Source organism: Triturus cristatus, chromosome 1_1 (genome assembly GCF_964204655.1).
Source record: "Triturus cristatus chromosome 1_1, aTriCri1.1, whole genome shotgun sequence".
In the NCBI taxonomy this organism is placed as follows: Eukaryota; Metazoa; Chordata; class Amphibia; order Caudata; family Salamandridae; genus Triturus; species Triturus cristatus.
Window position 1 is genome coordinate 659,688,378 of NC_140579.1, and position 72,089 is coordinate 659,760,466.

Sequence of the window (72,089 nt, forward strand, 5' to 3'; positions counted from 1 at the left end):
ATGAAGCCAGCAGTAGCTTGCATGGTCATGTGGGTCAGAACCCTTTCTTTGAGGAATTAGAGTATGTTTGGAGTGTACATTGAGATCTTGTGCATGGTTTGTTTGCAGTGGAATGGAATGCACCTGCAGGAACTTTCCAGGCCTGCCACAGTATAGTGTGTCCAGGAAACTGAAAGGTACATTGTATCTTGTTTATCAGGAGTAGAGAAGGCGGCTACTGATTACGACTGGCCTGAGTCTGTATAAGTGATTTTGCCAGTATGGGTAAGTCAAAGTCTGGAGAGGAAGCGCTTGGGATGTGCTCTGTGAGTATGATCTCACATGCCCCTGGCATGGGTTGTGGGGTAAGACTGAACAGGTTTTCTATGGGAGGTGCCCAACATGTAGGGTTGTCTCTATTGCCTAGCATAATGCTAGGGTCGAACCACCAGTTCTAGTCCTCCGACAGTCTTCACAAAGTATACTGGTGAAGAGGAGGAGTTGGAGTTGTGAGGTTTTTTTGTGTGTTGTGTATAATGTTGTTAGGAGTCGTTTATAGTTATCTGTGAATGCATATTTCCATCTAAATTATGGACCAGGCTGTGTGAGCCCATATTAACATGCTACTTTGAGAGGTGGGTGCTTGTCCTAAAACTGGAGCCTTCTCATTGAGGCATGCATCGGCTTAAGGACAAAATTGTACTTTCCACTCTTAGTTGATTCTCTACATTTTGTTCAGGTAATCACATCCAAGTAGATTTTGTCCACTGCCCTCCTCTGCAACGGTCTCTCCACTGTTTACTATTAGTTTTCATCCAGCCATTAAGCTTGTCAAATCCTTCATTTTCCCCTTTTGTTCACCCACCGATGTTTAGAGCCCATAGCTGCCTCTGAACTCAAGTATAACCTGTGACTGACTTCATATCGCTGACCCCATGCACTTTGCACACTTGCACTCTCTTTTCCCAAAAATCCCTGTCAGAAACCTTTTCTCATCTTTTTGGGCTCAGGAAATGGAACTTCGGTAGGCTGCTAATATTAAAGGCTCCAGCAGAGCTTCCTATTAAAGTGTATGGCCTCGTATGTAAATTTGGTTCATTCAAGTCCCCATCTCCTTAGTTATGTGCAAGATGTTCTGTATTGGAATGCCCTATTGTTCCTTTTTGCTTGCCACAATTTTAACTACAGCAGTAACCCCATATTTAAGGACAATAGTGGAGCAGTAGAGGGTGCAGCTTTACATAATTTTGATGCAATGAGGAACTATTTATGGATTCCAGTACTGGACTGGCAGATGATCCTGCAGGTGAGGATTGAGGTGCATTGATTAAGCTGTGTGCATTAGCCACACTTTCTACAATGCTAACAAAAATGCATTACTGTTTCTTTATTTGTGATAACGCAAGAATAGCAGAGATTTGACTTAAACAAGTGCATGAAAGACCTGTGTTGGGACACCAGTGCAAAAAAGCAGAGAGATTGGCTGTAGGCCAAGAATGTGAGCTAAAGGCGGAGTTTTTATTTTGAAGGTATTGCTATTATAAATAAATGCACTTTTTAATGAAATGAGTGAGTTAAATCAAATCAGTTTCTTTTAAAACATAGTTGTACCTACACACCCAAAATAAAATGTTACACTTATACACTGGCCAAAATATTTGAGACACCTGAGTTTAAGCTGCATTGTTTGTATTTTAGAATTAAATTGCTGGAACAAGCAATTTGAATCAAATAATTTGTTAATTAACATGTTTGTTCTGATGCTGGATGTTTTTACAGCCAGTTGCAGCAGGAGCAGCTAGGGTCAAAGACCAGGGTAGCCTGGCAGTGTTGCTGATAGGTGATTCCATTGAGGCAGTGCCAGACGACATTTTTGTTTCCGGCGACTGGGTAGAGACCGCTGGCTTTGCCTGCACAGAATCCACTTCCACCAGAACTTCCACCGGAGCTTCCACCCCCACTGCTGCCACCGCCAGATGGAGCTGCTGTGGCAGGTGCTGATGTGACTGGAGGAACAGGAGCCGCGGGAGCTGTGCAGCCTGCAATTCAGAGGAAAACATGTTGGTTCTCCCATGATTATGTTCCTTTTTCAGTGCGACTATCCAAGACCAAGACTACAGAACATGGATTCTTTAAAGATTCTCTTGTTAATGTGATCACAAGTTGCAGATCTCCAACCAAAAATCTTACATGTGCAAAGAAGGCAGTATCTGAGCAGCTATTTAGGACGCATTTGAAATTCAGATAATGCATCATCAGCAAAGTGTGTGTTTTGATTGGGAATCCCATGCCCCACATTGGCTCCCATCCTGGCTAACCGATCTAAATCCTCTGACCAATTGCATTGCATTGCTTAATGAAGAGCATCATGAGTAAAAGGGGGCTCTTGAGACATTCCGAAGATGAGTGATCTTGAGACATTCTGAAGATGAGAAACAGTCTCCTCTGTCTAGAAACAATAAAATTGAGCCTATAGCCCAAACTGGAGAGATTGTGCTTGCAGCAGGTTCTTTATATATAAGGGTTTCCTATAACATGTAGGTTTTTTCAGATTGAATATATGGTCTGCATAGCGTCTGGTCATAGATGGTGTGTTGTATGTCAAAATTGATAGGTTTAAGGCTTGGCCATTTCAAACATGCAGGAATGGTTTACTGTCAGGATCTGTGGGCACACTTGAGCAGCGTGTTTATTAGTTCACAGCTAAGATAACGGTAACAAAAACACAAGCACTAGCCACTGATGTCATAAAACAATTCTGCAATCATGTCTCTCACCTGAAGCCTGCACTCCGAGAGTAATCTTCAGAGCAGTGATCAGGGGGAACTCTCCTTGGTTACAGAATGTGCCTGTGAAGTCGTCCAGGTCAATGGCCCACACCATGGCACCGGCCAAGTTGTTCTTCGTCAGCCACTGAGCCTATAAATAGTCGATGGAATATACTCTTATCTTATTACTTCCATAGATAAATACCAAATGTTGAGACTAAACAGAGAAGGCAGGATAGGTGGTGGCATAGCCATAATCTTTAAAGATACCACCAAAGTCTCACTTATAGACAATGTACAAGCAGACTGGGTAGAGATTTGTGTTTTTAAAATTGAAATCTCTCCAAAGGACTGCTGGAGGGGTGCCCTAATATACTGCCCTCCAGAACCAAAAATATAATTTTGTCAGCTTCTCACATAATTCATTGCTCTCCATTTTGTTGCATCCCAATATTTTCTTATACTGGGTGATTTTCATTTCCAAAGAGAGGATTCCACTAATTCTGAGGTAGTTCAACTTACCTCCGACTTAACTTTATTAGGCCTCCAACAGAAAGTGATAGGTCCCACCCATTAAGTGGACCACACCAGATTTGATCTTTACAAATTCTCCCGCTTTGTCTTGTAATGCCCCTCTACCCCTTCTTTGGACGATCACTCTCTAACTTGTTTTTAGATTACTAAACTCAAGGTGCCTGAGCATATGCAGAAGGCCTCAAAGAGTTGTACAAGGCACTGGTGCCTTTTCTTATTATTTAAATTTACATCCACATCAGCTGACTCCGATGTCGACAAAGTTCCAACAGGTTACCTCTCAGCTGCTAATGCAGCTTTTAACAAGATAGCCCTTATAAAACCTTGCTCTAATTCCACTATGGAACGCACGAACCCTGGTACACCCTTGAATTGCGTACTGAAAAGGCTGTGTAAAAAGCTTGAGAGACAATGGCGCCATTTCAGTAATCTCATTGATAAAGAGGCATATAAAGTAGCCTTAACGAAATATCACCACAACATAAAAAAGCCTGCAAAGCACACATTTCTCTTCAAATTAATCAGACTGGGAACTCCTCTGAGGAGCTCTTTAAAGTGCTTAACCCTTTCCTTAATCCTCGAGCCTGCTCTCTTTGTGATTGCCTTGCGAATCACTAAAAGGAAAAAATCAATATAATTTATCAGAATTTTCCCAAAATAACTCCGCAAGACAGCGAGCAGTTTAATCCTTGTTTATCACTCTCAACCAATGGTTTTAAGTTGGGCAAATTTAAACCACTCTTGCCTGACTCTACTCAGAAGGTACTGGCAACTGCTAAATCAGGGTCTCTCTTAGACATCAGCCCACCTCGTATCACAGTGTCCTTGTCCTTTCAGCTTGCACTGGCCATTTGCTCACTATTTAATCTATCCATTGTCACTGGGAAAGTCCCCCCCGTCTGGAAAGCAGCATTGGTTTTAGCAAGGTAATTGTATAAATGGTCAATCTTCAAATAGTACCTTGAGAGTAACACTCCTCACGTTATCGTATCCAAGCCACTCGTTACCATGGTATGCATAGGGAACCTCTTCTGCAGACGACCAGTTCTCAGTAGCTCCATTCTTCAGGAAGGTACAGATTTGTAGTGGTTTAAGTTTGAATAAAGTTTGCTTTAAAGTAAATATCACCAGTAGATGAAGAAATGCTGCTCAATTTGAAACACAAGTGCACTTTAATGGAACACAGCGTTTTGGAACCACATCGCTCTCTGTCATGTATCCTCACTCCACGATGGCCGTGTCAAGTCTCATAATTCAAATCCCAGGCAGTGGACTGATGGAACTGTACAATTTTATAACACCCCCCTTCATCCCACCCCGTTGTGCTCAATATTCTGTGTCCGTGTCTAAATTAAGTGTGTTTTTTTTTTACTGGGGGATATTTTTATATCGCATACATAAACCTGGTGGGTAGCACAGTGCTATTACCTAGATCAGATCATTTAAGTGTCACCATACGCAACTTACAGAAGCAAGGGTGGGGGTTTACATAAGGATTTGATGAAGTTACAGATGAAGTTACAGAGGTTTAGTATCTCAATGAGTAATGAGTAAAGTGAAGTCAAGTTTGACTGTTGAGTAGAAAGTCAGGATACCTTTACTCATCATGCGTGTCCCCAAAAGTGACAGGTGTGTGTGTGTGTCACCAAAAGTGACAGCTGGTGTTCAAAAAGTTTGGGGACATGATGGATGTGTGGCAGCCCTACCAAGAGGTGAGCGGTAGGGTGTGGCACATGGTTTGTGGCAGTTTGTGTGCAGGGGTTGAAGGCGTTGTTAGGCTAGCAGGGCATTTAGGTTGTGTAAAGAAGAATGTGTGCGCAAAAGTGTCTTCATGGGCCTGTTTTAAAACTGTGATGGCAGTGCTGTGACAGATGGTGTTTAGGCATGCTGAGCTGTGAATGTGCAGGCCTTCCTCAAATCCCCCCACCCCCAAGGTTGGCAGTGTGAGGTTCATGAAACGCTTGTCCTATAAAGTGCCAGGTTGTTTCTGTCCTTAAAAGTGACAGCTGTTGCACAAAAAGTTTGGGGACTTGATGAATGTGTGACAGCCCTAACCGGAGCAGAGCTGTGGGGTGTGGCACAAGGTTTGTGTCAGAGCGTGAGACAGAGTTGAAGGCATTGTTAGGCTAGCAGGGCATTTAGGTTATGTCAAGAGAAATGTGTGCGCAAAGAATGGCCTTCATGTAAGAGGGGGATGTCTGGGCATGTTTAAATGTGTGCAGAGCAAAGCTGAGAAGAGGAAAAAACTAATCAGTCAGTCCCAAGCTTCCCACGAGACTCAAAGGGTTAGGCTCACAAGTCACAATCTAAAAATACACAAGGATAATAGGACAATTTCCCTGGTAAGGGCTCTGACATATAGGTGTCAAAGTGCTAAGATGACAAAAGTTGTGAGTAAAGCTGAGAAGAGGAAAAAACACTAATCAACCAGTCCCAGCCTTCCCAGGAGAATGAGTCCCAAACACAGCTGATTACGCAACCCTCCACTCAGCAGACAATAGGTTTAATTAACCAATGCCATAATGCTAAGGGGTGTATCTAACACACAAGGCCCTGATTAGAAAATGTACCCTGGTCATCCGGCATGTCCCTAAACTTCAGAGGGCTCTAATCTACCCAGGAAAATGATTCCTAGGCACAGGTGATTACCCAGCTCTTCCCAGGACAGGCAGTAGGTTTAATTAACAGGTGTTAAAGTGGGCATCTAGCATAAGCTGTACATTGGTCAGAAAATGTTCCCACCCAGGGACCCCACTACCTGGTTCCAAACCTCACCTCCATAAAGGGTGGTGACCTAATTAGCAGGCCAGGACAGGTATAAAAGCATACTTTGGGGTCAGCAGAAATAGCCATTCAAAAACACCTTGTGGAACGACATACATGGATTGTTTTGCTGCACAGGATCAACTCAGGAATTTAAAGGGAATAATGGATCAGAGCAACTTATCACAGATTGACGCCGCCTGCTACACATTATTGGATGTAAGTAAAATAGGGTGGCTGGCGTAATGTTGCATGTTTAAGGTTTTATTTAAAGTATTGGGGGCAATGCATTTAAGGTGAAGAAGTTTGCATTTTAAAAGGGGACCTAGCGCTATGTAGGACTGTGTTTATAATGTTTTAAATAATATATGACGCGGGGTTGTGGGTTGGTGTCTAATGTGAATGAGGTTGGAGGTGAAACGTGGTTGTAATTTTAAGTTTTTTAAAAGGCGCAAAGCGCAAGGGCAAACTGTATGTAATGTGAATAAAGGTGGATGTTTTAGGGGTTGTACATGGCTGCGGTGTGACTTTTTAATGGCCATTTTATACAAGGCATGACTGTATCTATGATGTCTAAGGATACTGTTTTTGGGGTGTTGGGGACCTGTTAAATGTGTTTTAATAAAAATGTGGGCATGTATTTGGGGTGAATAATACTAAGGGTATTACAGGTGCGACAATCCTGTAACGTAAAGCTTTTACAGTTCCTATAAACCTATAACAATACGGTATGGGTCTATGGGGTTAGAGTACACTACATAATATACATTGTATACAGGTCAAAATAATTAAATAATACAGTTTTGTACTCACCAGTCCATGGCATGGTGGGATTGCGACGCTGTATGGCATGGTCCGGCTTGGGGTTGGAGGCAGAGGGGCCCCTGAGTTAACCCTGTAACCCCAGATTCTTCTGAGGGCCGGGTGGGGCTCGGGGGCCGATGGGGGCACGGGCCATTGTAGGGTCCCAGGCCCTGAAGTTGTTTACGACCCCACAGCACATTGAGGAATGCCCGGTGCTCTGTGGTCAGGGTGCTGAGGCCGGTTCCATGATCCAGGGCGGGTGTCGGAGGCCCTGAGATTTAAAATAATACAGCCCTTAGAGGCCGTTGTGACCCTGACAGGTTGTGGGATAGGGTGAGGCAAGGTCCGGTATGTTGGACCAACCCCAGAGCCCTCGGCGACCCGGGAGTGCTCTGGGGCGAGGTACGGTATGGGCTCGAGGGCTCTGTTTTTTTATAAAATAAAAGGCCCCATGAATTTATAAAGGCCCGAGAGCACGCTGTCCACTAACGGTGCTCTGGGGATTGCGCCCGGAATGTTTTTAAAATAGAAGCACCCCGAAGACCGCTGTGCTCCATGCGGAGCTCCGGGGTGCTTGTGTGGCAATGGTGGGGGCTCCGGAGGCCTAAGGCCGGTGTGGGGTATGATGCCTCGTTTTTTAAATTGAATCCCCTGGAGCACTCTTTGGCGTTGCGGTGCTCCGGGGTTGTAATGTAGAGTGCGTCATGGGCCGCTGTGTGCTTGGCGGCCAGGCCCTCCCCCCCCAGAGCACGCGGCGGTCCTTGCGGTGCTCCGGGGTGTGGGCCGAGGGTTGCATCGTCCTCTGGGTGGGGGCTCGAGTCTCCGTTATTTTATAAAAATAAAGAGCCCCACCCCCAAAGTCCGCTTCCCAAGTGCGGGACTCTGGGGGGCTCCGGAGGCCCTGGGGCGGTGTGGGGATTGAGACCCCAGAGGTGCGCAATAATGCCTCCAGAGCCCACTTACCGAAGGCGCTGCTCTGGGGGCTGGGGTTGCGGTCGGCGTTTCGGTGGGCCACACGTGGGTCCCGATGGCAGCGGCGGCAGCGACTGCGGTAGAAGGACCCGCCTCTTCAGTGATGTCACCGGGACTTCTCTGACATCATTAAAGAGGCTTATCCTTCCACCTCAGTCGTGGAGGGCAGGCTCTCGGCTGGGGGCAACTCTGTGAGTGTTGTCCGCCACAAGGGGCTGACAGTGAAAATAAATACATTTTTTTAAAAAGGCATCATGCCCGCAGCGAGTTTCCTTGCCGCGTTTGCGAGGTCCAGGACCGCCCCTCAGGGACGTCACAGGGGACACCCCTGACATCACTGAGGGGCGGGGCCGACCCTCACAAACGCTGCGAGGTAGTTCCCTGCAGGGGCTTCCTCCACAGCAGCTGTGCCCCAAAGGGGCATTCAATAAAAAAAAAATAATAATAATAATAAACAAAAAAAAGAAAATGTATTTTCAGCCGCAGGAACGGTTTTAGCAGCATCCCTGCGGCTTTTAAGATTTGTTGTTTTTCTTTTTTGTTTTACATATGAGGGGCATATTTATTAGCGCGACTGTGCCCCTGAGTGTGGGCAATAAATAAAAATAAAAAAAGGTATTTACAGCCACAGGGACCATTGAGCAGCGTCCCTGTGGCTTTTCTTTTTTTTTCAAAGGGGGTCATTTTATATAGCGCAAACTCGACCTGAAGGTCTTGGAGAGCTTTTTGGAGCCACTGTTAAGTTACACACTGAGTATATTCATTTCAGGTAAACAGTGGGTGTTGGTACATTAAGTGATTTGCCCAGAAACACAGATTGTTGAGCAGGGTTTTTGCTCATGCTTTTAAATGTATGTTAATGCTCTCCCCCAGGCAGCGCTATTAAAATAGATGCTTTTGCACTCCCCAGGCAGCCCTTTTAAATGCATACTTTTCCTCTCCCATGCAGCCCTTTTAAATGCCGCCCAGAGTGTGTATATAATGTAAGTGTGGCGCAAAGCATTGTGTATCAGCGCTATATCCGTTTGTTACTTGCAGTTTATAAGTAAAATTCTAACCTGTCACTATGGTTATTAAATGATTGCAAAGAACAACTTGAGGATTGTATACTATGGATATGCACAAACGTTATGGGTGTGCATGCGTTGGGGCTTGTGGGTAGAAATGAAGAGCTTATTGTTAAAAAGGTAGCGGCATGTACCTAGATGTTGTTGTACGCCGTCTCTATGTAAGGATGTTTGTCTCTAGGTAATATGTAGTTATGTTTTCTAAGGTTAATGTAACAAACTGTAATGTTGTGTTTATGAGGTGTAGTTTTAAACAGCCATTTATTTTTTTATCTAACCCTAAACAAAGGACTTACCTGTTATAACCATCAACGACGCAGAAATGCTAGTCCTGCAAGCAGGTATGTGTTTTTAGAGTTGTGTAGTTCTGAGTAGTTTTTGTACACCGCTGTCTCAGTAGCTCTGCTTTTCTAATGGTATTCTCATATATGTATGTTTTTATAGATTATGATACCAATGTACAACTAAATCGTCACGATATAAAGCAGTACCTGAGGTCTCAAGACGCGTCACAGGATGTGCAGGATACCGTGGTTCTTTCAGGTAAATCAAAAATGCCAGGTTCTTTAAACTTTCTAAGACTTAGACTTTGTTAGACCAAAAATCCCCGGGGCGTACTGTAGGAGGGCTCCTCAGAAGGGCCTGCTAAGGCCTTGATTATACCGTAAATGTGATTATTTCTTTCTTTGCATGGTCCTCAGAGTCATGCACGGCCGACGCCGCTTTGCAAGAGGTTGCACAGCCAACAAAAGAAAAACCGCTAAAGAGAAAATCTTCAACATCTGGAAATGGACCAAAGAAAGGAGCTGGCAAAAGACCTCTAAAAGGTGTGTTTTTACAAAAGGGTGCGAAAAAAGAACTCTGTATTTTATTCTCGCCAGTAGAAGGGGGCATCGCCGTGTAGTAGGGGTTGTATAAAGGGGTTGTGTAGAAATTATTGTGGCGAGGTGTCTGTGGGTAGTGTAAGCATCTTATACATGTTCTTTATTTTTTCTAATATATATATTTTTTATCTTACATTCTAGGAGCCATTCAAAAGAACACCGGTGAAAATACGTGTAAGGTCAAGAGGTCTGCGCAACCATTAAGGGACATAACAAAGGCAGTTCAGAATGCAGACCCTGCAGCAAAATGTGTGAGTAGGTGTGTACGCCAGGACAAGCTCTGCAGATACACGCACATACAGCAGAGAACTGGCACTGCTGTGAAAATGCCAGATCAAGCCCTCCTCCATCATGTTGAACACTCCTACAGAATTGTCTATTCTACACAGGGAGGGGACAACAGCGGAGACGTGCTTATAAGACCACACAACGTAATGCCTGTTCGGTGTAAAAGTGATGTTGCGTATCTGAACCCTCTCAATGCTTCAAAAGGGAGTCCCCTCTCAAACAAATCCACCCTTAACAAGAAGCAGAGGGATCAGGAACCCCAACACGGTCCTTTAAACCTCAAGAAGATGCCTGTGGTTCCAGAGGCCCAAACAAAACCTTTAGACCTCAAGAAGAAACCTGCGGTCCTTGAACCCCAAACTATGCCTCTAGATCGTTCATTAAAAAATATTGTGACATCTGTGAATGAGACCTCTACATCCCTGATCTCTAATGGGCCAGCGGCTGTGGCGACAGTGGCAGAAGATCTGGTACAGCCCCAACCCCCTAAAGTGAATCGCCTCTCAAGAAAATATCTTCAGAAGAAGCAGGGGGGTACAGGCGTTACAAGTGGAAACAGCAGCAGATCCCTTAATCAAGCCCCTTACACCGCAGGCCCCTACCCACCCCCTGAAACCCTCTATAGTTTCAAATAAACTAACAGCATCTGTAGAGGGGCTCCACCTAGACCTGGTGCAGATCAGAGCTTCCGAATCCCCTCTACTTCCACGGACGGAGTGATCTCACAGTCACACACGCACACACACATTACACGCTGGTAGGGCCCATTACACCAACATTCATCCTACCACTCTTATCCGTGCCATGTATAAGGGGAAACACTTTCTGATACCTAACCAATCTGCATGTACTTTGAGGTCAATGGCATCTACTAGTTGCTTATAAATCTGGCGAAAACATTTCCAATAATATGCAAATAAATTCAATAAACATGACAAGAAATAACCACCCGACACAGAGATTCAAACTGAATTATTTGTTTATCTAAAATTGTAAGAAAAGCCAATTAAATGCAAATTCATTTCTCTCATATTTACCTATTCTGTCTAAATGTCAGATCCTAAGTCAGAACCGGTCCTCAGTAATTCCATCAGAGTTTCTATCCGTCATGTAGAGTCACCGTCCTCTCCGTCAGCATAGGGACCTCGGATCATCAGTTCGGGAAGAAGTGGCGCTAGACCTACCTTGTCTACTAATATTTATACTAAAATTTACATTCTGTAATGTTACAATTTATTGTTCAGAACGGATGAATGGCGGAAATAATGTCATCTTGGTACATTTGCGATACTGTGCAAGATTTTCTCACACTTAGATTGTCCCAAATAATGAATAGGAAAATTATATGTCCATAACTAATTCGATACTTCTACGGATGTCTCTTTTAGATCATTTGTATCCCAGTCGTGGGATCATCAGTTCATAAGTTCAGTATTCGTATTTGTAACAAATTTCATGTTCAGGGGCTCTTGGCATCCGTCCTGGATTTGTCGTCAGGATCACGACTTTTCAGTTTTGTCGAGTGGGCAAGGTCACAGGAAGCTTCCTTGCAAAAATTTCCATCAACTCAAATGCAGGCTGCGGGTGGTAGCCATTTTCTGGTAGGCCACATTAGTCAACTTAAGTGAAAATAGAACATAAAACAGAATTACTGCACAGAAATGATTATACAGTGTTATTCCCCTGCTAATACCCGTATGTGTGTGTATTTATCTAGCCATTTGCGACATCAAAAGCCATTAATGCATATTAATTATAAGCGCAAATCACAATAACATCACATAAGCAACTTCTAATTCGTCAATTGTTCACCAACTTAGTTCACTTATTATTTTAGCCATGCAATAGCGTTCCCACGTGTAATTCTTCTGTTAATAAGGTTGGTTAGACACGACTTTAACATATCTTTAGTAGTTAATAATTAATCAGTAGTACTTTTAATTATAACATGCAAAAATGAAACAGGTATTCGGATTTAAAGTAAAAACCCTGCTCCATCAATCCCCCCTTTGGTGATATCTTATCACCACAAAAATCAAAAACCCAAAAATCAATTTAATTCCCCTTTTGGAAGAAATTCAAAATATCTTCTTGTTCATTTTTCACACCCTTGTTTCCAACTCATCTTCTTTCTTAGTTTCTATATACATGCTTTCTCTTAGCTCTTCTAATTCTATTTCTTGTGGATCTCTTTCTGGTTTCTTTTGTCTCCGTTTAACATTTTCTTTTGTGATTTTCTTTTTATTTCTTCTATATCTACAACACATACACCCTAATCTAAGGATCAATAATGCAACAATTACACAGGTTAATGGAAATAATATTTTACCAAAAATGGTACTACCTATTTTAGCTATAAAATTCTTAATAGCAATCATCTTATTATCCATTCTAGTCCAGATACTTTCAGCTTCCAGTGGTACTAATTCTTCATGCAAATCAGTAATATTTTTGATATAAACTTTTAGATCTTTACTTTCGTCAGGAATGTAAGTGCAACAATGTTGAACTTTCAGCCTTCCACAGACTCCACCCTCTTTTGCCAAAAGAATGTCAAGGGCAAGTCGATTTTGCATCGCCATAGCACGCAAAGCAACCATTTCTGTATTAACCAAAAGAAAGCCTCCAGCGGTGCTTGTTGACAAGCGATCCACCACTGTTGACAGCTTCCGAATGCCAAATGCATTCAAAGAAATTCCCACTGCTGGAATTAAAGCTCCAAAAATATCTCCTACAATTTCTGTCCATGTTTCTCTTCTATAACGTGTTAATGGATTAGTATGTTCAGCATCATCTACTCTATCCATGTGAAAAATCTTTGGAAAGACCAGGCCAACATAACATGTACCAAACCAATGGTCAGGCAAACGGTAATAAGCCTTGTTCCCACAAATATAATACACTCCCGGGAAAACTGGATCTTCTCCTCCTCTAAATCCCCATCCGGTTGCAATAAAGTATGTATCATGGCACTCACTAGTCCCTATGAAATAATAATCATACTGGGATCTCTTCCTGGTAATGCACAGTGTGCCTCTCTGTGGGACATCTATAGCCATAGTTGGACTGGCTCCATTTTTCAACTCCTTTTCTTTCTCAATATCCCACATTGTGTCACTCATGTTATGCCCTTCTGCTTTCTTGTGCATGTTCAACCTTCTTCTCTCAACCATGTCTAGAAACTTCTTCTCTTCTCCCTTCAAACTGCAAGTTAAATTGTTTCTAAAAACATATTCTAAGGTTAATTCTTTGGTTTCTAAAAAAATCTCACCTAAAGTGTTAGCTTCTTTTGCAGGATTCAGTGCTTTATTCATAGGCAAGTGCCCAAGAATATTATCTATATTAGACATATTATAATCTAATCTCCCTAACTGATAAAATATACTAATCAACACACTACATGAAATTCCATACGTAGCCGGAAGATGATGATAAGTCACTCCTTCCGAAACAGAGGCAGGTAATTGCATGCAAACATAGCAATCCATTACTTCCATTGTTTTTACGTATTCATACAACAATTTAGAAAAAACATTGCTAGAAAAATCATTAATTGACCTATCCTTATGTATATGTACATTGCTAGTTCTAGTTGGTACTATTTTCTGTGAACTTTTCCCTATACTAGTTCTGTTCTCAGTATGACCTTCTAAAGTGTCTATAGTGACTCTAAATGAAATCAATAGAGCAAGCACGCTCCAAAGCAGCATTAATAAACCTGTACAGCAGCAGCACATCTTGCACCATCTTTTCAGAAAGGTACATCTACTTTTATTATTCTCAGTGTTAGCCATTTTGTTAATTTGACCGTGTCTTTTGACTTAGCCTCTTCTACTCCTCTACTGAACTTAAGGGCAGCAAGTACCCACCAGATTTTTACAATCTACTAATTTTTATATCGCTTCTTTTCTTTTCTTCTCCAAGTGACTTTCCTTGGATTTACTCAATTTGGATTTTCATCACTTTTCACTGTCTCTTCATCATCATCAAACTGTATCAGGTCCTGAACATCCGTTTCTTCTCCAATGTCGGACAAGATAACTCTCAGGATTCCCACAGTTTCTTCTTCAGCAACTTCTTTTAGTAAAGCCTCCTCTGGACTTCCTTGACTGTCTGCCTCTTCTCCTTGTTCAGGCAGTGCCACATACGTCCATTCCGGTGACTTGTACCTCTGGTTTGGTTTTCTTATTCTTTTAGTTCTCTCAGGTATCTTTGTTTCTTCTTCTTTAGTTGGATTTTGACTTGACACTTCGTTCACTTGTTCAGCTTTCGAAGAGTTAACTCGTGTCAGTCTATACCTCAGTCTCTTTATCTTATTCAGCCAAAGATCTCCTTTAGCATTTCTCTTTTGTTTTCCTTCTTTATTGTTTCTTTCTCCAAGCCAAGTTCTCTTTCTCAGAACTCGTCCTCCATGTATCTCATTGTCACTTTCATCAGACTCTGTTTCAGTTGCCTCTTGTTCATCCACAGCTTTCTTTTCTCCAACAACTTCCTTTTCTCCAACAGTCTCTTTTTCCACCAATTGAGATTTCCCTACTTCTGTCCCTCCTCGGGTCTCCGACACGCAATCTTCTTGCTGTCTACTTGTCCCTTCACCTAGCTTGTTGTTGAAGTTCCCTACACCTCCTCGGGGTTTTTCCGCAATCTGTCCCTCTCTGTCTTTGTCTGTCCCTTCTTTTTCTATATTTATCTCAGTCTGAACTTGTCCAATTTCCTCATTTTATTCCGGTATCACTTCTGTTGGAATGTTCTTTTCTTTCCTTTCTTTCTTTTTGTGTTGATCACTGTTAAGTGGAACCTCAGGTACTTCTTCAGAATCTGAACTCGCCTCTGCTGTTTGCACTGTTCTTTTCAGAACCTCTTCTGGTGGGATGAAATTTTCTCTTGACTCACTTTCCCCACTTTCAGGATTCTTTTTCCTTCTTACTGTCTCGCTGTCTGCATCATCACTGGAATCTGATTCTTCAAAGTATTCTTTTCCAGTGCCGTCTCTTGGATTTGGAACTCTCAGTGTGTGACTTGCATGTATCCAATTTTTCACTCCAGCACACTTCACAGCAGTCGTTGTGGTCAGAATGACTTGTCTTGGCCTTCCCCACCTTGGAACCAGGCAATTCCTTCTTCTGTGGACTTTTATCCTTACCCAGTCCCCTGGGCTCAGATCATGGGCTGGTTTCTTCTCAAGTGTGGTAGCGTCTTCTCCAACCTGGTGAAACACAGAATGAACTGCGTCAGCCAGGCCTTTACAGTAATCCAAAATCATGTCATCAGTTATAGTCATCAGCTTGTTGACTGGTACAAAGGCATGTCTCATAGCACGTCCCATGATAATTTCATGTGGACTCAAACCTGTTGTTCTGTCTGGAGTAGACCTAATGGTCATCAGGACTAGAGGCAAGACATCGGGCCATTTCATTCCTGTGGCTAGGCACATTTTGCCAATTCTGTTTTTGATGGTACCATTCATTTGTTCAACCACACCAGAAGCCTCTGGTCGGTAGGCACAATGTAGCTTCTGCTGTACACTCAATGCTTCACAGATTAGACCCATGATTTCATTATAAAAATGTCCTCCTCTGTCTGATTCAATGGTTACTGGGAACCCGTACCTTGGGATGAACTCTCTTAACAGTAATTTGGCCACTGTTATCCCATCATTTCTTCTTGTTGGATATGCCTCCACCCACCTGGAGAACAAACAGACCACCACCAGGACATACCTCAATCTGTTGACTGGGGGCATTTCAATGAAGTCTATCTGCATTCTTGTGAAGGGTCCTCCCTCTCTGCCTATTGTTCCTAGGCTCACCACTGTTTTCTTTCCAGGATTGAATTACTGACATATCAGACATCTCTGACAGAGACTTTCTGCTATCAGCCTGAACTTCGGACTATACCAGGTTTGCTTAAAGGCCCTTATCATAGCATCCCTCCCCAGGTGTCCTTGGCCATGATACATCCTTGCCATTGTTGATAGCATGCTATTTGGCATGACTGGTCTTCCATCCCTATAGACCCACACATGATCTTTTTCTCTAGGTGCACAACCTGCTTTCACCCAATCTTTCATTTCCTCGTCTCCTGCCTCATCCTGCAACTGTTTCACTTCCTCCCATGTTCCCACCTCATTAGTAAACATCAAGGAACAAGAAGATATTTCTCTTTCTTTACTCCGATTAATGGAATGATTGTTTCTTGCACAGTATTGTGCTATATCATTTGCGAATTTATTCCCAACGGTGACAAAATCATCACCTTGACCATGAGCAGCACATTTTACCACTGCTAGTTCTTTAGGCAGCTGTATCGCCTCTAGCAGCTTTCCAACCACTTCAGCATTCTTTATGGGAGTTCCACTTGAGGTCAGGAAACCTCTTTGTAGCCATAGCTGGCCAAAATCATGGACAACTCCGAAGCCATACTGGCTGTCAGTCATCACAGTCACTCTCACATTTCTCCCAATCTTGCAGGCTTTTGTTAAGGCCACCAATTCTGCCCACCTGAGCGGATTTAACTCCTTTCAAAGGTGATGCTTCAACAACTCCTGAAACTGTACACACAGCATATGCAGAACTCAGTGTTCCTTCATCCGTTCTCAAGCAAGATCCATCCACAAACAACACATGATCACTCTCAGGCAGTGGCAGATCTCTTATGTCTGGTCTTGGCTTTGTACAGTAATCAAGCACATCCAGGCAGTCATGATCAACTTCATTCCTTACTCCCACACATTCAGCATCAGGCAACAGTGTCGCTGGATTCACATTCACACATCTCTCCAGGGTCACATTTGTTGCACCAAGAATGACTTTCTCATATTTAGTCAGCCGACTATGAGACATGAACTGTGTCCGGCTCCTTGTTAAAAGGATTGCTACATCATGAGGTACGAATACCCGTACAGGATATCCCATTATGATTCCCTCACTTTGTTCCAGACTTTTACAGGTAGCAGCTACTGCTTTTAGGCAACCTGGTAAACCCACAGCTACTGGGTCAAGTGTTATGAGAAGTATGCAATTGGCCTTCTCAGGCGTCCATGTTTCTGGATTAACACTGAAAGTGCACATCCATTTCTCTCACTACAATACAGCTCAAATTCTTTTTCGTAATCTGGCATTCCTAGGGCAGGAGCTTCACATAGTCTGTCCTTTAACTCTCTAAATGCAGCCATTTTTTCTGGGTTTAGTTCTAATGGGTCTTTACCTCACTTTTGGTCAATTTAATCAATGGTTTGGCAATCAGGGAAAAGTTACTTATCCACTGACGACAGTAACCCACCATTCCCAGGAACATTCTCACTTCTCTTTGTGTCATTGGGGCTCTCATTCCTCTAATGATTTTAATCCTGTCAATAGTCACTTTTCTCAGGCCTTTCTCAATGTTATGTCCCAAGTACTGGACTTCTTTCTTGCAGAATTGCAATTTGGCTGGAGATACTTTTAATCCTCCATCTGCCAAGTGATTCAGTAGAGCTATGGTGTCTACTTCACAGGCTTCACGGGTTTTTGATGCCACAAGCAGGTCATCAATATACTGGACCAAGATTGAATTTTCAGGCATTGTTAGACTTTCCAGAGATTTCTTCAGCAATTGATTAAATATTAAAGGGCTCTCTGTATACCCCTGTGGAATTCAGCACCATGCCAAAATCCGCTCTCCAAATCTAAAAGAAAATATTGGCTGGCTGTCATGATGCAATGGAATTGAAAAGAAGGCATGACACAAATCAATCACAGTATACCATACTGCATCATGGGGAATCTGATACAAAATCACTGATGGATTTGACACAATGGGACAACATGACACAACAATCTTGTTAATTTTTCTCAAATCCTGTACTATTCTGAACTTTCCATTAGGTTTCTTCAGTCCCATTATTGGTGAATTACATGGGCTGCTCAATATTTCTCTTAACACCCCCTGCTGAATCATCTTCTCAATTATGGGTGTTATTCCTTCAATTATTTCAGGTGTCAGTCTGTATTGCGGTATGTTTGGGTAAGCCACTCCCTCTTTTACAGTAATCTTTACTGGATCTACTTTTCGCATCAGACCCGCATCTTCTCTAGGATAATATCCCAAACTGCTGCTTTCACTGTCTGTTTCAATTCTGGGGGTAATGCATCTGGATTAAATATAGCATATGTTCCCAGAGCCTCACATTCCCTGTTATCCATGGTCATTCTGTATAGAACATCTTCATCTGGTGTTTCAAAGGTTATTCCATCTGGAGTACAGAAAATAGTGCAATTCATCTTGCACAGTAGGTCCCTGCCTAGCAAGTTCACAGGACTTGTGTCACACACCACAAATCGGTGCATGTCTGAGAATTTCCCTATTTTAACCCTTACTGGTTCAGTAAGTAGAGTTTTAATCTGTGTGTTGGACACACCAACTACTTGGATTGTTTCGTCCGAGAGAGGAAGATTCTTTATATCAGCTGACCTGACAGTTGATCTCGTGGCTCCTGTGTCAACTAGGAAAGTAACACTTTCACCATTAATTTTCCCATCTACAAAAGGCCCTGCCTGGTCTATTTCTAGAGTTGCGCCAAGTACGCACTCCTCCTCCTCTCTTCGGCACCATCAGAGGTCTCCCTCGGAGTCGCTTCCCTCATTTTTCAGCCAGTACTGAGAAACAGCGCTGGCGCGTTTTGCCTTGATTACCTGCTCTTCATCATAGAACCCCGACTCTTGGCTGTACTTCTGGGATCCTCTTCTCTGCGGCAAGGGTGGTTTTGGCACCTGATTCTGCTGCTTAGCAGCCTTCTGCTGTTGCTGATGCTGACCACACCCCTCACTCTGCACCTGTGAATTCAATGATGGATTGTCATCATTAGTAGACGGTGGATTCTTACACTCGGATTTCCAGTGCCCTAATTTTCCACAGTTGTGGCAGGGAAACCTTTTCTTTGCTTCCTCAATATTGCCTTTCCCTTTTCCTGGGCCAAATCTGGGTTTATTTCCTGGGTTATTTGCTTGTTCAACCAACTGAGCTTCCTGTCTTTCTGCAACTTTCACCTGTGCCCACATTGCCTTTTCTTTTAGCTTCCTCTGCTTTGCCTCAATCTCATCACTGAAGTATTTTGCATGTCTCAGAATCTCATCAATCTTCTTGCTTTGACAGTCTACGGTATGCTGCCTTATCATTTCACTGATTTCCGGCCGCAAACCATACACAAATCTATATACAAAATGGCTCAGGTCCTTGTCACCCAGATGTTCATCTCCACTGAACTGTTTGAAAGCTAATGCATGGACTGATTCTTTCAATTCTTGATGTGTTCGATCTATTTTAACCCAATCTGTTTCCTTGGGGGGTACCTTATTTTTCAAGAAGGCCATAACCTGCTCGTACTTCTTCATGATCTCCGGATCTGGAGCTCCTGTCTTTGGATCTCTCGGGTATTCTTTAGTGGGCCAGTCTATGACTATTTTACATTCTGCCCACAGGTCTGCTGGTACAATTATATCAAACAGACTATTCAGGTCAATCCACAGCACTTTTGACAACTTCACAAATCTGTCGACCTGTCTATACCACTCGACGGGCTTCTCCCTTAGTCGAGGGAAATCATTTGTAAATGAAAAAATATCCTGTCTGGTCCATGGGACATGTACATACCCACCTCCTGGAATCTCCCTCATAGGGTAGGCTGTTACTGCTTTCTCCTTTTCTTTCAAAGGGAATGTCGAATAAGTTCTATCTGTCCCATCCTCTCGCTTTCTGTACCATCTGTCTTTCCATCTTTCTACGTCTCCCCATTTTTTCAACAAAGCAATCATCTCCTTGATCTGCCCTATTCGGCCTGCATTGTTCAGATTCTCAATGTCCTTATCTGTAAAATCCACTCGGTAAGGCTTTTGTAAAGCTTTTACCTTGTCCATGTCAATCCCCATTTCACTGGCTATTCCTTTCAACCTGTCATGTATGTTCTTTGCTCTCCATGTGATGCTCTTACACAGGAAGAGGATCTCCCCTTCCTGACAATTTTTCAGCGTTTCTATAGGGATTGTTCCTACAATCATCTCCTCCATTTCCATACGTAGCCTAGCTACATCAATTCCCTGGGATTCTTTTTCTTTCTTCTGCAAAGCCTTCAGCCAATCATTCAAATCTTCAGCAGTTATTCCCACAGATTTTTCTGCACCCCCTGGCTCTGTCACTCTTTGTGGTTCTAAGATTGATCCTCTGTTCCCTTCCACACATCCAGAATTCAAACTTGAATTAGTCTGCACACTCAATTCTGCTCCACATATGGTATGTCTCCACTGTGTTTCTCCTGCTCTCATTTCTGCCTGCTCCGGAGGAACAATCAATCTATTGCCCACATATGGTACTGTCAAACCACTTTCGCCCGTCCTCTGCTTGTCAAAAATCGGCATAACCGGGCCTATTGTCACAGGCACTGTAACTGCCTCCAGATTTTCAGTCAGTTCTCTGATTTTCTCTGTCAGTTCAAAGGTAGTTCTTGCTAGTTCTCTGGTCTTTTCTTCCTCAAGTTCATTCTCTTTTTCTATCTCTCTTTCTCTCTCTCTCTCTCTCTTTCTCTCTCTCTTTCTCTCTCTCTTTCTCTCTCTCTCTCTCTCTCTCTTTCTCTTTCCGCCAGAGAACAACTGCTTTTCAATCCAGGGGTGGTACCCTCTGTCTTAATAATCCGCAAGATGTCTCTCATTGGGGTCACTGCTGTTCCTACCTCTGGTTCTCGTCTATACGGGGGTGGTCTTTTATAGAGCATGTCCTCTAAGACATCATCATCAGACTCATTTGCCCCATATCTCCTGGGTTCTATATTATGTTCTTTCTCTGTACACTTTCTCCCTTCTGACTCTTCTGCTGTTCTTACAGGATATAATCCCTCGGTCATACTGGCGTCACGCCATCGTCTCATCCGGTCATGATGGGTTTCGTGATCATACTTTCGCCCAAACATATACCTGTAACTACCCCCACCCCTCTGCTTTTCTCGTTCGTGCATTTCATCTTCCCATTCAGTCAATGCCTCAAACTGCGTCGGCCTAGGCTGAGGCTCTAAGCTCATCATCCGTTCCCGTAAATTCCTCAATATGGCCAGATTAAATGAGCCATGTTCCGGGAAAGCTAAAACACCATCTTCTTTCGTATACTTCACCCAGTTATCTAACCAAATACAGGTATAATACCCATACTTTGCAACCATGAAGGATGCGGGGGTTCTTATCGGAGGAAGTAACTGTCCTTCCCTAGTCACAATATCTTTATCCTTGTCAAACCAGTTCTTTACTTTACTAAGCAAGAATTTCTTTTTCTTTTCCTCAGCGTGGTAGTACATTTTCTTATTTTCTGCAAGCTGTTTGTCCTTTCTACAGCGGTACGATCTCCTGTCCAATTGCAGCGCGACTCACACTAACGCACCAATCCTGGAGCGTCTACGTCACTGACTCAGTCCACGAATCCCAGCGCGACTCACATCAACGCACCAATCCTGGAGCGTCTACGTCACCCTGTATGTCTCCCAATCCTAACACGGCGTACACTAGCACACAAATCACTGTGCTTCCACTGTTCTAACCCACTGTCCAATCACAGCGCGGTCTCCTTGACGTCAGCAGTCGCTGCAGTCACTTCTGCTCCTGTCTCCTGTCTCTCTCGTCTACCCCTCCTTTACAAGACTACTCGGTAGACTTTGTTTCAACTTCTACGAGTCTGTTAGTTACAACATACAAACATTTCCATTGTCTGCTTCGCTAGCCACAGAACAGCAAAAGATCTTTCCCACGAGAATTCTGCCTTTCCCGAGAGCAGCGCTTACCTCTGCCCTACTACAGAATCGTTACTTCCATTGATAAAGTAGCACATCCCTCTACTCTACCCTTCTAACAAGCACCAATTAACTGTTTTCTCTGGAATGCTCCTAAGAGTTTCACAATTAACCAGAATGCCTTCTCATTTACGCACTTTCACACCAGAAAATGTAGTAAATTCACACAGAATTCTGTCTTTCCCGAGAACAGCGAACAGTCTGTCCTACTACAGAATGATATCACACGTTAACAAAGCAGCGCTTACCTCTGCTCTGTCCTTCTACCAAGCTCAGTAAATACCTATTACCTTTCTAGTGATAAGCTTTAACGGAATGCCATACGGATCCCTGAGACCTAAGACCAGAACTTCACAGATAACCTTCGCTATCATATACACTTCTCTCACACAGAAAATACGTTTCTAATGGCAACACACGGCGATGCTACCTCATCGAACCCAGACAATGCGACGCGCAACTTCAATTGTCACACGTTTTCCCCTGTCTGCATACAGGGCCAACAATCCCGCCTTTTTCCGAGAGCAGCACTCCCTCTGCCCTACTACGGAACTGTCACCGACTCCCTACGTCCCAGAAGCCGTTCACAATACAGTGTTAGTACACATATCAATCAATAATCAACAAGCCTATATACATGCAATTTCGCCAGACCAAGACAATAGTAAACCATCATTCTGCTACCAAGAAACTGGTGCAGATCGGAGCTTCCGAATTCCCTCTACTTCCACGGACGGAGTGATCTCACAGTCACACACGCACACACACATCACATGCTGGTGGGGCCCATTACACCAACATTCATCCTACCACTATTATCCGTGCCATGTATAAGGGGAAACACTTTCTGATACCTAACCAATCTGCATGTACTTTGAGGTCAATGGCATCTACTAGTTGCTTATAAATCTGGCGAAAACATTTCCAATAATATGCAAATAAATTCAATAAACATGACAAGAAATAACCACCCAACACAGAGATTCAAACAGAATTATTTGTTTATCTAAAATTGTAAGAAAAGCCAATTAAATGCAAATTCATTTCTCTCATATTTACCTATTCTGTCTAAATGTCAGATCCTAAGTCAGAACCGGTCCTCAGTAATTCCATCAGAGTTTCTATCCGTCATGTAGAGTCACCGTCTTCTCCGTCAGCATAGGGACCTCGGATCATCAGTTAGGGAAGAAGTGGCGCTAGACCTCTCTAGTCTACTAATATTTATACTAAAATTTACATTCTGTAATGTTACAATTTATTGTTCAGAACGGATGAATGGCGGAAATAATGTCATCTTGGTACATTTGCGATACTGTGCAAGATTTTCTCACACTTAGATTGTCCCAAATAATGAATAGGAAAATTAGATGTCCATAACTAATTCGATACTTCTATGGATGTCTCTTTTAGATAATTTGTATCCCAGTCATGGGATCATCAGTTCATAAGTTTAGTATTCGTATTTGTAACAAATTTCATGTTCAGGGGCTCTTGGCATCCGTCCTGGATTTGTCGTCATGATCATGGCTTTTCAGTTTTGTCGAGTGGGCAAGGTCACAGGCAGCGCGAAGCTTCCTTGCAAAAATTTCTATCAACTCAAATGCAGGCTGCGGTTGGTAGCCATTTTCTGGTAGGCCACATTAGTCAACTTAAGTGAAAATAGAACATAAAACAGAATTACTGCACAGAAATGGTTATACAGTGTTATTCCCCTGCTAATACCCTTATGTGTGTGTATTTATCTAGCCATTTGCGACATCAAAAGCCATTAATGCATATTAATTATAAGCGCAAATCACAATAACATCACATAAGCAACTTCTAATTCGTCAATTGCTCACCAACTTAGTTCACTTATTATTTTAGCCATGCAATAGCGTTCCCACGTGTAATTCTTCTGTTAATAAGGTTGGTTAGACACGACTTTAACATATCTTTAGTAGTTAATAATTAATCAGTAGTACTTTTCATTATAACATGCGAAAATGAAACAGGTATTCGGATTTAAAGTAAAAACCCTGCTCCATCAGACCAACCCCCAAAACCTGCTATAATCATGTCTGATGGGCTTAGGAACTCAGAGTCTGAAAATGCTCAACCCTCAGGACCCCCTTATAATGGCGACAGTGGGTGTCTCAAGGCGTTGACAGGGTTGATAGACAAACTTGATAGAACCTCAGAAGCAGCGCACAAGGGTCCTTCTAAAACGAACAATGGGGATTTGTATACGGATGTTAGACATTCACCCTCCAACAACACCAAGAATTCCTTAGCCGATAGGGCCCTTAATTATTTTGACAGCCATTTAAACTCCCCAACCCTTATGTCACCTATCATCCCTCCCGGAGCGTACGACCCAACCAGCCCCGCGGCCAGTTTAAACCACACATCATCACCAGCAATATACGGCGATAATAGTACGGGCTGGGACGACTGTACAAATCAGGGTTTGGAGGGCATATTTAGTGAGGACCCTTCCATGGCCGCCCCGGAGTGTTCGCACTGTGACCCTGTGTCTATGATCCCACCGGTCCCTCAGTTACAGAATGTTGTTGTGGCGGACGGGGCAAGAGATGGTCCGGGGGTGTTACAGGCAGTTGTAGAACCAAACACTGTATTCATCCCTAATCCGCCGCAATATGATTCTGTAAACGCAAAAGAGGTACTAGGGGCCCATGTTAAAGACATACAGCTGGCGGTCAGAAAGCTAAAACGCCAAGCGAACACCGCCACCTTAAAACTAGGGGTGTGCGATAGCGGCGATGGGGACGGGCTGGAGGCGCAGCGAAAGATACTACAAATGGTTGACAAGTGTAAAAGGGTGATCCTACAAACATGGCAAACAACAATGGCCGACATATGGAGTATCCCATCGTGACTAGGCATACGTAAGCCCCTAAAGAACAATCATTCCCCGGGTCTTAATAAAAGTAAGCGCAAATATAAATATAGCAATAAGGTCCATACGGTGCTGACAAAGTCCCTGCGTTTCTTACGCTTGCTCAAGTGTAAAAAGGCATACAGTTTCACAAACAACGCCTGAATCACATACACCAGTACCATGCACCCTACATTACATAAGTTCAGAAGAGAACCGTCCAAGGCGGATACAAGTGAAGGGATCAAGGGGTAGAGCAACAACACACCAAGACCAGGAACACACAGAAGGTCCGAGGGTTGGGTCTGTAGCAGAGGCCTCTATGAGCACGTCGCCCACCGACACAAACCATACTGCTCAGATAGGATGGGGTAGGCTACCTAGAAAAGTATGGTCCCGTAAAAACTAAAGAAAGCCAGAATATGCGCTACACGGATGCTTAAAAGGACCCCAGAGCCCGGGCTAAACCAGAATCCCCAAATGATACAGCAGCAAACTCACCCACAAGTCATATTCCTCAAGATGAGTATTCAGAGACAGTGTTTTTAGAGAGCATTAGAAGCTACAGCCGGACTGTAGAGAGATTTAACGCTACAGAACACTATGAGGAGTTTAGGTTTATTAACCTTCACCAGATAACATCCTCCACTCATGGGGTTTTAGCCATACATCAGGCTGTGCAAACACTCATAGAAGTTGTTACGCGATGTGGGTCCTATACAGTAAGATAATTGGTAAGAAACAACGTTGGTTGCTCAACTTTAACAACGGAGCAGTCAACACATGTCTGGCGGCCAGCATCGTGGGGTTGCTGATGGGGCGCAATACCACTGACGCTGTCATCCTGTCTAGAGCGCCTGAAGCCCATGAGGTTCTAGAAATACCAAAAACAACAGTTGATGGAAAGAATGCAGAACAATGTCATACATTCACCCCAGTACAGAGATCTGGGCCAAAATCCATTGTTTTTTTGCTCACCATGCCCTTCCAGTTTGAACCCAGCCATATGCAAATCAGGCTTGACCCTGTGCCTCATGGGAACACTCTAGCCCGAACTGCCAAGCCAGGTCCTGCCTGGACTGGAACCAAGCATCCTAGGACCGGTTTCTGGGTTTCACCCCTCTTCAGCCAGGATAGCTTGATTCCAGTGGCATGGAGAGCACCGTAACCTTGTCACTATCTATAAACACTGCAGCCCAGTGGGTTCCACCCTTGTAATGAGGATCTGTGTTAAAGACTAGGGTGCGTGGTCTTTCCGACCCTATTTCGGTTGGTAGCCCATCGCTAGGGAAAACACCTAAAAAGTATTTCCTAGCGTATTTATGTCTCCTTAAGAAGTTCCATATCTGTACAGTGTCCATTTCACAAACTTTTAAAGATAGTCAAACAAAATCTGTCTGGCGTGGTTGATCTGAATGATGCTGTCAAATACCGAGAAAATTACCATGTTCACATTCGCAGTTAGCGGATCATTAAATCGTATTTCAGCTTTCAGATTTACGTTTTTGACCAGGTTGTTGTGATCACCGTCTTCCATGTCAGGAGTCAGGTCGAATGCGAACAGCGTGTATTCGGCCCCATAGCCCTCTCTTGTCACGGCTACCCCGCAGTCCCGCAGATGCTTCCCGCTTATCGAAACCAGCCCCTGGTATTCCCTGATGTAATTGGAGGTTCTAATTAAAACCGGGTGTGTAGGGTTTTGCATGAATCAAGATGCCCTCGTGGAACATCGCTGCATAGTAGATGTTGTAGTGCTTAAAATTGAAGGGGTTTGAGCCATAGACGCCGCTAAAAGCTGTATTGTCCACAAACCCGATGATGATAAGCTTGGGTAGTTGTCCCATAAATAAATTATGTTGCTGAGTTAACCGGGTACCCGCAGGGATACTGAATACCTTCAGAGCTACTCTTTCCACCGCGTACTTGGCATTTGATATTTGCAAAGCGTTGGCGCGAGCGAGTCTGACGCTCGGAGAGACTTTTACCCGCTTTACAAACAGACTCGCTGACAGTATGTCCAGCTTGTACTGTTCCTCATCCACGCTGATGAGGCAGAATGCGTCTTTGTTGCGCGTGAGTTTAATCTTAAGTTCAATTCCGTTGATGAGCAGCTTATCTTGGAAGAAGAGGTCTGAATGTATGCGTCCCAGGAGGTCAAACTGGTGACTGCCCCCCGCAAAGCCGGCTCTTTTTACAAAACCCTGATTGTCACCGTCCAGCTCCTTGGCTTCAAAGTGTTCGACTGTGTCCTTGTAGAAGAGTCCCTCTGAAAGCTGCGTGTCAAGGGCGTCGCTACTGTAATTTAGAATACTCTCGAGGTAGGCTCTGTAGGCGTACATGTTATCGCTCTGTGTGATGAGCTGATCACCCAGGGTGATGTCCACCTGATTAAACATGGTTGCTAGGGGGTAAGCGATCGTCGCCACTTTAGCATCTGCTGCTATATTGGATCCATCTGCTTTTACGATTTTACACATAAGATGGAGTAGCGTGTTGTTGAGATCCAAATACATATCCGTGGACCCTGATACATAAAACTCTATAGGAGCCAGAGGTGTCAGAGCGGCTAAAGGCGATACCTCCATGAAAAAGCTGTTTTCGATGCTTGTCTGCGTGGGCTTTAAAGTAAACAAGTCTAACTCGGATTTGGGGCACTCGCCTGATGCACAATGTACGAAGGCGATGCTTTATTTTGAGCCGCTTTAAAAAATATTTACATTAGAGGCGGCTCGCTTCTTCTTCGAAGTTCTCTTTCCTCGTGAGGTTTTTCTTTTCTGAGCGCGTTTTGAAGAACTCCTCCATTTTTTGAAAGGGGGCAGGTGGTCCTCTGCGTCTCGATGCGCGGCGCTTCCTTTTAACACGCGTGCGCGGTCTATACACCAAGCCCGTGCCTTCTTGCGGCTGTTTGTTCATGTGTTTGCCAACCGCCGATGTAACAGACCCTACCACGTCCTGGGCAATGTTCGTAGCCGCCGCTTTAACATGTGGTTTTACAATTTCATAGCCTTTTCTGAAGAAGGGCATAGCTCTTCTAAACAGATTGCAGAAGAAACCTCCTAGACCAGCCCCGTACATAACAGGTGACCCTTGAAAGTACGGCAGTCCTCCATATCCGGCCTGGTTTTGGTAATAGTCCCTGCACATATAAGGGTCCCCGTATGTTTTCACAACCACCATGATGCCTGCTTAATAGCCTCTGTCGTGTATCTTAAATGAAGCTTAACAATAACTTTCCCGTATTTAAAGGACACAGGGTCGGACTGATCATCGAAGATCATAATTGAAATAGTGTCAAAATGGTTTTTTGAGACTGCGACGTAGTCGGGTTTGTTGAATTGAATATTGACCATCGTATTATTTTCGCCCTGTACATGGACCCATCTTAACAACGGCGAGTAACTATCGCCGATCCTCTGGGCCTCCACAATATCGCTATACACATAGAGCGTGTAGAACCCCCCGTTAATATCAGGGCATGTGTGATCCGGTTCGATCGGACTTTTCGCATTCTGTACTGTTCCTAAATCTCTTCTTAATTTACCTGAGCAGTTAAACGTCGTGGTGTGACTTGGGGCTTTAAGAAACACCTTCCTTCTGACGTTATCTAGCGACAGATGATTATTCGTATATGTTTCGATGCTGCCTATGGCTTTGTTGATGGCGTTGACAAAAACACCTAAAACGCTTGGGTAGTAGCCGTATGGGATGCTCTTGTGCATGCTCACAGGGTGCTGCTCACGCTTTAAGTAAAACTTGACCTCGCTCTGTGTAAATGTATTCCAGGTTCTAGGGTATTGGATTTCGGTTAGGCTGACCTTCCAATCCCCTTTCAGGTCCACCGGCTTAGCCAATTTCACGGTCTAATTAGAAATCTGGTTGTCGAGGAACATGTCTTTAGAAGCGTTGGACGGCAGGGTGATATAAAAGGGTGTTGTCTCCATCTTAACAGCAGCTTTTAGATGGCCCTCAGCTCACACACCATTCCGGGAGCTGTCCAACACCCAACTGTTAAATTTCTCCGGCCATCCCTGCCATTTGACATATGCCTGACTATTAGCACCTCTACCTTTCCTTTTCAGAATCTTTTCAACCCTATACACCCTGTGAGGGTCATCAGGTATCCTTTGTAACACTTCCTTGTAAAATACCCCCGACACCGCTTCCCCATTGTAGTCCTTTAACCTGTAAATATACATCCCTTCTTTAAGCTCCACACTTTCCACTATAAATTTTTTGTCGCTAAAAGTCTGTTTGTAGCCCTTCGTAAAGACACCTTTCAATTTTGAAATCCTTACATGGTCACCTTTTTTAGAAATAGGCTTCTTCACCTTTGTAGCAAAATTACGTTCGTACACCGTTCTCCAAACATTTAAGGAATTACTAGGAGTTACCTCCACGGGCGCTGTTTTGATGGTCCTGTGATAACTGGCATTATATACAGCTTAAAAAGCTTGTAGAACATCAACGTATATGTAGGTGTTGTGGGACGTAAAATACCTCCACATCTTAGACTTTAAAGTTCTGTTAAACCGCTCTACAACTGCTGCTTTTACCTCCATGTGTGTTACAAAATGTTGAACTCCGTGGTGCTTTAATAATTTCTGAAACGTATTGTTTAAGAATTCTTTACCGGCGTCTGTTTGTCGTTTTTGAGGAATTCGCCGCTTCTCGGAGATAGCTTTAAAAGCGGCCGTGGGGCTAGCCCCAGTTTTATCGTGTAGTGCTTCTGCGTAGGCGTACTTGGACAGCATGTCTATGACGGTTAATATATAATGTGCTCCGTTGTTATGTTTTGCTAAATCTTGAAGGCTGATGATATCCACCTGCCATTGATAATCTAATTGCGCATTAACGATTGTAGGGCGTCTCTTAAAGCGTCTTCTGGCTGGTTTATGGAGTGAATACACCTCGTCTCCTGATAACCATGTCTTCACCAGGTCTCTGCTTACAGCTTCGTTTTCATCTACAGCCCTTCTATATAGAGCTTCGGTGCTTCCCAAGCTGCCAATTCCCTGTGTATCACAATAAAGTTTTCTTAACAGCGCCCCCGGCATGTTATGATCCGCTACACCACAGGCAATGAATGACAAGTGTTTTGCATAAGGACCTTTTATTAAAAGTAAAGAATATTAACAAAACATAAACAGAAGGTACTTTACACTTTCACCGTAAACGTCATAAGTACGGTTTAACACATAACCAACATGCGGTGTAACATTTCACTAGTTTGTTCTAAATACACGCTATCTTGTCACGTTAAGTAAGACCTTATTTATTTAAAATAGTCTTCGAGGGCCAGAGACCCTATTCTTCTATTTTTTAGATACAGCTTACACATACGTCTTTCTACGAGTCTTTCTATCAGAAGCCGCACATAGCCCCTGCATACACATCAGTTTTAAGCCAGGGTAATGGGCATGTTGGGTTTCCTCGAGTGTCGCTGTCAAGAGCTTCAGCATATCCGGGTGAACATATTTCTTTTAAACGGACAGCCCGTACACCACCCTTAACAGTTTATACACCTTGTACGGGTCTAACAAACTACATATATAGCGGATTACTCGGTCTCTGTATGCGTTGCCCAGACACTCATGCGCTGCCTGCTTAGGATCATTCATTTGATGCCCATAACAAAGGCCGTAATAGTCATGCTTGACAGAGGCTTGTACCACAGCCACTGCGAAACCTTTAAGAGCCATCATGTCATCGTGGGATACTACTTGAATTTCTTTTACATCAGCGTCGCTCTTAGAAACATAGTCACGCTTCACAGGAACATCAGTACTTTGTTTTGTGGAACTTTCAGTCTGTTTTGCACAACATAGACAGTAAAAATTTACGCTGTCCGCTTTTGTAAATTCTTTTTGGGGTTGCTCCCTAGGGTCAAAAGAAGAAATATTGACATGCTATTAGTTTAGTTGGAGAAATAAATAACTGACTACTCATAACATATTTTTTTTTTCACTAACCTCAGTATTTTCACCGCCCTCTGCGGCGGCTCTGAAATCTTGAGAGTCGTTAATGTCCTGCGATGCCCCATCATCTTCGACGCTTGTACCCGGCTGTTGCACAACTACCTTCTCAAGAGCCGCTTCCTCCAGAAAAACCATGTCTTCATAGGCGGGTGTGTTAGGAGGTGCTCCAGCTTCTTCCCCATAGTGCTTTATGAAGTATGTGCATCCAGCTGAGGTTGCTCTCTAGGGTCAAAACAAGAAAGATTGACATGCCATTAGTTGAAGAAATAAAATACATCATTATGTAACTGTCTGCTCATAAATTATTATTTTATTTTTTACTAACCTCAGCATTTTCACCGCCCTCTGCGGCGGCTCTGAAATCTTGAGAGTCACTAATGTCCTGCGATGCTACATCATCTTCAACGCTTGTACCCGGCTGTTGCACAACTACCTTCTCAGGAGGCGTATCCTCCTGAAAACCCATCTCTTCATAGACGGGGGATTTAGGTAGAACTATCGTATCTTCCAAATCGTCCAGCTCCACAAAGCTGAATCCCTCATACTCACTGCCATTACACGAGTCCACACTCCTGCTGCTATCGACCTTAATAGGGGGCATCCGACATACGCAATCCATGAGACTGTGTGCTTCCATACGCCGACACCGGGCATCGCCAAAACCAGTAACATCGCAACCCGTATCCTTAGGTGTTTCTTGTTGAGCATTCTCGTCCATTACCAGGGGTGTTATGCTGCGGTAATATCTATCGATAGTTGGCTGGCCTCCACCCCACATGGGCCTTTTCACGAGTGGGTTTTATCTCTTCATTTTTGCTCTGGGAACCTTTTCGTATTCAGGTGCTGACTTGCTGTACAAGGCTCTTAAGGAGGCCTTATATGTATCGTAAACAACCCCTAAAAGGGGCGTGCACCTCTACATCACAACAGGTTCAGCCTCCATCATAGGGCTCTGGTTCGCTGTTGTCTCCAAAAGCAACCCCGCCCTACAGAACACCGCCCCTTGGCTCAAAGGGGGCACCCACATCCATCATAGGGGTTTGGCACCTGTCACTTTTAAGGACACAGCGGGGGCGTGGCACCTGTCACTTTTAAGGACACAGCAAGGGGGGCGTGGCACCTGTCACTTTTGGGGACACGCATGATGAGTAAAGGTATCCTGACTTTCTACTCTGTTGAAATATGACTATCATACGAGTGTAAACGCAAGCTGTTTTTGTTTTAGAATTCATTGTTTGAACAAGACTTTTGAATCCGAGAATTTGTGAGGTTACATGTTTCTATCGACCTGTTGATTTATGTTGGTAAGATAATGAGCTAATTACTTATTGGTTAAAATAGCAATGTTAGACCTTTGAATCGTAATAGGAGTGTGGTGTGTAAATCTGTTTGTTTGCATTAAAATCATATTTGTGCATCCCGATGTAGTTGCTCAGCATATTTCAGCCCATTAAAAAATCTGTCAAAGAGGGTGATTCTTTATTAGGGTATTTTGACTCACATACCTTATAGTAGGCCCAGAACCCGGCCTGTCTGGTGTAAGGCCCGGCAGGTCCAGCTCCAGAGGTTGGGGCTCCAATTCCATTGTTGGATGGGTTGCGCAAAATGAAGGTGTGTCCATAGGTCGGGACTCCGACAATAAATTTTGACGCTGGGGCACCATTGCTCAACCAGTAGTTTATGACGTAATCCTACAAAGATAATGCTTGTGTTCAGGTCAGAAACTCTGTGATGTGAAATGTCAGTTAGTTCACACATTCTATATGATTTACTGTTACTGGGAATTCAACTGAAAACATAGACGTGTATCTATACTTACAATATTCAAGTAGGCATTTTCTCCAGTGGCTGCAGGGTTGGTGTACAGGGGGCTGTTTTCTCCAGTGTATCCCTCCAAGGATCCATGCAAATCATAGGTAATCACATGGATATAGTCAAGAGCCCTGCCAAAAAAATACATGTTACAATTTTAAGCAATTGAAATCTTAAGAATTAATAAAAGAACTGTTTTTGCAGACACAGGGTGTTTAAATGCCAGATATTTTGCTCAAACAAACTCTAGTTTTGTTGTCTATTTTGTGAGCATTTTAGCAAATATGCCTTAAATAAAATATCCCTGTGAACCAAGGACACATCAAGAGGTTTAAATATTGTCTATCTTTGCCTTTAGTGTGGCATTGTAAGAAATAAACTCGCCATCAGAAAACAAGATGTGAAATGTGTTTTCCATGGATACTCCTTACATGCTACAAATGTACTATTTTTTAAATGGAACAATCCCTTTTTACTTGTAACTTTTTATTCTACATTTTTCTCTACAACTAAGCTTAGCAGAGGATGACAACATTGTTAATAGATTCCTTTGCACATATTAAAGAACTTTAACATGTTTGTATATAACTCTGTCAATGATGCCCTTGGTGATGTTAAGATCAATCCATAAGCGGCGGTTGAAATTTGTCTTAAGTCAGTTTTCTGGACATTTATGGCTTGTCATTGTAAACATACTGTCATTCTAAATGTGTTGTTTATTAACCCCTTCGGTGCTCATGACGGAATGGTTCCGTCATGACCCACGGTTGAGCTGTGCTCATGACGGAACCATTCCGTCATGACCACGCCCGCGCAAGATTCCGTCAGCACAGCGGCGGAATCTGCGCAGCATCGAAGGGGTTAATGTCTTTGTTATAGAGTTTGTTCAACTTTTTTTGTTTTGTTATAGTTTCCCTATTTGAATTGTTATTGAATTAATTCATATCTGGACAAAGTTTGCATAGTAAGTAAAACATGTTGCACATATCTCGTTCTTCAAGCTATATAAGTGAATGTTACCTCAGATATTGCCTTTAGTTTCCTTATGGAATCGTATTATAGCCTTATAGCCTGAGGGAGAAGGGCTATATGTTTATTAAACATTTCACCCACTAAGGGTAGAATGCTCTAAATTAAAACGGTAGAAACATGAAGTCCAGCATTAGAATGTTGGAGATCTGGGCTTATACCAGCCACTGTAAGCCTGCAGCTACTCCATTGTCTTCAATGGAGCTTTCATCATACCAATGAATATAATTTGCATGTAAAAGTAATGGTGTTTGTTATAGCTTCTATAGCAAATTAGAACATTGGAATGTTGAGCCCTCCATTCAAGACAATGAAGCTGCAGCGGCCTATATGAACTAGTATAGGCCCGGTGCTCTCAACATTTCAATGTCCTAATACACAGCATCTGCCTTTATTTTTTCCCCGCTCTCGAAAATTTATTATTTAGGCAGAGGATAGTGAAAGGCAGAGGGTGTGCAGGCAGACACATGCAGCTTGCACTCTTCCCTCCTTCTTCCTCCTGTAGCTCAGTGTTACTAGGGCTTCAGAAGGAGGGAGGGTCTAATGCTGCGCTGCTCCTGGGACTCCCTGGCTTGGCTGAACTACAAAAAGCAGTTCAGCCAAGCAAAGGGGACAAGGGGCTGACTTCAGCCCCCTTTCAGAGCTCTTGCTGTGAATGTTCAACAGCTGACAGCGGTGGCCTGCGTGCACTGTTAGATGTAGAACATTCACTGCTAGAGCTGTGAAACAAAGGCTTCGGAGCCTAAGGAGAGGCTCTGAGAGCACTTTGTATTTTTTGATTAGAACATTCTGCCCTCATGGAGTGGAATGTTCTAATATTGTCATAGTCCGCTTTAGATGGGCTACACTGGCCATTAAAGGCCCACTCCCTTGTTATAGGCCTGAGCGGAACACTGGAGCGGACCTTTAATGGCCCGAATAGCCAGCTACTGCATGCTATAAAGCTATAATAGAAGCTATAGCAAGATACATTACTTATATATGCAAAATCTATTCTCTGGCAAACCACTGCCATAGGCTAGTGCCTGCAGCAGTCTTGGAACCAAGCCTTGAACAGATACCTTGTTGTACTTACGCCGAGAGCTGAGGGATCTAGTACAAAGCCTGGATGTTGGAGATACCTCCAGCCACTGCTGCAGTCACCACGAGGCGGGGCCTGTTGGTCTGAGTGGCCTCCTGCTGGAAGGCTGCTAGCATTTCCTGTAACAATTTACAGACGAAACCATATGTTAACAAGTAAAGCAAGGCCAAATTGAAAAAGGATTGTCTATAATTATGATTTAATATTTTAAAATGTCTGTCTTATCCAGTTGTTACTGTAGTTCTTACATTAATCCATCCTTTGAACCCATTGTGCCTCATAGAAGATTTTTTTGTCTTCAGGGAGGGGGAAACCAGTGGTAGTTACATGTAAGATCAAGAAACCCAAGTTCTAGTCCCAACTTGCACCCATTAATGCATTGTTTTATGCTGGCCATATCACTTCTCTTTCAGTCTCTCACGTGCCTCATCTACAAAAATTTAGACCGCTAACCAGCATTTTTAGCTCGGTATGACAAAAACACAGGAGAACTGCAATGTCTTTTGGCACATTAAAGCCTCCATTTTCTAGTTTTCACACTCTTGCATTTTTCTGTCTGACAACTGAGTTGAACCTGTTGATATTGCTCTTGAGTTATTATAATATGTGTAGCCAATTTCTATCATGGATATGATGATTTGATACTCTGGGTTTTGTACAGATTGAAGATTAGTTTGCTGATGTTTTTATCAGGTTACCTGTAATCTTTTTTTTTTTTATCTGGTGCGTTGTGTAGTGTAAGTGAATAAGAAAGCAACATTTTGGTACTTTCAACCATTGGTAGCAAGCTACTGTAAGTCAGCTGCATTCTTATTTAGAGTCTTAGGTTTCCATTGAGAACTTTGTAGTGATGTCCCAAGAATTACTGTAGGGCATCTAACAGGAAAAATGAACATTGGACAGCTTCTTGTCAATCTTGCCTCTTTGTTCCCAGCCCCAATCAGAGATCTGCTTTGCCACAGATCCACTGCCACACCTGCCTTTCCAACACCATCCACTGTAAAATGGCATATTAATGTCTAATGAGAGGATAAGTGGCTAAGCTGAATTTTATTAGGTGTGCACCAGTGACCTCTCTAGTGGCACGTCTTTTGAAATATTTTCTAATCCTATAATGGTAGATAGTTAGACTAAATCTCATCGAATTTGATTCCTTTCATTCCTTTTTTATTTTTAAAGGAAAAAAACACTTTTGGGCATATACTACTAACAGTCATCTTTATTTACCAGTCTTCTACTTGTGATGGCCTTTGACTTCCAAGTTAGAAGTGTCAGTGTTTGTAAGTCTCATAGCTGCAAGTAAAAATTACATTCCCATGAATTTGATTGCAATAACCTGCTTGTATCCCCAAACATTACCATTTTATTTTATGTATTTATTTTTATTTTCTGGCATCTAGATGCTCAATATTGTGTGCCTGTCTCAATATTGTATCACTGGAAACCCACTACTCTGTTGCCATGCAATAATAATTTAGCCAGATTGCTAGAATGCTATGGTGTTTTTCCTTTAATTTGTTGTCAAGGCTTACTCAGTTCATCATTCAATCTCTACAACTGCCTGATATGTTAGCCAGTATGGGTCACTTTTAAAGCAAGCTGTTACTTTTTGTTAGACTCCAACTGAAATCCTAGTTAACTCATGTTCTGATCTTCTCTTTAAAATGTACTGCAACTGCTTTTACAGGTTCTTAGGTTGCATTTGTGTTCAGTCAGTTGTGTTTTTATTTTGTTTCAGTTTTCCAAACATACATCTTGACATGGGCATTTAGGTGGGCACACCCAGCAAGTGGAATAGCAAGTGGCATTGGCTTTTAGTTTGCTTTTTGTTCAATGCCTGGATGATAATCTGCTGGATCCTTAACTATACTAATTCAGGGCCCATAGCTCAAACATTGGTATGTTCCTCTGATTTTTAATTGTGTTGTCTATCTTTTTTTTATTTTGGGAGTTGAATGTTTATACTTCTGGTGTATTTGAGCAAAGGTTTGTCTGTGTATAGCTCTTAAATTCATCATCGACTTCCATTTATTGTCCAGTGTGCTATTATGATGATTCTGATATATTTGTATTGTCATGGGAACTTCCTGACCATGACTGGTCAGTCCCTGTTTTCTTGCACTCATTCCCTTGAGGGATTTGTTCTGTTAGAACAACTGTGTTCACAAGTTCTGGTGCATACACCCTCCTCATGAATTTCTAGCATATATTTTGGTTCTCCATAACATCATACTCATGGTTGAGTACTCACCACTTTTGCTCGAATGAGTTAAGAAAATGATTGTGTTTTAGAGACCAGATATGGAATGGTTTAATAAGATACATGTTATTTCTGTCTGTGCTTTTGGTGTAAAGGTTGGTCTGCCATGTTTTGCCATTTTGGTGATCCCTGGAAGCAGAAACTCTAAAGTTTTTTTGCTCTACTTATATATTTTGTTTTAACTCATTTTATTGATTTTCAACAGTATGACAAATACATGGATATCCCAATAGAATCCGTGACAATTACTCTTTCCATACTTGTGTTTCAGCGCAATATTGCTAACAGGAGTCAAAGGTCCTTCTTTTTCTGAACCTTTATACAGTGAGTAACAACAGGTCATGTAGTGGCTCCATCAAATCTTTAGTTTCTCTGAATGTGTGGCGTGTTTTCCATCTAATCCGGACACATCTATTTCACCCTATAGCTTTACTACGTACAATGGGAGAGAGGCGTACAACTCTGTATTAGGATTTACATAATATACTGCATGTGCATGGACATATGGCAGGGTGCATGCTGCTTCAGGGCCTCAGTCAATTTGCCCTGCCTCACATGATCAGCTTGGGCCGCTGCTCCCAGTGACACTTTTATGTGCAGCAAATCCTTCTACAGGTTAGCTCTGACCCTTACGACCACACGGATGCAATGACCCCTGAGTACAACTTTTAGTGCATCCCAGTCTATTAGCTTGGAGAAGTCCGTGCCCCAATTCCCCAACTTTTCACTTGTTGCATCTCGAAGTTCTAAGCCTCCAACATGGTAATTGAATGAACATGGTAATTGCCAGGTGGGGATCTGTGGCCTTGGTGCTCCCCACTCCAACTGCAACTGAACGGAGTTCTGATTAGAAAAAGTCTTCACAAGTACTCCGCCCCCACGGCCAGCAGTCTTTTGGCCGGGTCACAGAGTATTCGGTCCAGCCTCATGTGCAGGTCATGTGAGGGCAAGTAATAGGAGTACTCTCATAGACTGGTTGAAGCAATCGCCAGTAATCCAGGAGGGACCAATGAGACATTGGGACAAGTGGGCAGCGGAAGTCACAACCGGGGAGGCTGGTAACGGCAAGTGTGAGCAATCCGTCTGGGGTCTATCACACAGTTAATGCCCCCCCCCCCACATTTATCCACGGGATATTTATCCGTCGAGTAAGTATATCTGGTAAGCGGGACAAGAAGACTTAGTTCCACTTATATGTGAAAGATTTTGTGCCAAGCCGTGTTGAGTTTTTTCATAGTTTTTAGAAAAGCTGCCTTACTGTCATGCTATATTAAAAATATGTAAACTATAGGTTGTATCTATAGGCTTTGTTACTTTTGCCACTCAGTAGTGTTCAATATGTTGTTTCTTTTACTTTTCTGCTTGCAATGATGCAGCTCCTCCAAAGCCTATAGAAGTGCCTGTGAGGTGTATTTATTTCTGAAAGTTATGCTGTAGCGAGTAATGTAGCAAATCATACGGAAAGTTGGATTTGCACCTTGAAAAGTATTGGTTAATATGGTCTATTTTAGGACTTTCATACCATTATTGTGAGGAATTGACATGTATAACTAATTTATATAATTTGGGCATTATACGTATTCCAATGAAGGTTGCAGGCTTTGGTTAGTTTCCTTAGAAAATAACCTGTGTCCTTTATGTAAGAAAACGTTGCTTTGAAAATGTGTTCCATGCAAAAAGTATTTTTATTGAGGTTCATGCATGAAATCGACAGTGTGGATATAATGGGTCCCATAGGTGGATTGAGTAAGTTATTGTGCACTTTAGGTAAAATATTTGAGAGGTATTCATGGATAGCTAGCAAGTAAACGTCATTGTGGTTTTTAGACTCCAAGCCATATCCAAATATTTTTCCAATGTTCAAAATCATATTTCCTTATTTTTATAGTCCACTAGTCACTGCCTCAATTCATTCATTGAATTTCTGTTGGTAAGTCTTTAGCCATAAGGATAATCGTTTCATCTTCGTGGCCTGCTGTTTGACTAGATTTGGATCATTAGTAAATTTATTTAGAATTTGTTTTCCTTGCTGGTCATAATTTCTTTTGAGCGGTTCCTGTGAAAATGTTCAAAGGCATCTGGAGTGTTGTGATTTGTGGGTGGCATACATTTAAACTCTTTCTTGGACTCCAACTATTCAGGCTGCGTAGCCTGTGAAGTCTGTTCCATAGTGCTACAAAGTTTTTTAGTCTCAGGTGTCTCCTAAATAGGAAAACACCTAATCTCCAGTTCTAATTTTGAGGAGTTGTAGGTTTGTATAAAGATGTACTTCTGCCATACACCTGTAACTGTGCCAGACTCAATTGATGTTTGGCTATATTCATCGTGAGCCTGCATAGTTGGCTTTTTTATGAATCTCCTTCTGGTATATTTGGAACCCCTTCGATTTGTTTGAATAAAGGATCTGGAAGCTAGCTTTCAAGTCCCTGCACGGCCAGGGTCCTACTGAGTTAACTCACTACTTTAAAACCTATACCTCTCAAGCGCTCTGGTCTGCTGCCTGCAGAAACCTTGCCGTCTGCTAATTCAACAAGCATTTGCAATGCAATAGGTCTCACATTACTGAAAGTTTGAGCTATTGGCGTTGCATTATTATTTGCAACACAAATAGGTCAAACTATCAGTAATATGAGACCTATTGCATTTCAAATGCTTGTTTGATTCTGCCTTTAGACATATTCCTCGGCCCGCATATATACTTCTTTGTTTTTATAATTGTTGACCTATTTATAAAATTTGATTAGAATTATCTTATTATATAGATTTTCTATGGGTGTGAGCATGGAGTGTTATGACTGAGCACAAACCACATTCTTCGATCTGTACATTAAATTGTGTAGATGATTACAATATTAGTTTTTAACAACTGACCATGTGGTATTTGTGTTCATAGTCTGTAATGATTTGAGACCAAAAGAACTATATCATTAATGAAAGATGCATTTTGTAGTAAACCTTGAGGTAAAAGATGGGATGAAACCATGTCTAAAATGTAGATTTACATGACTGAATTATAAAAATTGTGTGTTAATGTATGATATTTGTGCCTGAGTCAACAGTTCACCTCCACATAGGTAAAACCTGTTCTCAGTTTGTCTTAAACCGTATGACTAGTGGCATAAAGCTCTAGGCACACACTGAACACAAATGGAAGAGTGATAAAACACTCAAACTTCCCAGGATAGAAGTGGGTTTGCTCAAAAGCGCACAGGATAGCCCCAGTATATTCTCGTCTCTGACAACCACCAGTAATGCTGTAAATCTTATGTCAAGTATAACAGTTTAACAACACATTTCAACACATCAAATGTCTTAATGTGTTGAAATATAGCAACACTTCCTCCAGTCTTTGAATGCATATGAACTGCAAGGTTTTTAAGTGATTTATGTGTAGAGCTTTCATGTCTGCTTGCCCTTTCTGGGCATCCCATACTAGACTCACTTATAACTTCGTATAAATCTGCCTTACAGCTGAAAATAACCTTCACATTTCTGTGTTCTAAAGACACCATGTTAACATTTCTCTCATCTGTCGATGAGATGACTCCTGAGCCCTTTTTGCAAAAGCCTTTGAAAGATCTAGTTCTGTTTTAAAACCCTCATTCAGAATTTCTCAGAATTCTAGATTTAATTATTAAGGGGAATTGCCCAATCTGAATTCTGGGAAGTGTGGTAATTCTACATTTGGGACCACTGCACCCTTTGGGTTTCCTGGGATATATTTGCAAAGTAAAACCATGCAAAATGCTGTTATGTAAAAATTGCATGTGGGGATAGCTGTGGAAACAGATTTCCAGGGTAATTCTTAATGGGACAACTTAGAAATTATCACACCTCACAAAATCATGATTTCTGGGTGTAAAATTACCACATTTTGGAATGAACATAGCTTCCTAACTTGTAGACAATAAGTAATAAACTATATCTATTTGAGACTGTCATGTGTAGGTGTTTTCGTAGCCCATTCAAAGTCAATGCAGACCAAAGTGTCCTTCTCTTTTAGAAACCAACGAGAGTATGCAACGGAGCAGGGTACCTTTAAATGTTAAAACTTAGTGCTTCCTGTTGAAGTCAGGGTTCGACACTAATGGTAAACCACATCTGCACACCCATTTTACAACAGTGTTGCTATAGTATGCTCACCTTGAATATCCTTTGTATTTTTATTTCCTTTTTTATTCTTGAGCATGTATCATGGCTGCCTGTTTGGTAGAAGTCCTTTTCCAGTCTTGAAAGCTTTGGTATACCCCTTATGCAATTTGTTAGAAATGGTTTGCTTGGTATCTGCCAGCCATACTTTATGTCTGGCTTATAACACCTCTTTCCTCGTTACGACCTGTGCCTTGTCAAGAGAGCCACAGTTTTTACCAATGTGTTGACACGCATGGCTCAAAAAGGAGGTCCGTGGGTTCCCATCCCTATCTCGTTTTAAGTCACTGTTTACTCTGGGGAGCAAGCAAAGAGAAAATATAATTTATCCTTGAAGTTGTCTAGTTGCCGAAACATCACCGGTAATCCACTAAATACTGTCAGTGAAATCAATCTATTTACCTGCAGTATTGATCACATCTGCTTTAAACGTCACCTCTAACTCATTAGTTATAAATTCTTAATCACTCCTATCTTGACTAGCACTTTGTAACATGTAGATTGAACCCTTTCTAGCGAGTGAATTGACACTACATTGAAACACAACCTATTCTCAGCGTATTTGTTTGAGAAATCTATCTCGTTTCTCTTGTAGTCATTTCTGCTCTCTGTAATTCCAGTGGGTGATGCCACATTGGACGCTGTCATTGGCTATATCTGGTTGTCTGATGTGATAACTGTGGGGGTGGTAGTAGCCTGTTTTCCCCACTCCTGCAGAGATACTGACACTATTCCAGCTGCCGGAGACTTTTGTCAGCATTGTAACCATTGATTTGTTTTTTTCCACTGAGTATTATTTTGTCCTTCCCCCAGCAAATTGCAAGAGGAAATAGGTCAGTGATTTAATGGCCTTCATTCTCTGGCTCTCCTGATATCAGTAACCTTCCTTTTGTTACCACTGACCATTTGTTGAAGACCTCTCAACTGGAATCCCAGTCACTGTTCCTGTAGATACTGACTAGCACATTGCACACCATTGATCCCTCACTGTCTCTGGTGCTAGCCTAATTTATGATTGCTTGCCCAGGTTTTGAAAACAGCTTCACATTAATCAGGCTGGGCTTGAGTCTTTGGAAGGGATTCAGACGGAACGTGTATGTGTGTGTCTGGCTGTCTCTATGTATCAGGGCTTTCTGTGGTGTAGGTGCCGAGGCACCGCCAGTATTTTAAACGGGACTGTCCTACCAGGCCCTGCCTTTCAAGCCATTAACATTACAATCATGGCCCCGCTCGCACACGTTGCCCGACAGCACGACCTCAACATAATCTCCTACGCCGACGACACTCAACTGATCCTCTCCCTCACCAAGGACCCCATCACCGCCAAAGCCAACCTCCACGAAGGAATGAAGGCCGTCGCCGACTGGATAAAGACCAGCCGACTGAAGCTGAACACGGACAAAACGGAGGTCCTCATCCTCGGCTCCAACCCTTCAGCCTGGGACGACTCCTGGTGGCCGATGTCACTGGGGACAGCCCCGACACCCACCGACCACGCAGGCAACCTGGGAATCATCCTCGACTCAATGCTCTCTATGACCAAGCAAGTCAACGCCATCTCCTCCTCCTGCTTCAACACCCTCCGCATGCTCCGCAAGATCTACAGGTGGATCCCGACAGATACAAGAAGAACAGTCACCCAGGCCCTCGTCAGCAGCAGACTCGACTACGGAAACGCCCTCTACGTGGGAGCCCCGACCAAGCTCATCAAACGACTGCAACGCATCCAAAATGCCTTGGCACGACTGATCCTCGACGTACCACGCCACGGCCACATCACCACCCACCTGAGAAACTTGCACTGGCTGCCCGTCAACAAGACAATCACCTTCAAGCTCCTCACCCACGCACACAAGGCACTCCACAAGACCGGCCCAGCCTACCTCAATAAACGACTTTCCTTCTACACCCCCAACTGCCAGCTCCGCCCCGCCGACCACGCACTCACCACCGTCCCGTGCATCCGAAGAGCAACCACCGGCGGGAGGTCCTTCTCCCACCTCACTGCCATGACCTGGAACACCCTCCCACTGAACCTACGACAGACCCAAGACCTGCTGACCTTCAGGAGGCTACTCAAGACCTGGCTGTTCGATCAGTAGCGGCCCCCCCTCCCCAGCGCCTTGAGACCCTCACGGGTATGTAGTGCGCTCTACAAATGTTGTTTGATTGATTGATTGATTGAATCAAACAAGATGATTTATTTCTGAATAATTTGTGCAGGAATCCTTATGGTAATTCAAGTCAGTGGTGCATTTACTGTTACATTTCACAGGCTTTACTTCAAGCTGTATCATATGTGTGTGCCTATTTCCTAAAAGTATTTTCTTTTGACAGCTGTTTCTTGAGTTTTCTTTTTCATATAATATGATCCGTATATAGGACATGCTATGGACTGAGTAGCTTCTTGGTGAGTTCAGGAGGGGAATTGGTGTGCATAAATGGATAATAGGTAGTCCGAGCATAGGCATATAAATCTGAGCAATAATTAGAGTCCAAATGTCAATCTTGAGTATGTTCTTCTTAATTTATTTCAAGCTTGTCGGGTCTTATCCAGTAATATTCTTGCGTTTCAAACAAATGCCTTCAAGCCACACAACTTGCCAACACGTGTTTCGTCCAACAGACAGTTAGTCATGGACTTCCTCAGGGTGATACTTCAAGATCATAATCGAGATAGAATTCAAAGAAATTGCTCTGTGATCCTAGAATAGCAATTCAAATGTCCTCCTTATTTTCGGTAAAATCAAATATTCATATAACAATGTTTCAAGTATAAATTTGTCAAGGCCAGCCACGTATCATCATTCGTTGTGACAGATGCCAACGAAGCAGGCCCAAAAGCGGACTGAGATCGCAGGAACTGAGGAGGAGAGTTAGCAGCCAAGTGGGGGAGCCGTGGAGGTCTTTCTGTGCGCACTGGAGACCTCGACCAACTGCCGGCACAGAGTAAGTTAGATGCAATGGGAAAGACCCGAAGTACAAGTGGGGAATCGGAGGTCGGGGCAACGAAAGTGGAGCAGGAGGTGACACGGTCATGAACAAGCACGGGCCGGGTGGCTCTCCGGTGACAAATCGCGTCAAGAGAAGTGCATGTCGGCAGAAAGAGTGCTCTGGAGTGGATTATGAAGGCAGTGAGAGCTTCTGATAGTGCCATTATGGTGTCATAAAGCTGTTCTTACTACTTGCTCATACAATCCTTGGCCTCTCTCTAGAGTGAATGCACGGAGTGTTGGTCACAAATGTGGCAAATGATATTATGATTCTATGGGAAAGGATGAGAGAATTAAACAGCTTTTGAAATATGGAAAGCACCAAGGGAAAAATGTCTTGGTGAAAGAAACTCCCTGGTAATCCTCTCTGTAAACTGGGAAGTGGGCATTGCCAATTGAGAGTGGGGGGGTGGGACATTTTTGTGGGTCACCTGAACTTATTTGATCACACATTAAGCACAAGTATGCCCACTTCCACTTCTCTTTAGATTGTGATCCAACTGCCTGCGTGTTCCTGCTTCACATAAACTTTAGTGTTTATTTCTCAGTTTTAAAATCATAATTATGTTCTTCTCGTTCCAGATCTGAACCTCTTAGATCCAATGTCCCACGTCTGTCATGTGTGTGTAACCCTATGGTACATGGCTGTTCACTGTGGGAAGGCTCTGCATCAGGCAGTTACAGATCCTACTCAATAACTGCAACTGAAAAACATCTACGTGTTACAAAGTAGTTATAGAGAAATTGTACCATTCATTTCAGCTTTTTTTTGTGCTCAGAAGTCCTCTTCGACAAAGTAAGTTACTTATTTGAAAATATACAGAAAAACTAAGAGAATACAGTGAGATGTTCAGGGTTCATTTCAATGCCTTTCAAACCAACGCCTTGAACTCTCAGTGAATTCCTTAAACAGAAGGCAAGTGCTCTGAAGTCCATGATGTTCATTGACCTGCACATAGAATTTACTGATAACCTTACGTCTGTCAAATGTTCCGTTGCACTTTTCACAAAGTCTTCATCTTGAATCTCAGACAAGCAGTGGAGCAGATCCCAGTGATAGCTCCCCAGCTTAGCACGGCCTATTTTATTCCTTTCAAAATCCATGACAGTTCTTTCTTCAGCGAGTCAACCAAACCGCCATTGGCCAAATGCACTTTTCACACGCTGCTTAACTTGGTGCTCAAAGGTGTGGTGAAAGACCAATTTATTTGTTTATTTTATTTTTAGAGTTATCTATACCGCGAACAAGACCCAGAATAGGGTATCAGAGAGCTTTACAAAACAAAGCAGAGTAAGAATAAACATTTTGCAAAAACAGAGCAGGGAAAGTATCAAAACAATTTAACAAGTTTCGGCAGGTAGCATAAATAGTAATAGAGATGATTTGTTCGGAGCAGTAGGAACAGGTTCGAGTACGAGTATGTCATAGAGGCGAAGATGTCATTAAGGGGAGTGTAGAAACAAGTTGGAGGTAGTAGACTGGTAGAGTGCCTTGACAGTCAGTGTAATAGCCGGTGTGATATTCAAGCCCCATATGGTGAGGCAAGTGCGGAATTAAGGGAGGATTTTGCTCATCAGGAATGATTTTGCTTCCCTTTTGAATAGTGGTGTAGAAGAGATTTTCCTGATGCACGGAGGTAGTGAGTTCCATATTCTTGGTGCCGCTCCGGAGAAAGCTCTGTCAGAAGTTTTTTTCTTACTGAAGCGAGAGGGTTTCAGGAGTAGCTTGTCAGAGCTCCTAGAGTGTCTGTTTCCTCCAGATAGAGTAAGTTTCTGAGATAGGTACTGGGGTGTATTGTGGTGTAGAGCTTTATGAGTGATGCAGGCCATCTTTAGGTGGATTCTAGCTTCGTAAGGTAGCCAGTTGAGCCCCTTCAGGTGAGGCAATATGTGTTCAAATTTCCTAGATCCTGTTAGGAGTCTTGCTGCTGCGTTGAGATAGGCTTTTAGAGGGGCTGTTGAGATTTTGGGAAGCTCCGAGAGGGTAGTACATCCGTACTCCAACCTCGAGATGACTAAAGCCTAAACTGCAGTTTTGATGTCAGAGTTCTCAATGAATGGTTTCATTTTTTTGAGAAAGCTGAGGTGTAAGCGAGCATGTTTTTGCCAACAGGTTGATGTGTGTTTGCATGTTAAGGTTTTTATCCAGTGTAATTACAAGCGATTTGGTGGAGCCCCCCAGAGTCGGCGTGCAGATTAAAGCACTTATCATCTTGGTCCATTGCTTTATCTCCAATGGGTTTTATGGGGGAGATTAAAAGAAATTCAGTTTTTTGGGAGTTTAGCTTGAGGAAGTTGGTTGTTAGCCAGTGGACGGTCTTTTCGAGAGCTTGATTCATCATCTTTATCTCTTCAGTGGAAGTGATCTTGATGTAAAGTTGAGTGTCGTCCGCGTACATATGGTAGGAGATATTCGTCTGCTGTAGTAATTCAGTTAGCGGTTCGACATAAAGGTTGAATAGCGCTGGGGATAGGGTTGAGCCTTGTGGTTCTCCTAGTAGGTTGGGTGAGGTGGCAGAAAGATTTTTATTCACCATGAACAATTGCGTTCTGTTTTCCAGAAAGGATTTGAACCATTGAAGGACTGTGCCAGATAAACCCATCCTGTTTTCCAGTGTTATTAGAATTTTGTCGTGATTGACTGTGTCGAAGGATGAGCAGAGGTCGAGCAGGACTAGTAGACAGGTTTCATTACAGTCACGAACGAGGAGGGCGTCGTCTACTATGTGCAGAATCGCTGTTTCTGTGCTATGCCCGGGTCTGAAACCCGATTGGTAGTCATTCAGTAGTTTGAAATGCGTGATGTGTTGGTTCAGTTGTTGCTGAACACATTTTTCCAGGACCTTGGCTAGCATGGGAATGTTGGTTATAGGTCGGAAGTTATTAAGGTCGGAGGGGTTTGCTGTCATTTCTTTTAGGATAGGGTTGACTTGACCAATTTTTAGGCAATCTGGGATGTGACCTTGCGCTAGCGAGACATTGATGATTTTGGTCCAGAGAGGGGAGATGATATGGTAGATGTGGTGTATGCAGTTTGAGGGGACAGGGTCGGTGAAGTGGTTATTGGGTTTGATAGTGGCTAAGGTTTTAGTGATGTCACTGAGATCATAAAGTTTGAAGGTAGACCAATGTGAGTAATTTTTAGGCAAAGGTAGATCAAGTTGTTTAGGATTTTCAACTTGTGTGTTCTTTACAGTAGCTGAGTTACTTGCTGCCGTCTTTAGCTCGATTTGGAGGGAGTTGGTTTTTGCTGTGAAGAATGAAGAAAATTCTTCACTACTAAGCTGTGAATTCGAAGTCAAGAGAGCAGTTTTGGCCAATTTGTTAGATTGTTGTTTTAGCAATTCGAAGAGTTTCTTCGGTCTATTTTTGGCATTGTCTAGTTCTGATCTGAAGAAGTCTTTTTTTGAGTGTAGAATACTTTAGGAGTTTCTAGACTTCCTAAGTAGTTTAAGGTGTAGGGGGGAGGGATGTTGTCTCCATTTCCGTTCAGTTAATCTTAGTTTACGTCTCTCTTCATTCAGGGCTCCGTTGAACCAGGGGTTTTTGTCTTTCTCTGGTATTCTTTTGAGTTTTGGTGGGGCTACTAGGTCAAAGACATTGGTCATCGTGGAGTTGTGGTGAGCAGTGAGGTCATCGACGTCTGACATGTTATTGGGTGTAGTGAGAGCTTTCTCACAGTGGGATGCCAGGTTGTTCCAGTTGAGGTTTTTCGTGTCTCTTATCCAGTGTTTAGGCTTGAATTGCTGCGAGTACATTGTCTTTCTAGTGGAGGTAATTTGGAAGGTAATAATGTGATGGTCTGACCACTCACAAGGGGTGATCGAGATAGATTCAATCATTTTATCTTTAGACATGATCCAGTCAAGTGTAGCAACTTTGGAGTGAGTGGGCTTTGATATTCTTGGATCAGGGAATGGTCTGCTAGGAAGGTTTTGATAGCATTGGCCTGCTTGTCTAGGGGTCTTCCCAATGGAAACTGAAGTCGCCAAGGAATATGTCATTGAAATGAGGGGTCGAGTTAGTTATAATGATTTCCATAAGTTGATCTGTGAATACAGTGTTCTTACCTGGGGAATGGTAGAGTATATGTAGTTTGTGGGCGTTGTTATCTGAGGTTTTTAAGAAAATCCTGGAGGTATTCACAAGTCTCTAGGGGCTGGGAGTGAAACTTCGAGATAGTGATGTCGATCGATGTATGCAGGCGATGCCTCCGCCCTTTTTGTGATGTCTGTCTAGTCTTATGATGTTGTAGTTTGGGGGGACTAGAAGATCTATGCATGGCGAGGATGATTCTGTGAGCCAAGTTTCCGTGAGGATGGTTATGTCCATTTTCAGATTCAGAATGAGGCCGGCGATGTCAGAGGCGTGTTTTAGGGCTGAGCGGCAGTTTAGTAGGAGGCAGGAGATCAGGTTTGAGGCACTTTTTAATGACGGTTCATGAATTTCGGAGGTAGGGGTTATTGTTTGAAGGTTATGCAGGTTTATTGTTCTGTGATTCAGTTGGGATGTTCTGTTTGGGTTGATGGGGACTGGAAGAATAGAGAATTCTTCCTTATTTGTGGTGGGGCGAGTAGGAGTTCCATAGAGAAGTAGTAAGGTTTGGATTTCCAAGTCGGTTAAGTAGTTGGGGTCATTGCATGTGCGTAAATGTCGATTGGTCAGAGGCAATGGGATAGTGTTTATCACATTGTTGGCTGCAGCTAGCGAGTTTTGAAGATGATTGAAGTTAGAGAGAGTTTTTTGCGAGTTGTAAGATGTTTCTGATTTCTAGGATAATGTTCTGTAGGTTCCGTGATGTTAGGTTAGTATGAGTTTTGAGTGAGTCTAGTTCAGATTGGTAAGAGGGAGGAGGCAGGATCGGTGCGCAGAGAGGGCTGGAGATAGTAGTGTTGGGGGTTCGATGACTGTGATGGCAGTGTGGTAGGTTTGAGTGTCTGGGAGCGAGGTAGTTTAAAATGAGTGGGGTATGCACAGGTTGGGGGCTTTTTTTATGGTTCGCTAAAATTGTCTTGTCGTGGTGAATTTCTCCGGTGGTCGGGGAAGGATTGTGGAGGGGGATAGGGTTATGGGGATAGGGGTGTTGGTGGAATGTGGAAATGACGAGGGTCGGAGATTGGGTATTAAGGGAGGAGCATTGTTGTTGGTTCTAGTGATGGTTCTAGGTAAGGGTGTAAGTGATAAGAGTTCTAATGAAGATGAGTTGTTATTGCTTCTTTTGACGGTTCTGGGTGAGGGTGTAGGTCGCTGAGAATAGGGATAGAGGGAATAGTTAGGTCCTGGAGGACACTGGGTGGAGTGTTGGTGTGGGATTTTAGTGTGGGAAAGTATTTGTCGAATAGGTCTAGGTTCTTGTTAGCTGCTTGGATAAGAACAGTGCCATTTTTGTAGGATGTTCCGCAGGGAATATTTTTCTTGCCATGGACGGTTAGTAGCTTGGAGAAGGTAGTTTGCCATTTGACCATTTTTCTTGTGAAAAATATGAAGTCATTGATTATTACACCTTTCTTAGCGTTGAAGGAGGGGTCCAGGAACAGTGTGTCAGGGTTTTTTCTGAGAAGGTTGTGTTGAAGGTTTTAGAGGCATTTTTAGATAGATTTTGGGGGGGTATTGAATAGAATATGCGTTGTTTCCTGCAGGTTTCACGTTTGGTCCCGCCATTATGTGATATTCCTTGTTCTAGGTGGAAAGGCCAGTTCACACCCCTTGTGAGGAGTAGCTGGAATAAGTATTTCAAAGGGAGAAGTGTGGGAGCAGAGCTGCCAGTGGTTAGGGAATGTGTTTGACGGTGAATAGAGAAGAAGTAGTAGAAAGGGGCTGCACTGAGAGTCTAGCTGGTTAAAGTATGGCAGAGATGATAGTATGGCCGAGACGTTACAAGATGGCTGTTATTTTGCAAGTTGTGGCCGATTGAAGTATTGCAGGCCTATATAGGCACGGAGAGGAAGAAAATGGACCAAGTTAAAGTAAGAATGGCTGCCTGTTTGTAGGCGTCCCTCTGGATGTGATTACATTTTTTATTTTATCCATTGATGTTATTTGAATGTATTTTTTATGCTCAAAAACGTTTGTCCTCGTTGTTGTTGGCTCAAAGGGGATGAGAGAGGCCCTCTGGGAACAACACCCTCAGCAGACCCTTGGTCTTAACCTGGAATCTCTTGTGGCTGCAGTGGCTCCGGTCTTTGATAATTTAGATTGTCGCGGCTGCTTCATCTGACCTCTTCCTTCATCCACATCAGAAAAGCAGCCTTTATGTTTGGTGAAATCTTCCATTGTAATCACTTCTCCATCTGATCCAACCTCTCCTTATTAATGAGGCTGAAGAAAAAGTGCAGAGTCAAGGTAAAGTGGTCATGTTCATGCTCACTATTACTTTCCAATAAAGTGGTCAAGTCTTGGAGAGGAATGCCAGTGTGTCCTGTGACTGCTTTATGTTCTCCCAGTAAATAAAAAAATGCATCTCCCCCTCTTGAGGCATAAAGCCGGGAGGTTCTTCTTTGCATTCTTGCCTTGTTTAAAATATTTGCTTGCTGTTCGATTGGCTTGACTTAAGAAGCTTTTTATTCTGCCTGTTTTAAAATTGCGTCTTTATTAGCATTTGTGCTTCGTGTCAGAAACTTCCCCCAGAGACTGTAATCAGCATTCTTACCTGCTAAGGTGCTTCCCCGACCTGTCGCTGCCCGGGCTGCTCTCAGCTGAGCATCGACGCTGAGAGTTTGGTCCCGGGGAGGCGAACCTGGCTTTGGCGGCCATATTGGGGGTATTCCAGCGCGAGGACGCGCTCTAGTCATCTATATAAGGGGATGACGTTTTCTCCGCGCAGCGGACGCGCATTGCGGACGTGCCGGACTCAGGCCGGAGTCATGCCAGAGTCCTGCCCGTCTGCGCCCGTCAGCGCTAAGGAGGCGCAAGGGGCCGGGGATGCTGACCGGAGTCCTAGCTCTCCATCTATTAACCGGCTGTACTCACTTAGCACCCTTAAATCCTTCAGACCCCCCCTGCTAAATTGTCATCATAAATTTTCACCTGGGCAACTGCGCCGTAGTCTGAACTGCAGATGTCTGAAGGACTCTGGGACAGAACTCCCGGCACCTGTTACTGATTCCTTCAGGAAAATTGGGACACAGGAGCCCCCACCCCCCTTGAAAGAATTAGGCTTTCTCATCAATGCCCGTTCTCTGGTTAAAAATAATTTAGCCTTCAGAGACTTTGTATCTCAAAGGAAACCCTCCTGGGTTTTTGTAACTGAAACGTGGGGTTCGGACTCTGCAGGCCCTGATTTGGTTAACGCTCACCCTGATGGCTATGCCATAGTAAGACAGGATAGAGAGGGCCGTAAAGGGGGGGGAATAGGTATAGTTTATAAGGACACCTTCACCTGTCGTATGGAGACTCTTCCTTCTCCCTATAATTCTTTTCAGGCCATGTTCTTTTCCCTCAGCTCCTCTCCCATAGAAACCTTTTCTGGTATTCTTATTTACAGACCCCCAGGCTCTAGATCCTCGTTTGGCTCTGACCTTCTGGAAATTATAGAGCCTTTTCTAAATAGGCCCTCCCTTACTATTCTTGGGGATTTTAAATTCCATTTGGAAAACAGTAACTCTAGTGATACGCTATCCCTCGTGGATCTGTTGGCCTCCTTCAATCTTTTTCAAAAGTTATTATCTTCCACCCACACTGCCGGCCACACGCTAGATGGAGTATTCACGAATGACCCCAGGTTGGAGTTTGGTCCTTCCTTTCCCCTTTCCTGGTCCGATCATAATGCAGTCTCCATGGAATTTACTCCTTGTGCCTCACTCGCCCCCAGAAAAGATGTTAACTGTTGGGTGCAGAAGAGGAGCCTCCGGGGGCTGACTGATCATTCCCTGGGTCCCCTCATTGCCAATTTCAAGCCTCTTCCCTCTCAGGATATCGACTCCTCGGCACGGGAGCTTGCGAGCACTATCACAAAGGCATTGGACACTCTTGCCCCCCTCAAATCTCTATATAGTGCCAGGAAACGCCCTTCAGCGCCCTGGTACTCCGACTCTCTCAGAGTTCAGAGGCAGGCATGTAGGAGGCAAGAAAGGCTCTGGAGAGCTCAGCCCGATACGGAAGGCCGGACTAAGCATAGACATCTCCTTAAGAGTTATAAAGCGGCGGTGCTGACTGAAAAGCAACTCTATTTCTCTAACCTCACCTCCTCTCTTACTTCCCCTGGAGACCTGTTCAAAATTGTAGACTCCCTTTCCCTTATCCACCACCCAGACCCTATAGTTCCTTCACAAGAACTTTGTGATCAGATCTGCTCCTTTTTTCATTCCAAAATTTTAGACATCTACACAGCCCTCCAGACGGATAATCTCACTCGGGCTCTCTCTCCTGATTCGGGGAATACTACTCTCCCTACCGAAACCTACCCCAGTTTCCCCCCTCTCACAGCCAAGGACCTTGATAAACTTTTGGATTCTCTTAGGTCAGGCTCTCCTCTTGATCCCTGTCCGCTCAAAGTTTTAAAAAACTATAGGGCAACTCTAATCCCCCCCCTGTTGGCAGTTATGAACAGGGCTTTACTCAGTGGTGTTTTTCCAGCCTCCTGGAAAACAGCTATTGTAAAGCCCCTCTTAAAAAAGGCCACTTTGGACCCTAGGATTTTAAAGAACTTTCGTCCTATCTCCCTTCTTCCTGCCCCGGCCAAGATGTTGGAAGCTCACATGAATTTCCATCTTAGCGCCTTTCTCGATAAAACCTCCCTGCTGGATCCTTCTCAGCATGGTTTCAGAAAGGCGCATAGCACTGAGTCAGCCCTTACAGTGGTGGTCAATAATATCCGCGCTAAGGTCGACAGGGGTCAGACTACGCTTCTGATCCTGCTTGACCTTACAGCTGCGTTTGACACCCTGTCCCCTACCATCTTGGCCTCTCGTCTCAGTGAGATGGGAGTGGAGGGTCCGGCTCTTAGTCTCCTTTCTTCTTTCCTCAACAACAGAGAGCAAAGGGTTAAATTGGGTGACTTCCTCTCCACCACCAAGCCTTTGCAGTGCGGGGTCCCTCAGGGCTCCTCTTTGAGCCCTACACTTTTCAACGTTTATGTGGCTCCACTTGCTAGGCTTGTCAGGTCCTTTGGATTGGAAGTTCTCTCGTATGCCGACGACACCCAAATCATGGTCTCCCTATCACAATCCGTCGGGTCCACGGCACTAAACTTTAGGAACTGTATGGGGGCCGTGGCAGGTTGGATGACATCAAACTTTCTAAAGTTGAACGGGGAGAAGACTGAGATCCTTGTGTTCGGGGGAAACAAGGCGGTTTGGTCAGCCGATTGGTGGCCATCGACTCTGGGAGCATGCCCCCAGCCATCCCCCGTTGCACGAAATTTGGGAGTCCTATTTGACACCTCGCTTGCCTTTGACAAGCAAGTGAATAGGACCGTTTCCACCTGCTGTGGGGTTCTAAGGGTGTTGAGAAAGCTCACCCATTACCTCACCCCTGATGCCCGGAAACAAGTCTCGGTTGCCCTTTTATCTTCGCGCCTCGACTACTGTAACGCCTTATATCTTGGGAAGAGCAATAAACTGGTTCATCGGCTGCAAGTGGTCCAGAACGCGGCAGCAAGGTTTGTTGTTAATGCCCCTAGACGCTCCTCAGGAACTGCGATCAGGAAACATCTTCACTGGCTTCCGGTGTATGCCAGGATTAAATTCAAAACCCTGATTATCATCCACCGGGCTCTTCATGGCGCAGGGGCCGAGGGCATTAGGTCTCTTGTGTCGTACTACACCCCAGGCAGGGCCTTGCGATCTGCTAATCAGAAGTTACTAACCGTCCCTCGCGTTGCGAAAGCAAGGTGGGGAGGCAGAGCTTTCTTCGCTCTTTCCCCCAAACTCTGGAATGAGCTTCCCCTTGTTCTCAGGAATCAGGAATCTCTTACCCTATTCCGAAGAGGCCTCAAAACGTTGCTCTTTTCTGAAGCTTATCCCTAAATGTTTCTCTCTCTCCGTATCTTGGATCTGGCTGATTGTTTTCCATCAGTTGCGCCTTGACGCCTTCGGGCAAAGTAGCGCATTATAAATTCCTTTTCATCATCATCATCAGCAGTAAAAAATCTTAAACTCAAGTGGATGAAGCTGTATATGTTGCAGTGTTCATTGTCTTCCTCAAAAAATTAATTACTCAATGTTAGACTTGGGGGTCTCTAGTTGGCACACGTATGCACTTGTGACACATAGGGACCCTCTCTTCTAGCCAGGGTAAGGGGGTACACTCCTAAAATAACCCCTGCTCATTCCCTTGGTAGCTTGGCACGAGCAGACAGGCTTATCTCAGAGGCAGTGTGTAAAGCATTTGTGAACACATACAGTAACCAAGTGACAACACTACAGATGGACACCACACAGGTTTTATATCAAAAATAAGTATTCTTTATATAGATTTACCGCAAGACCATTAAACGACAAAAACACACAATACTGTTACTTTAGATGGTAGAAGTTTGCTTAGTTCTCTTAAGTTCTTAAATGCGACACTTTAAGTCAATGTACCTTTTAGATGCGACACGCAGGGCAACGAAAGTGTTGCAACGATGTTGATGCGATGAAGTTTTTGGTGCAAAGAAATAAAGACGTGAAGATCTTCCAGATGCGTTACGCTTCTCCGATGTTGCGAGAAGACTCGACTCGATGCGTCAGCTGCAGCGGCGACACCCTTTACGCGATGCGACGACAGCGGCCTTGGCAGCGACACTCTTCTTCATTTGCGAGACGCTTCCGCTTGATGCGATGTTGCAGCGGCGACACCCCTTTACGCGATGCGACGATAGCAACTCTGACGGCGACACGCTTCTCCTTGGATGCAAGGCGCTTTTCTTGATGTGGTGCAATGCGACAACTACGATGGCTGTGATGGCGACATGCTTCTTCCTCGATGCAAGACTCTTCTCTTGATGCGGTGCAATGCATCAGCTACCATGGCTGCGATGACGACACGCTTCTTCGGCGTTGCGAGACACTTCTTCGGCGTTGCGAGACACTTCCTGGATGATGCGAGACGCTTCCGCTCAATGCGATGCTACAGCGGCGACACACTTTACGAGATGTGACGACAACAGCTCTGAGTTTAGCAAAAGTACACACAAAGTTCCTTTCTCCTCTCTTTGGCAGTAAGGCAACCACTGCAGGCCAATCCCCCAGTTTCAGGGATAGTTTCCTCCTCAGCTTCTTCTGGTTCCTCCCTCAGCAGAGGTTCTTCTTGTTTTCCCAAAGTGATCTAAATTCTTGGGATCAGGGTCCCAATATTTATACCCAGAAATCCTTTGTCCTCTGAAGGCAGAGGGGCCTTTGCCCAGTCCAAACCAGTTCCTGAGCACTCTGTTTACCAGACCTCTCCTTTCCTTTCACAGTGCAGGGCAGAAATATTAGACGCCCCACAGGAGGTGGACCCAGCATTGTGGAAGGCAAGTACAGCACTGGAGCACTTTGCTGACAGGATTCCTTCTCTTCATTCACTGTGCAGGGCAGAGACATCAGCCGCTCCCCAGGAGGTGGAGCCAGCATTGTGGAAGGCAGGCACAGCCCTATTCAGCTCCCAGGTGCAACTCCTCCCACCCATCTGGATGCAGATCTCTCTATTCACCACTGGGACACCTCACCCTGTCTCCTGGAATTCCCCAGCCCTGTCACTCAAACTCCAGACAAAGGAATACACACAGCCTAGAAGAGGCAGGTTTGAATGGTTAGACAAGAAAATGCCTACTTTCTAAAAGTGGCATTTTCAAACACAGAATGTTAAAACCAACTTTACTAAAAGATGTATTTTATCATCCTGAGTTCAGGCATACTAAATTCGAATTTCTACCATGTTCTCTGAGTCAGTTAGGATTATAAAATGTCATAACCAAACTGCCCATTCTGGCCTATGGAGAACAGGTAGCCTTGCAATAGTGAAAAATGACAATGGCTGTAATTCACTATTAGAACATGCCACACACACCAGGGCATGTCCTACCTTATCCTTACAATGCACCCTGCCCTTGGGCCTACCATAGGGGTGTCTGATATGAAGAAAAGGGAAGGTTTAAGGACTGGCAAGTGGGTGCACTTGCCCAGTCAGCATGACAGTATCAAACTGCACGCAGGTTCTGCAATGGCAGACCTTAGACACATGTTTACAGGCTGCTTCTGTGGGTGGCACAACCAGTGCTGCATGCCCACAGCAGTATTTGGATTACAAGCCCTGGGCACTCCTGGTGCACTGTACTAGGGTCTGACAAGTAAACCAAACCAACCAATCATGGAATCACAAATCATACATCAATTTACAACAGGGAACACTTGCACTGTGACACTGGACAGCAGTACATACATGAGGCACAACGAAAAATGGAAGGGAGACTCACGCCAATGTGCCAGGTCTAACACTCAAAAAGAGACGGATTGGACAGCTACTTCATCTAAGCCATGCTTCATTAAGTCACCTTCTTCAAACTGTATTTTCTGCTGATGAATTCCTTCCTTGGCTAGGCCAAAGAGCCACCTCAGGTTAATGTTGGTAATCCACTTTGCAGTAGTGCTGCATTGCTGATGCAATACATTGGAGAAAAGCACCAAATAGAAGTGGTCGTTCTCAGAGCAAAACCGAAATCCTCTTTCTTCATATGCTGTTTAATGGCTTTGCAGGTATTCCAGCACACAATGAACAAAAAACACATGGCAAAGGGAATGTCGTTTTCTTTCACAATATCAAAAGCATGTGCACTTAGTGTTTCATCTCTAAAAAACCTGGCAAAGTATTCTTTCTATCATATTCACAAAACCAGAGAATCTCTGCAAGATTTTCATCCTTTACAGATTGCGCAAGGAATCGCCGAAGGGTCTCTGTAGCAGCTGGTCTGGTGGTAATTATCATATAACACTCAGAAAGCTACTGTTTCCTTTTTAAGCTGGTCACTGTTTTGCAAATGCTTGGGTATTTTAAGTTCATCAAAGCCATCAATAAAGAAGAGCTGACTTTTTTTCCCACTACTTCTCACATTCAATGGAAGTCTGCAACAGTCTCCAGCCCAGCACTCAAGTTATATTCTCTACAGTGGATATAAGAAACAAATTCAAACCTGTCCTGGAAGAACTCTCCCAATGAGATCCAGATGTTTCCTTCTGGTTGAAATGATTTCATGCATTTTCTTGTTCTCGTGACGGTAGTTCTTTACGATGAGAACTCTGGTGTACCTTTCTTTAAATGTCACATGTTCACCCATCTGCTTGCTATCATCTCTCATTATCCTGAATCGCTTCTTTTTTTCTTTTAAACATACTTTTATTGTTATTTCGAATAATATAGTGGGCATGTATAAGAGAGCATGAGCCATCAAATGATGCACATAATAAATCATTTCCACTTACATTCACTGTCTATAATTAAATCCACTACTGGCTTCAAACCATTAAAAAAATTCCAGATAATCATAGTTCTTTACATGTTAGCAATAACCATATACAGTGATTCCGGCCATGGTAAGCTCTAAATTCTGTGTTAAAAAAAAGTTATCACCCCCCCACACAAAGACGCTACTCGTGTTTTCATTGTGACCACACACTCTCCCTCAACATAAAAGCAGCACGCGGTAGACGCAAGCAGTTCCTTTGGGGGTGATCACTTTTTTCCTGACACGCCCACCTCATAATCTAGGCTGACGTTTCAACACCATAAGCAATGCGCATCGATACTATAGCTCAATGCAGAACGTGCAGGGCACGCAAATATGTCTTCTCTCTCCTTTACTACTTTTTAGAATCGCTACTTCAAGACGCTACTCGCATAGTAGCCCTGCCCACCTAAATGCCCACCGAAACGAGCGCCAGCTGCAGCAATAAAACCGGCATAAAAGCAGATCAGCTCCAGGCACCAACATCCGACGGAGCTCCTGACCGGACCATAAGTTTAACAGTGGGACTGCAGATCACGCCTAGTAAGTGCTAAGACCTGGTTCTCGCTCGCTGTACAGCCACCAGTCGCACTGCCTCCGGCCGCAACTGAGTGTCCCTTTCATTTTTCCGCTTGCAGCCACAGACCAGGTTTCACCTGCTCACATACTTGTTTTCTTCTTTTCCTTAACCCCAAGAGTGCACAGGATTCTCGCACCCCCGGCAGAGACCCTGGGAGTTTGTCCTTTGAAATTAGGAGTAAGCATTGACACTGTATATATAATTATTTATTTATTATAATTAATTATTTATTATTTATTATTTATTATTTATTTATAATTATTTATTTATTATTTATTTATTTATTATTTATAATTATTTTATTATTTATATATAAGAGCACACACTCTCCAACATTAGATGCGCACTCGGAAGGTGTCAGGGTGGTGGTAGGGCGGTTTACTACATTTTATGTTTATCCCACATGTTTCTTTGTTCTTATTCATATAAATTGGCATTGAATGGAAGTTGTGCCGAAAACAGCTCGTGGGATATATGTGACGCATTCCTATGTTTGTACTGTTCATGTACAGTTTCACTTAATACACGTCCTGCTCGGTTTGGGTTGTAGGCAACATGCTTTGTACACGTCATCTTAATGTCTTAAGTAGTCTGCACCTGCTGCTGACTGGTCCCTTGTACCAGGGCCTGGTCAATTCCGAGAACTGTATTATGGCCCTGCCCAGCTGCGGTGGTATATGATGATTTCTAGAGCTTTATTTACTTTGGCATATCCCGACTAACCACGCGGCCGGCCGGCACAAATGCCCAAAAAAAGAGATTTGATCCTAAAAAATAAATTACCCTAATAAAATTGAAATAGAAACACCATATTAAACACGCCGCATAAGCGGTGTTGCGCACAGCTGCTGTGTGTCCTTGGGTCATGTTAAAATTTCTGCTAGTGCTAATTTAAGGCATTAATATCTTGTGTTCACTGTCTCATCAGAAAGATTAGACACAAAGAATGTTGCAACTTTTGCGGCTTGTTTTAAAACATGATGAATGTGTAACATCTGCACAGTTTAACAGCTGTGCTTATGAAAGTTTCATGAAGGAGTTTTGGGAGGGCAGAAGGTCAGCATATACGCTTTCCATACTGCAATATTTAAGCTGCAAAGTATTTTGTTCGTTTTAAGACTTAAAAAAAGACAACTTCAGACTACATCGTGACTATATTGTTGCACATGTCAAATAAATAGTAAAACTGCCTCCCCATACATAAATGTACCAAAACAAATGTAGGTTATAAAAGCTAAATATATACCTAAAGTAAAGAATATGCAGCGTTAGCTCTGTTGTGCACAGCTGCTTAGTGTCCTTATGGTATGTTTTCAACAAATATTAATTGTTTTGTGATATGAATTATTTCGGGAAATGTGAAGCCAAGGTATTTTGATTATGCTTTTAAGTTAGAAAAACGAAGATCCTCAAATGCAGATAATATGCAATTATTTGATGTATTAATGTAAAGTTTTCTTTTTACTTTCCTATGTTAGGAAGCAGCAATACATTTTGTGCTGTGCAGATTCCTCTGTGCGATGGATTGCTTCAAGTGTTTGTTATCTATCTAAAATGCAAAAGAAATATAATGTTAATGAAAAGTTAGCTAATGTTATTACTCGTGTAAAACTGCAGCTACAAAGAAATGCAGAAAATTATTAATAAATTGTACATTGTAATAATGAAATCGGTGATGTTAGCATATAATTGTTCTATTATAATGGCATGAATTTGTAGGCATTCTGGTTTCATGGAAGAGCAGAGCTGTTGGCAATGTTACAAAAAGGAGAATACAGTTTGCGTGTTTGAACAGAAGTAATGAACAGATTCTACGTAAATGAACCTATAGGTAAGGTATCAGATAAAATGCATTTTTTAATTGTATTACTTACATAGGGATTTTGGTGATAAAACTGATTTTTTTGCGTACGAACTAGAAACATGCAGCCTTGCATACATTTAACAATTTTTACGAATTGTTGGAAAAAAGATATATTAAATTGACTCACCAGCGTTTTGAATTATCAAAGAATGTCCTGTTCCCGAGATTCAGTTTAGTATATAGTGAAGGAAGAAGTGTTGTTTCTTTGTGTGGTCTGGTTAGTGTTTAAATAAGGTCTTTGGTAACAAAAGTTAAATAATGGCAACGGGCGGGTAGCGAATTAGAAGTGAGTACTTTAAAAAGCTGCATTGCAATTGGCTAAAAGGTTAATGTTGCTTTTAGGCAACGTTTACACTCCATGTTCTTTGTAACGCATAGTTAATAGCTGTGTTTGATGTGAGAGTTCTGTGGAGAGGAAATAGGGGACAAAAGACCATAACATACGCTTTCCATACTGGCATATGTAAGCCAATGTTGCAAAGCAAAGTACAACTGCAAACTTCTACATTGTTGAACACAGAAAATAAATAATACAAACTGCATAAAATATGGATATGAAAGCCACACAGGTTTGTATTTAGCAGTAAAGTGATTTGTAATCAGGAAACGGACACATACTTTTAGCATTTATTTTCTGTGCGCAACAATTAAGTAAGCCATTAAGCAGACATATCGGAAACTTGATCCTCAATGAGACCATGTATAAAGAGGGTCACACACCATCTCCTTTAGCCCGAGCCAGAACATGCATGTATAAAGAGGGGCACGCACCATCTTTTAGATCCTGAGCCAGTAAAATAACTTGCAGGGGTAATGTGCCTGCTGCATGGTGGTTGTATGACGTTTCAACGCATTCCGTTGCAACGCATGCCTTTACCACGCATGCGTTACAACACGAATGCCATTCACACGCATTAACTTTACCACGAATATTCCTTTACCACGCATACTATTGCAACAATTTTCATTGAAAATGTATGCATGGTAAGGGTGTACTCTTGGTAAAGGTTATTCCCCCACCCCCAAACCCTTCTTACAAATACCCCTCCCCTGCCCTTAACCCTAAAATCGGACCCCTGCGTTATTTATTTAAATCTAAAATTCCCCTTACCTCGCCACGTCATCTCTTCTCCATGGTCTTCCGTGTTGACGTTGCACGTCGTAAAGAGGAAGCGGAATTATCCTTCTGTTTCTTCTCACGACGCTGATTGCCTCCCGATTGCCTCCACATCGCTACTTTTACAGGTGCGTTTTTTTAGGGGGAAAGCCCCCCCCAAGCCCCCTTTTTTTGCATGCTTTCTTTGGGGGGGGATGCCCCTCAGACCTCCCTTTTTAATTTTAGCCTTTAACACACATGCCTTTACTACGTACCACGTAGTAAAGGTATGCGTGGTAAAGGCTATTCATGGTAACCACGCATGCGTTGTAATGCATGCGTGGTTAAGTTATGCATGGAAACGGCCGCGTTGTAGTGCCCGTTTCACCTGCATGGTGTGTGTAAGAGAGAGGGAGGTGATATATCGACCTCAGGTGAAAGTTGTGAATGGCAGTAATGTAAGGGTGAGTTGTCGCGATATATATATATATATACATATATATATATATATATATATATATATATATATATATATATATATATATATATATATATATATATATATATATATATACACACACATATCTCCCAAATTCCAAATTGAGTACGCTCTCAGGAAAGCAGGCACATCTGTGCCTCCTTTCCTGAGAGCGTACTCAATTTGGAATTTTGGACATTTGGATTACCGGCACGCTCCGCCAGCGTGTACGCCACCCTTCTAGGGTCCCAGCACCTCGGAAGGAGTAACGTTTGCTTTTTGACTTAATAGCGTGTGTCATCAATAATTGCATGTTTGCACAAAGCTACTGCAGCTATACAAGAATTTTTAAGGTACAACAACAATACCATAAGTCATATGTACTGTAATTTTAAACTTAGGGGAAACTAATCGCAAGTTTTAATAAGAATAATGTATTTAAACATATATTGCTTTTAAACTTGAAGTTCCCTGTATTACACTTTGACGAATATGTTGTCTATGTCTATGGTGTGTAACACGTGATGTTCAAATGCACGGGTCACTTTAAAAACAAAAAAACGCAACAAAAAGTATTTAAGCAAATCAAGCACTGAACAGCGCGTCATGTGATCAAGATCCCTAGAGGATCGAAATGCGTCAGGCGAGTGAGAGAGTGTAAGGGAGCAGAACAATAATAAAAAACATTGCACTTATCTGTGGTCCGTCCTCCATTGGTGTTCAACGCTGGAAGATGAAGCGGCGTATGGAGCTTTACTCATAGGATTAACCGGTTCGGATTCCTCCAGTTACCGACGGACCCCCTGTGAGAAGTTGGCCTGATATGTAGTGCTCACTATTCTAGTGATCACTGTGTATCATTCCGAACGACCCTTATTGATGATTGGTTGTAAGTCAACCTTATAGACCAGCTATCCTAGTAGCGTGGACAAGAGCAGTCTTCAGGCTAAACTCTAGAGGGCGTGTTAAGCCAGCTGTTTACCATCACATATACCCCTTGAACGCCAAGTGAAAGGACACCACACCAGTTGTTATGAAAATAAAGGATATTTATTTATAACAAGACTACCCTGGCTCTTTATGATTCAGGGAGCTAAGCACAATACAAAACTCTTAGGAAAATACTTCTGGTTGCACAATTTACACAAATGCCCGAAGGGCACAAAACCATTTACACTGCAAGTGGAATGGGAGAGGTTATAAAGTTTAAAGTTACTGATTCCGGAGGAATCCGATCAGTGGGACTAAACGAAAAAGGAACTGGACACTTGTAGAGTGAACCTACGATGGAGCACCGAGATGCTCGAGTTACCTAGCCCAGAGGCTGCGGCTGCGTGGGGTTCAGCAAGATGTCGGGAGTCCTCGTTGTAGTCTCAGGAGCCTGAAAGAAGAAGTTGCTGGCAGGCGACCAGTGTCGATGTTCAGCGAGATCCAAGCCTGGATCGGTGATGAAGGAAACCTGAAAGCAGAGGGGACTCAGTTCTCAACCGCTAGCCAGCGGTCGTGTGGGTACCAGGAAGGTACCGGGTGAAGTCACCTCGACCAGGTGAGTGGATGACGTCGGACTCGGCTGTTCCTCGGACCAGGAGGCGCGGCGGCGACCAGGATGGAGGGCGAGCTGTCCCACGAAGGTGTCTGCTGTCGATGATGCTGGGCCCAGGAGTGGGGCAGCAGGTCTTGGCAGTGGCAAACCCACGCGGTGGAGTCAAGATGGCGTCTGGAGTGGACCAGGAGGGTCCGAGGTACTCCTCTGTTGAAGGGGAGCAAGAGCCAGTCTGGAGCAACCAGACCAGTGATGAGAGACTGTCGTGGTGCGTCGTGAAGAGGGCCACAAGCCCATCGGCGGGTGGTCGGACAACGCGGTGAGCAGCAAGGAGCAGAAGGGCCCCCACGCAGATCTCGTGGATGCTGGGGAGGCAGACTTCGGTGCTGGAGCCGCTCAGGGTTAGGGCTTCTCAAACCCTAGGTGCACTCACTCGAGGGTCCCTCGGTGGGCGTGCTAGATAAGCGTCGTGCAGGTTCTGAAGATGGCCGGTCCCGCAGGTCTCGTCACACCTACGAATCTCAGCTGGGCTGACGATGTAGGTAGAGGTCAGAGATGGCAGGGAACCCGGGTCTCATCAAGCTGGGCAGTCTTGGTCCGTGGGAGAGACGTACAGCAAACCGCAAGCACTTAGGTGGTGCCTGCTGGTGCAGGGTGGCTACTCCTTAGCCACAAGGGAGAGTCTTCAGAAATAGTCAAGAGTTCCTTTCGTGGAAAGTAGTTCAAGATTCAGAATTATCCAATTTGGGAAGGGGACTCGCTCCTACCTTTATTCTAGGAAAAGGGGCTGGCCCGTGACTAGGTCCTACCTATGGGTGGGGCCAGGAGGGGGGTGGTTACACCCCTATCCTTTGTCCGGCTTCGCCCCAGCTCAGGGGCAGGGTTGCCCCCGAAACTGGTTTGAGCCAGGCTATGCACAGTGAGCACCGGGGTGCCACTTGCAATCACCTTCCTTTCAGCCCTGCCTACCTGGGATACACAAACCCTGTCTGGGATGGTGCTAACACCGCCCTCGACAGGAAACCCTTTGTCCAAGCTCCCCTCGCTGGAAGGTCTCCCAGCAGCAGGAGGTCAGACTTGTGTCTGGTGGCAGCATCCATTTTGTGATGCTGAGGCTTGAGTCAACTTTAACCGGGGTTTAAGGTTACTTCCATGTCGTGGCCCTCTAAAAGGGGGGAATGCTAACCCCGTCGCCAGAATTGGCGAGGGGTTCGTATTCCAATTCGTATGACACCTTACTCGACATGTGTGGGTGATGCGATGCCAGAGTTAGCAAATAACCGTGAGGATTATAATGCATTTTAAGGTAGTTGGCCCGCGTCACCATGGAACGGCTATTAGGATTTGGTTCCGCAAGCCGTCGACGGGCTCAGCTCGCGCCAGAGCACCATCCCACATGATTCCCCGCACTTTGCCTTCAGGATTGATAAGGCCTGCCATAGGAGTGACTGATAGGAATCCATGTGTCCATTCTAGGGTTAGGTATAGGAATACTACACCTACAGCAACGGGTGATTACACCACCTTGCCCCAGCAGTCGTGCAGCCAGTTGTGTCAGATTTGGGCGGCCATCCAGGGGTGGCATAATACATGCTGCAGCCCCTGGTAGGCCCTGGGTACACCGATGCCCTGGATACCTGTGGTATGCTGATACAGGGACTGATAAGGCGGCCCAGTTCCAATTAGTGGATGCACCTAATGTACATGTGTGTTAATTTCGAGAGAGAACAGCTAGGCTGTGGGTCTGATTGGCAGGCCCACAGCCAGGGAAAGTCGTAAACCAATGAAGCAAAAAGCAAAACAAATCTGGGTGATCATAGGATTGCAGACCCTACTCTCCTACATGACCCCCCCCCCAAACTTTGGGACAATAAGCTAACCTTGACCAGGTGAGTCTTCTTGCTCTAAGTGGAAATACCTGGAGAGCCCATCTGCATTGCCATGATCAGTGCCAGGTCTATGCTCCACTGTGAAGTCCATCCCCTGTAGGGAAATGGACCACCTAAGTAGTTTGGGGTTTTCACCCTTCATTTGATTTAGCCACAAGAGGGGCTTATGGTCGGTCTGAATCTTGAAGTGAGTGCCAAACAAGTATGGCCTCAACTTCTTCAGGGCCCAAACCACAGCAAAGGCCTCCCTCTCAATAGCTGACCAATTCTTCTCTCTGGGGGTCAGCCTCCTGCTAATAAAAGCTATGGGCTGGTCATGACCATCAAAATTCAGCTGAGATAGAACAGCTCCCACACCCAACTCCGAAGCGTCTGTTTGGACAATGAATGTTTTGGAGTAGTCTGGACTCTTTAGGATAGGCGCTGTGCACATGGCCTGCTTTAGGTCATCGAATGCCTTTTGACAGCTTGCTGTCCACTGAACTTTTTTTGGCATCTTTTTACTTGTCAGATCGTTTAGCGGGGTCACAATGGATCCATAATTTCTGACAAATTTCCGGTAATAACCAGTCAGGCCCAAGAAAGCTCGAACCTGAGTCTGGGTGGTTGGAGGAGCCCAGTCCTGGATGGCCTGTATTTTGCTCTCCAATGGCTGAACCTGGCCTCCACCTACAAGGTGGCCCAGGTATACAACCTGTGTCTGCCCTATCTGGCACTTAGTGGCCTTGATAGTGAGGCCTGCCTTTTGCAGGGCCTCTAACACTTTCCTCAGGTGGACCAGGTGATCCTCCCAGGTGGAGCTAAAGACAGCGATATCGTCCAGATACGCCGCACAGAAGTCGTCCAACCCAGTGAGAACTCGATTCACCAGCCTTTGGAAGGTGGCAGGTGCATTTTTCAAACCAAAGGGCATTACCACGAACTGATAATGCCCACCCGGGGTAGAAAATGCTGTTTTGGGCTTGGCCTCCTCAGCTAACCTGATTTGCCAATACCCAGCTGTCAGGTCAAATGTACTTAAGTAGTTGGCCGAAGCCAACCGGTCTATAAGTTCATCTGCTCTTGGTATCGGGTGGGCGTCAGTCTTAGTGACTGCATTGAGGCCTCTGTAGTCCACGCAAAACCTCATCTTTTTCTTACCGCCCTGGGTGTGAGGTTTTGGCACGAGAACTACTGGACTAGCCCAGGGGCTGTCCGAGGGCTCAATGACTCCCAGCTCCAACATTTTCTGCACCTCTGTCTTGATGCAGTCTCTGACATGATCAGGCTGCCGATAGATTTTACTCTTTACGGGCAGGCTGTCCCCAGTGTCGACCTCATGGGTACACCAATTGGTCTGACTGGGTGTCAGAGAGAACATAGGTCGAAAGGATTGAAGAACCTGTTTACAATCCTGTTGTTGATGTCCAGAGAGGCTCCCACAAAAGACAACACCATCTACTGACCCATCGTCAGGGTTCTGAGAGAGCAGGTCCGGGAGAGGGTCACTCTCCTCCTCCTGTCCCTCATCTGTGGCCATGAGCAAGCCCATGCCCTCCCTGTCGACATATGCCTTGAGCCTGTTTACATGGAGCACCCGGTGGGGGCTCCGGGGAGTTCCCAGGTCTACCAAGTAGGTGACCTCTCCCTTTTGCTCAATGATTGTGTGGGGCCCAGACCATTTGTCTTTGAGTGCTGCTGGGGCCACTGGCTCCAGCACCCACACCTTCTGTCCAGGCTGATACACAGTCAGGACAGCCTTTTGGTCGTGCCAAGCTTTTTGTAATTCTTGGCTCGCCTCAAGGTTTTTAGATGCCTTTTCCATGTACTCAGCCATCCGCGAGCGGAGACCGAGCACATAGTCCACAATGTTTGATGCCGGCTTTTTGAGAGGTCTCTCCCATCCTTCCTTTACCAAACAAAGGGGTCCCCTTACAGGATGTCCGAACAGAAGTTCAAAAGGGCTGTAGCCAACCCCCTTCTGTGGGACCTCTCTGTAGGCGAACAAGAGGCAGGGTATCAGGACATCCCATCTCCGCCGAAGCTTTTCAGGTAGTCCATGAATCATCCCTTTTAGGGTCCTGTTGAATCTCTCAACAAGCCCATTGCATTGTGGGTGATAGGGTGTGGTGAATTTGTAGTTGACACCACACTCCTTCCACATAGCAGTCAGATATCCCGACATGAAGTTTGCACCTCTGTCAGAGACAACCTCCTTAGGGAAGCCCACTCTGGAGAACACTCCAACTAGGGCTCGTGCCACAACAGGTGCTGTAGTGGTCCTAAGGGGAATAGCTTCAGGATACCTGGTGGCGTGGTCCACCACCACCAGTATAAACTTGTGCCCTGATGCTGTCTGGGGTTCCATTGGTCCGACAATGTCGATCCCCACCCGTTCAAAGGGTACCCCCACCACCGGCAGTGGTATGAGGGGGGCCTTTGTCGTGCCACCTGACTTACCACTGGCTTGGCAAGTGACACAGGAGCGACAAAACTCCTTCGTATCTTCGGACATGTGGGGCCAGTGAAAGTGTGGAACAATTCTGTCCCAAGTCTTATTCTGGCCTAAGTGACCTGCAAGGGGAATCTCGTGGGCCAAGGTAAGAAGGAAACCTCTCAGAGACAAGGGGACGACCAGCCTCCTGGTCGCGCCAGGCTTGGGGTCTCTTGCCTCGGAGTACATCGTCTCAGTACACTTTGTGGGTACCTGTGGCGTTCCCTGCAGCCTCAGCAGCAGCCTGCTGTCTGAGGGGTTCAAGTGAGGGGCAGTCTAACTGTGCCTTTCCCAGGTCTTCCCTAGAGGGTCCCCCTGAGCCCAGAAACTCAACCTGACCAGGTTCAAGCTCTTTTGGCTCAGTTTCCCTTAGTTCTTTAAGGTCAGCCTCCTCAGAGACTTGATCCACGACCTGGGGCAAGGGGGAAGGCGAGGCCTTACCCTTACTGCTCATTTTCTTGGATGGTGTCTGGTCCGTTCTTCCAGGACCCAGCACCTGTTCAGTGGGGCATCTTTTGGCCTGTGACCTGGTCACAGCAAGGACATGTGCTGGCAAGCCTAACATTTCCATGTGAGTCCTCTGCTCCACTTCTGACCATTGTGACGTTTCCAAATCATTGCCCAACAGACATTCTACGGGGAGGTCTGAACTAACCACAACTTTCTTCGGGCCACTTACCCCTCCCCAGGAGAAATCAACAACTGCCATACTGTGATTGGTAGTGACATTGCTGGCATTGGTCACTAGGTAATCGGTACCTAGCATGATCTGTCCAGGGTCCACAAAGTTAGGCGTCACCATGGTGACACTGGCACAAGTGTCCCTGTAGGCCTGAGTCACTTTTCCATTGATCAAAGGCGTCTGCCTGTATTTGCTCAAAGTATTGGGACTGGCATCAGGGGAAATATCCATATCCCCTGTACAGAAAAGGACGGCCTGAGTGAGCGTGCCAACTAAGTCGTCACTCCCCTCAGTTCCCAAGGTTAACCCAATTAATGCCTTGGGAGGCGCACTACCACTGCTGACTGTACTAGGGGGTGCAGGTGCCTTAAGGGCTGCAGCGGCAGGAGTTTGCCCTCCTTTCTTGGTGCACTCACTAAACCAGTGAGTCTTACTTTTACAGTATTGGCACCACCTTTTTGACTGGCCTTCTGGAGTCTTCTTTTTCTGCTGTGAAGCCTGACCCCCACCCTCTTTGGTTTGTTGGGGGCCTGTCGAAGACTTCTGGTCATTTTGTTCGTTCTTGTTACTACCCTTTTGGTCTGCTTTCTTCTGACCACCCTGGTTCTGAGTCTGGTTCTGCTTGACCCTTGTTCTGACCCATCTGTCTGCCTTCTTTCCCAATTCTTGGGGAGAGGTCAGCTCCGAGTCGACAAGGTGCTGATGCAACAATTGATTCTGACAGTTGTTTAAAATCTGTTCTCTCATGATAAGATTGTACAATCCTGTGTAATCAGTAACCTTGCTACCCCGCAACCAACCTTCTAAAGCCTTAGTGGCACAATCGACAAAGTCAGTCCAATCCTGAGACTGAATTTTCTGGGTGTCCCTGAACAGCACCCTGTACTGCTCGGTGGTTAAGCCGAACCCATCAATCAGTGTATTCTTCAGGACTTGGTAGTTGTTAGCATCCTCAGCTCTCGTAGTGAGGAGCTTGTCTCGTCCTTTACCTTCAAAGGAGAGCCACAGTATAGCTGCCCACTGACTTGGGGGGACGCACTGGACAGTGCAAGCCCTCTCCAAAGCAGTTATCCACTTGTGGATGTCGTCCCCTTGTTTAAAGGGGGGCACTATTTTACTCAGGTGTCTATTATCTATACCCCTGTCTTTCTCTCTAATGAGAATGCTGCCACCAGTGGGATCTAACCCACTCAATTTCTGCTCTCGGGCCAAGGCAAGTCTTTCTTTGGCGAGGGCAAGTTCTTCCCGCTCGATCCTCAGATTGACTTCCCTCATCTTCGCTTCGTGCTCCCTTCTCTGAGGGGACGTCATTCCTCTCTGAGAAGATGCCTGAGAAACATGTGTTCGAACAGATCTGTTAGAGCCTCTCGAGAAAGACCTAGCTCGTCCGTTCCCAAGGTTAAGCCTGCTTGAGCGTGGGCCCGGGGCTCCCCCAGTTCCATTCTCATGCCTGCTTAAGTTGGTCCTTGTGAGCCTACTGACCACTACGGGACCTCCGTCTGCCTCGTCTCCTGCTAACTCTTCTTCCTCTTCCTCCTCACCATGGAGGTCGAGGTCAGGGTCACCAAGGGTTCCCTCTAAGGGAGGCATGTTCCCATCAGCATTAGGGGGGCCTGTGTTAGAGGACCTCCTAGCATCGTAAGTCTCTAAGAGACCTATCAGAAATGTGATGGTAGGGTTAGAACCCTGGTTTATCTTCCTGGAGGCACACAGCTGTCTCATCTCCGTGAAGCTAAGAGCTGCATATCGTGACATGACCTGTGGAGGGTCAATGACCACTAAGGGAGTCTCTGCAGACTCTCCGTGGACCGACATGCTTTCTAGTGAGGTGTAAGTGATGCACCTACCTACACTATGTGTTTACCTACTGATCCCTTGCTAAGAGTTGTAGTCAGGGTGTGCTAAGCCCTGTTACACTACAACAGCTGGTTCAGTAGAACTCAGAGTATTCTAAGTTAAGTTATATGTACCTGGGTACTTATGTGATCTTTCAACTTGATGTTCTTAGGATACGTGTGTGGTAAAACAACAGCAAGCTCAAATCCCAACCGCTGCTCACCAATGTGAGAAGTTGGCCTGATATGTAGTGCTCACTATTCTAGTGATCACTGTGTATCATTCCGAACGACCCTTATTGATGATTGGTTGTAAGTCAACCTTATAGACCAGCTATCCTAGTAGCGTGGACAAGAGCAGTCTTCAGGCTAAACTCTAGAGGGCGTGTTAAGCCAGCTGTTTACCATCACATATACCCCTTGAACGCCAAGTGAAAGGACACCACACCAGTTGTTATGAAAATAAAGGATATTTATTTATAACAAGACTACCCTGGCTCTTTATGATTCAGGGAGCTAAGCACAATACAAAACTCTTAGGAAAATACTTCTGGTTGCACAATTTACACAAATGCCCGAAGGGCACGAAACCATTTACACTGCAAGTGGAATGGGAGAGGTTATAAAGTTTAAAGTTACTGATTCCGGAGGAATCCGATCAGTGGGACTAAACGAAAAAGGAACTGGACACTTGTAGAGTGAACCTACGATGGAGCACCGAGATGCTCGAGTTACCTAGCCCAGAGGCTGCGGCTGCGTGGGGTTCAGCAAGATGTCGGGAGTCCTCGTTGTAGTCTCAGGAGCCTGAAAGAAGAAGTTGCTGGCAGGCGACCAGTGTCGATGTTCAGCGAGATCCAAGCCTGGATCGGTGATGAAGGAAACCTGAAAGCAGAGGGGACTCAGTTCTCAACCGCTAGCCAGCGGTCGTGTGGGTACCAGGAAGGTACCGGGTGAAGTCACCTCGACCAGGTGAGTGGATGACGTCGGACTCGGCTGTTCCTCGGACCAGGAGGGGCGGCGGCGACCAGGATGGAGGGCGAGCTGTCCCACGAAGGTGTCTGCTGTCGATGATGCTGGGCCCAGGAGTGGGGCAGCAGGTCTTGGCAGTGGCAAACCCACGCGGTGGAGTCAAGATGGCGTCTGGAGTGGACCAGGAGGGTCCGAGGTACTCCTCTGTTGAAGGGGAGCAAGAGCCAGTCTGGAGCAACCAGACCAGTGATGAGAGACTGTCGTGGTGCGTCGTGAAGAGGGCCACAAGCCCATCGGCGGGTGGTCGGACAACGCGGTGAGCAGCAAGGAGCAGAAGGGCCCCCACGCAGATCTCGTGGATGCTGGGGAGGCAGACTTCGGTGCTGGAGCTGCTCAGGGTTAGGGCTTCTCAAACCCTAGGTGCCCTCACTCGAGGGTCCCTCGGTGGGCGTGCTAGATAAGCGTCGTGCAGGTTCTGAAGATGGCCGGTCCCGCAGGTCTCGTCACACCTACGAATCTCAGCTGGGCTGACGATGTAGGTAGAGGTCAGAGATGGCAGGGAACCCGGGTCTCGTCGAGCTGGGCAGTCTTGGTCCGTGGGAGAGACGTACAGCAAACCGCAAGCGCTTAGGTGGTGCCTGCTGGTGCAGGGTGGCTACTCCTTAGCCACAAGGGAGAGTCTTCAGAAATAGTCAAGAGTTCCTTTCATGGAAAGTAGTTCAAGATTCAGAATTATCCAATTTGGGAAGGGGACTCGCTCCTACCTTTATTCTAGGAAAAGGGTCTGGCCCGTGACTAGGTCCTACCTATGGGTGGGGCCAGGAGGGGGGTGGTTACACCCCTATCCTTTGTCCGGCTTCGCCCCAGCTCAGGGGCAGGGTTGCCCCCAAAACTGGTTTGAGCCGGGCTATGCACAGTGAGCACCGGGGTGCCACTTGCAATCACCTTCCTTTCAGCCCTGCCTACCTGGGATACACAAACCCTGTCTGGGATGGTGCTAACACCGCCCTCGACAGGAAACCCTTTGTCCAAGCTCCCCTCGCTGGAAGGTCTCCCAGCAGCAGGAGGTCAGACTTGTGTCTGGTGGCAGCATCCAATTTGTGATGCTGAGGCTTGAGTCAACTTTAACCGGGGTTCAAGGTTACTTCCATGTCGTGCCCCTCTAAAAGGGGGGAATGCTAACCCCGTCGCCAGAATTGGCGAGGGGTTCGTATTCCAATTCGTATGACACCTTAC

The 72,089-nt window shown here is 44.5% G+C and overlaps 2 pseudogenes; both read right to left on the reverse strand.

Annotated features, from left to right (window-relative positions):
* Positions 1-1,747: 1,747 nt before the first annotated feature.
* On the reverse strand, positions 1,748-50,795 carry LOC146870807 (acidic mammalian chitinase-like; annotated as a pseudogene).
* Positions 50,796-56,440: 5,645 nt separating this feature from the next.
* Positions 56,441-57,366, reverse strand: LOC146870808 (NACHT, LRR and PYD domains-containing protein 3-like; annotated as a pseudogene).
* Positions 57,367-72,089: the final 14,723 nt, after the last annotated feature.